The following is a 58,123-nucleotide window of genomic DNA, read 5'->3' on the forward strand; positions in this document are numbered from 1 at the left end:
AAGTGAAAGAAGCCAGTCACAAAATACTGCATGATGTCATTTAAATGAAATGTACAGAATGGGCAAATCCATAGAGCCAGAAAGTGGATTAGTGGCTCCCTAAAGTTAGGAAGAAAATGGGGAGTGACTGCTTTGGATGATGGAAACGTTCTAAAATTGTGGTGCTGGCTGCACAATGATATGACTACATTGAATTGTAAATTGTACCCTTTAAATGTGTAACATTTTGTATCATTAGGAAATGCAGATCAAATACAAGCCAGTCAATTGTATGTCTCCAGAAAGATTTTTCCTTAAGATAAATGAAGTCATTGAAATTTAGTGTTTTCTGAAACTCAAGAAATCTTTTGATCTTGAGAAAATCCAGCCTCACTGAAGACACACAGATAATTACAACTTGTCTGGACTTAACGCATGTTAAAATCTGAAGAGCTGGGCGAGAAGGACTGCCATTTGTCCCTTGTGTAACGTGTGCTATTTGTTGTCCTAATTTTACAACTGACAGACTGAGTGGAATTAGTTACAGTACTAGAATACGGCAGTGATACGTTGCTAATTCTCATCAGTTTGACTCCACTGGCGCTTTTTCCAACCCCAGCTTGGTTGTGGAAAGGAGTTAAGGAGGGCAAAGAAGGCGCTGGGTGCCAGACTAGTTGATAGGAGTGTTTCTAACGAAAACCGTCAGAGAGAAGAGGGGAACAGAAAAAATTAGACTTAGCACTTCAGCCTCCTCATGCAGAAACACTCACTTTTATGAAGCTATGATTTCATGTCATCTTTTAGGATGTTATCAAAAAGAAAAAATATATCGAACTTTGCAAATTCGTACCCCACTGCAGCAACCAGGCGTCTCAAACCAGCTTCCGTCTTCCCTGACTAGACGTCCTTCAAAACTACTCTACTTTCCCGAAGAGCAAGTCGCGCGACACTTGGACGCGAACAACACCCAGCAGGACCGCGCACCCGCGAAACTCGAGCTGCAGCCTCTGCGCGTGCGCATTGCTCCTCAGCCTCTCGTCTCGCAGGCCACTCCTCTTAGTCTGTCGAGTCGAGTTTTCTCGCCACCGGTGACGGGTCATCAGCGGTGCCCACCCTCGGCGCCTGCGCAGATTGAGGCTCACTGTCACCATGACAGCGACCGCCGGGGGCTCTGGTAAGCGGGGCTCCCCAGGCTCCGAGTCTGAGACCGTGCTCCACACTGTTGGCTTGCAGTGAGTGGGCATTTTCTCGGGCCCGGTGCCGTAAGGGGGCCCTTTGAGAGTCTCTTCTGATGACACTCCTCCCTATATTGGATCTTCGTGGTCCGCGTTCTCCACGTGCGCCCATAATCAAATAGCCTAGAGCCTTGGTTCCCAGTGTGGGCGTTAGCGAAAAGCTTTTGGGGTGTTCAAGAATGGCAAGAACATTGTGCCTTTTTGTAAAGGATTTCTTTTTCTCAAAAGAGCAGTTTTAGGTTCTTAGGGATATTAAGTGGAAGACCTGGAGGTTCTCCATTCAGCCCTACCTGACATAGGCATGCGTGCTCAGTCATGTTGGACTCTGCGACCCCATGACCTGGGATTTTGCTAGCAAAAATACCGGAGTGGTTTGCCATTTCCTACTCTAGGGACAAATACATAGCTTCCCATTATCAGCCTTCCTCTTCAGAGTGGTACTTTTGTTACAACTGTGAGCCTACCTTGGTGTATCACAATCACTCAAAGTCCATCCTTTACATTGTTCACTCTTGGTGGTGCAGGATCTGTGAGTTTAGACACATATGTAATGAATGACATGGTCCATGGTAGAGTATCATACAAAATAGTTTCACTGTCCTAAAAATCCTTTGTGCTTTACCTACTTATCTTCTTTCCCCCAACCCCTGAAAATCAGTGATCTTTCTATTGTCTCCATAGATTTTTTTTTTGTCTTTTCCAGAATGTCGTGTAGTTGGAGTCATAGAGTACATCGGCTTTCCACATTGGCTTTTTTTCACTTAGTAATGTGTGTTTAAGCTTTCCCCATGTCCTTTCATAGTTTGAGAGCTCATTCCTTTTTAGCGAACAGTAATAATTCTGTTGTGTGACTGTACCATGGTTTATCCATTCATATTCTGAGAGATATCTTTGTTGCTTCCAAGTTTTGGCAGTTGTAAATAAAACTGCTATAAACCTAAGTGTGCTGTGAATAAAACTGCTAAAAACATAAGTGTGCATGTTATTGTATGGACATAAGTTTTCAACTCCTTTGGGTAAATATCAAGGGGTGATTTCTGGATTGTATGATGGGAATATACTTAGCTTTGTAAGAAACTGGCAAGCTTTATTTTAAAGTGGCTATACCATTTTGCATTCCCACACAATGAGTGAAGATTCCTGTTACTCCATATCCTCACCAGCATTTGATATACTAGTGTTCTGGATTTTGGCCATTTTAGTAAGTGTGTAGTTATACCCTGTTGTTTTAATTTGTGTTTGATGAAAAGTGATGTGGAGCACCTTTTTATATGATTGCCATCTATCTTCTTTGTTAAGGTGTCTGTTAAGTCTTTGGCCTATTTTTTTTTTTTTTAATGAAGTTGTTTTTTTATTGTTGAGTTATAAGAGTTCTTTATATATTTAGGTTAATAGTCTTTTATCATATGTATCTTTTGCAAAGGTTTTCTCCCACTCTGTGGCTTATCTTTTCATTCTCTTGATGTTATCTTTTGCAGAGCACAAGTTTCTTATTTTAATCAAGTCCAGCTTATCCATTATTTCTTTCATGGATAGTGCCTTTAGTGCTGTATCTAAAAAGTCATTGCTGTACTGAAGGTCATCTATGTTTTCTTCTATGTTATCTTGTAGGAGTTTTATAGTTTTGAATTTTACACTTAGATCTGTGATCTGTATTGAGTTAATTTTTGTGAAGGTATGAGTTCTGTGTCTAAATTTTTTTTTTTTTTTTGCTAAAAAAAACTTTGTTGAAAATGTTGTCTTTTCCCTATTGTGTTGCCTTTGTGCCTTCATCAAAGATCAGTTACCTCTATTTATGAGGGTCTATTTGGGGGCCTCTCTGTTTTGGTCCATTGATCTATTTGTTTATTCTTTCACCAAAACAACACTGTCTTAATTGCTGTAGCTTTATAGTAAGTCTTGATGTTGGATAGACTCATCACTTTGTTCTCCTTCAATATTATATTGACTATTCTGAGTTTTTGCCTTCCACATACACTTTAGGACCAGTTAGTTGATAGCCACAAAATAACTTGGTGGGATTTTGATTGGAATTGCTTGAATCTGTAGATTAAGTTGGGAAGAACTGCAATCTTGACAATATTGAGCCTTCCTATCCATACACATGGAATATCTATCCATTTATTTAATTCTTTGATTTCATTCATCTGAGTAGTTATCCTCATGTATATCTTTACATATTTTGTTAGCTTTATACCAAAGTGTTTTGGTTTTGTGGGTTTAATGTAAATGGTATTGTGTTTTCAACTTCCACTTATTCAGTTGAAATTCAGTTGAAAACAGTTGACTTTTTTGGGGGGGCTGCGCTAGGTCTTTATTATGACATGCAGGCATATAAAAATAACCCTTAAGTAACATTCTGGTTGCATCCATGTTGCTGCAAATGGCATTATTTTGTTCTTTTTATGGAGGCTACAGTCCATGGGGTTGCTAAGAGTCGGACACGACAGTGACTTCACTTTCACTTTTCCCTTTCATGCACTGGAGAAGGAAATGGCAACCCACTCCAGTGTTCTTGCCTGGAGAATCCCAGGGACGGCAGAGCCTGGTGGGCTGCTGTCTGTGGGGTCGCACAGAGTTGGACACGACTGAAGCGACTTAGCAGCAGTATTCCATTGTATATATGTACCACATTTTCCTTGTCCATTCATCTGTCCGTGGACATTTAGGTTGTTTCCATAACCTGGCTATTGTGACTAGTGCTGCTATGAACATAGGGGTGAATTTTTTTACTTCTGTTTCTTTGTTTGTTTGTTTTCTACACCACACAGCATCTTTAGTGGAATCTTTAATTCCCCAACCAAAGATCAAACCCGTGCCCCCTGCATTGGAAGAGCAGAGTCTTAACCACTGGACTGCCAGGGAAGTCACATATCTCATAAACTTCATGTTTAACAGCCACATCAATTACATATTTTATCATGAGGATAAATTGCGATTTAATTACTTCCCATCGTTGGACATTCCTGTTTTGGCCAATAATTACTGTGCCTTTTTAAGATGCATAAGTTAAACATTTTAAAAATGATGACCATATATTTTCATCTGAGTCTGAAAGGTCTGTGACTATTGCATATGCTAAGAAGGGACATGTGTTTTTCTATAGGAGACTGCTTGAGGGATAGTGGATACCACAATTAACTCTCCCCTCTCTTTACTCTGTAATCTAATATGCAGAGTGGTCATTAAGTTCCGTGAATATTACTTAGAAGTTATTTTCATATCCCCCTCTATTGTCTTATCAAATTTTATTTTCTTTCATTGTCTTGTCAGCAGTTTATAATGGCCATCATTAAGTTTTTAAACTGTTGTTATGTAGAATTAATAAACAATTAATGGAAGACACACTCTCATGCATAGGGAATTTGTAGCCATTTGGTAGGTACTTAAATATTCAAAAAACAATGAACAAAAATTGGGGAGGTAAGGTTATAGATAACTCTTACTGTTTTTCAGCCTTTTCTCCTTGTTATGGGGGCTTCCCCGGTGACTCAGACAGCAAAGAATCTGCCTGCAATGCAGGAGACCAGGGTTTGATCCCTGGGTTGGGAAGATCCCCTGGAGAAGGAAATGGCAACCCACTCCAGTATTCTTGCCTGGAGAATCCCCATGGGCAAGAGGAGCCTAGTGGGCTACAGTCCAAGGGGTTGCAAAGAGTCGAACACGACTGAGTGACTAACACCTTGACTTTCAGTGGGATATGGCATTGTATGGAGTAGAACTGATTCAAGTATTTTAGTCTTAACTAAATTAACTCACACATTTTAATGCCTAATTAAGAAAAAAATCTGGTCTGCCAAAAAGTAGTCGAAAGATACAGGAATTATGTATATTTGTACATGCTAGAGAAATCTAAAAATACTAACTCAGAATTTACTTAGTCACTCATAAGTGTTGCTGACACTCATAATTTGAAGGTGAATATGCTTAAATGTTGGGCTTCCCAGTTGGCGCTAGTGGTAAAGAACCTACCTGTCAATACAGGAGATGTAAGAGACAGTGGGTTTGATCCCTGGGCGGGAAAGATCCCCTGGAGGAAAGCATGGCAACCCACTCCAGTATTCTTGCCTGGAGAATCTCATGGACAGAGAAGCCTAATGGACTACAGTCCATAGGGTTGAAAAGAGTCAGACACAACTGAAGTGATTTAGCACACATGCATGCTTAAATGTATAATTTAAAATTCTAATGGTTAATATAAATATAGAATAGAGCCTCAGGTGGAGAGTTTAAGTTCTACAAAATTTTGATGTTTTTAATATAGCTTTGGCTTTACATACGTTTTACTTAATTATGGGGCTAGAATTGGAGAAGATACCATGTGAAAATTCCTGCTTTAAAATATCTGCTTCTTAACAGTTTTTTTTTCTTCCTGCGTTTTTCTTTACACTTCTGAGGCTCAGACTATCCTATATGTTTACTGATTATTACTTACATCATATATAGCATGCATGTGTGCGTACTCAGTTGTGTCCGACTCTTTGTGACCCCTTGAACTGCTAGCCCGCCAGGCTCCTCTGTCCATGGGATCCTCCAGGCAAGAATACTGGAGTGGGTTGCCATTTCCTATTCCGCATTTATAGCGTATTTATATATAAATATATATATATATATATATGTCTTTATACTTGTCACATCTTAATGTGTGCTGAGTCGCTTCAGTCATGCCCGGCTCTTTGAAACCCTATGGACTGTAGCCCACCAGGCTTTACTGTCCATAGGATTCTCCAGGCAAGAATACTGGAGTGGGTTGCCATGCCCTCCTCCAGGGGATCTTCCCTACCCAGGGATCGAACCCTAATCTCTTGCATCTCCTGCATTGGCTAGCAGATTCTTTACCACTAGCGCCACCTGGGAAGCCCATCTTGATACTGATTCTTAATTTTTTGAAATCTTTTTTCAGTTTTATTGCTTTATTTTTCTCCATCAACATATGCTGTGCCCTTTTTATTAAAAAAAAGTACCCTACAAAATTATTTTTAATATGAATGCTGTCATTTTAGGGTCTTGGAGTGAAAATATACTGGACTATTTTCTGAGGAATAACCAGATCACAACAGAAGACGGCGCCCAAATCACCTGGTACCATGCAGCTAACCACAAGGTGCAGATGAGGGAGGCCCTGAGAAGTAAGTCAGTATTCCTGTGCTTACCTTAGGTAACAGACTAATTCAATTTTTTTTTTTTTTAATCTGGTCATATTTGCAGGTACCAGAGCCTTAGATGATTCAAGTGTAAAGTCTTGGCTAACATAAACATTCTTATAAAAATCAAAGCAGAAAATAAATTGGATTTCTCTGTAACAGCTAAAAATTTGGAAGCAATCTTTAAGTTTTATGGTTTATAATAGTAAATGTAGAAGTCTCAGACCTAGAAATAATTTAATTAAATATGAATACTTTACTTCTAGACTTGTTTTAAAAATAATCAATGGAATAATCAATGGAAGTCATTGCCAGTTGCTGGCAGTCTGCTGTTGATCTGGGAATTTTTCATAGGTTACTTAGTTTTTCAGATAATATCTTCTTTACTTTCTCTTAGTCAACCAGAACCCCAAGTTTTATAGTTTTGGGGGTACTTTTTATCAAGTCCCTTTTCTCAGTCCTGGCTAATCTTGCAATTTCTTTCAAATACAAAGGAAAGAAAACAGGTTCCTGGAGACATGTATCACACTGCTTTATCTCATTGCTTCCAGAATATTTAAATTTAGTACAACTGTTATTAATGAAGCTGTTTCTGTTTTCATTAATATGTGATATTGGATTTTCAACAATGTCTGTGATTTAAAAAAGCAAAGTACAGGAGGAACAATGTCGAATGCCATTTGTCAACATAAGAGTTGCATTGTCAACACATCTGATCTCAGATTTGTCAAAATTGTTTACAAAAGTTATTACATATAATGTTATTTTTTGTTATAACATTTCTGCATGTAGATTTTTAAAATATATATTAAAAGAAATGCTGGTTAAAAATAGAAATTATTAAATCTCTTTGAGAATAAAAAACGTAGTATTTTTTAAAAAACCTTTGTAACATATTTAGGAACAGTGTGACTATAGTCATCAACTCAGTGTATTAATAAAAATATAGTAAATTTCTGCATTAGGGAATGTAAACAGTATAAGCAAGATAGATAATTTTAACTTCATTTCTATAAACATATTTCTTTGAGTTTTGTTTTAGTGTAAGTAGCATCTATTTGGGATTTTCTTGTGTAGAAAATCACAAAAAACCCAAAGCTGTTTTCTATTGTCTGGCTCTTGTGAAAGGCTGGGGCTCCTCTGGTTGGAGTGTTAATCTTGATATGCAGACTTCTTCCTCTGACTCTCCCTGAGATGGGAAACGTGGTGGCCAGGCAGTCTCCCAAAGCAGAGGCATACCCTGACCTTCAAAGGCCTCCTACCCAACAGCCATGGGTGGGAGAATGGGGAGAGAGGCTGGGTAACTGACATACCTGTCTCCAGGCTAGGCTTCCCTCTCTTCTGAGCACTAGTCTATCCAACTTCTTATTTGCTGTTTTCACTTAGAGAGTTCTTGTGCTTCAACAGAAAATTGGATTAAAGGTTTACTGAGCATGGCCCCACCCATCAGAACAAGACACAGTTTCCCCCTCAGTCAGTCTCTCCCATCAGGAAGCTTCCATAAGCCTCTTATTCTCATCCATCCCAGTACAGATAGAATGAAAACCACAATCGCAGAAAACTAACCAAACTGATCACATGGACAACAGCCTTGTCTAACTCAATGAAACTATGAGCCATGCCATGTAGGGCCACCCAAGACAGTGAGTCATGGTGGAGAGTTCTGACAAAACGTGGTCCACTGGAGAAGGGAATGGCAAACCACTTCAGTATTCTTGCCTTGAGAACTCCATGAATGGTATGAAAAGGCAAGAAGTTAGGACACTGAAAGATAAACTCCCCACGTCAGTAGGTGCCCAGTATGCGAATGGAGATCAGTGGAGAAATAGCTCCAGAAAGAATGAAGAGACAGAGTCAAAGTGTTTAAAAACAACACCCAGTTGTGGATGTGACTAGTGATGGAAGTAAAGTGCGATGTTTTAAACAACAATATTGCATAGGAACCTGGAATGTTAGGTCCATGAATCAAGGCAGATTGGAAGTGGTCAAACAGGAGATGGCAAGAGTGAACATTGACATTCTAGGAATCAGTGAATTAAGATGGACTGGAATGGGTAAATTTAACTCAGATGACCATTATATTTACTACTGTGGGCAGGAATCCCTTAGAAGAAATGGAGTAGCCCTCACAGTTGACAGAGTCCGAAATGCAGTACTTTGATGCAGTCTCAAAAACGACTGAGTGATCTCTGTTCATTTCCAAGTCAAACCATTCAATATCACAGTACTCCAAGTCTGTGCCCCAACCAGTAATGCTGAAAAGCTGAAGTTGAACGGTTCTATGAAGACCTACACTACCTTTTAGAACTAACACCCAAATAAGATGTCCTTTTCATTAAAGGGGACTGGAATGCAAAAGTAGGTATTCAAGAGATACCTGGAGTAACAGGCAAATTTGGCCTTGGAGTACAGAATGAAGCAGGGCAAAGACTAACAGAGTCTTGCCAAGAGAATGCACTGGTCATAGCAAACACCCTCTTCCAACAACACAAGAGGAGACTTTACACATGGACGTCACCAGATGATCAATACCGAAATCAGATTGATTATATTCTTTGCAGCCAAAGATGGAGAAGCTCTATACAGTCAGCAAAAACAAGACTGGGAACCAACTGTGGCTCAGATCATGAACTCCTTATTGCCAAATTCAGACTTAAATTGAAGAAAGTAGGGAAAACCACTAGACCATTCAGGTATGACCTAAATAAAATTCCTTATGATTATACAATGGAAGTGACAAATAGATTCAAGGGATTAGATCTGATAGAGTGCCTGAAGAACTATGGCCAGAGGTTCCTGACATTGTACAGGAGGAAGGGATCAAGACCATTCCCAAGAAAAAGAAATGCAAAAAAGGCAAAATGGTTGTCTGAGGAGGCCTTACAAAAAGCTGTGAAAAGAAGAGCAGCGAAGGGCAAAGGAGAAAAGGAAAGATATACCCATTTGAATGCAGAGTTCCAAAGACTAGCAAGGAGATGTAAGAAAGCCTTCCTCAGTGATCAATGCAAGGAAATACAGGAAAATAATAGAATGGGAAAGACTAGAGACTAGAAAATTAGAGATACCAAAGGAACATTTCATGCAAAGATGGACACAATAAAGGACAGAAATGGTATGGACCTAACAGAAGTGGAAGATATATAAGAAGAGGTGGCAAGAGTACACAGAAGAACTATACAAAAAAGATCTTCACGACCCAGATAATCACAATGGTGTGATCACTCACCTAGAGCCAGACATCTGGAATGTGAAGTCAAGTGGGCCTTAGGAAGCATCACTACGAACAAAGCTAGTGGAGGTGATGGAATTCCAGTTGAGCTATTTCAAATTCTCAAAGATGATGCTGTGAAAGTGCTGCACTCAATATGCCAGCAAATTTGGAAAACTCAGCAGTGGCCACAGGACTGGAAAAGGTCAGTTTTCATTCCAATCCCAAAGAAAGGCAATGCCAAAGAATGCTCAAACTTCCACACAATTGCATTCATCTCACACGCTAGCAAAGTAATGCTCACAATTCTCCAAGCCAGGCTTCAACAGTATGTGAACTGTGAACTTCCAGATGTTCAAGCTGGTTTTAGAAAAGGCAGAGGAACCAGAGATCAGATAGCCAACATCGGTTGGATCACCGAAAAAGCAAGAGAGTTCCAAAAAAACATCTACTTCTGCTTTATTGACTATGTCAAAGCCTTTGTGTGGATCACAACAAACTATGGAAAATTCTTCAAGAGATGGAATACCAGACCACCAGACCTGCCTCCTGAGAAGTCGGTTTGCAGGTCAAGAAGCAACAGTTAGAACTGGACATGGAAAAACAGACTGGTTCCAAATCAGGAAAGGATTATGTCAAGGCTATATATTGTCACCCTGCTTATTTAACTTATATGCAGAGTACATAATGTGAAATGCTGGGCTGGATGAAGCACAAAATGGAATCAAGATTGCCAGGAAAAATATCAATAACCTCAGATATGCAGATGATACCACCCTTACGGCAGAAAGTGAAGAACTAAAGAGCCTCTTGATGAAAGTGAAAGAGAAGAGTGAAAAAGTTGGCTTAAAGCTCAACGTTCAGAAAACTAAGATCATGGCATCTGGTCCCATCACTTCATGGCAAATAGATGGGGAAACAATGGAAACAGTGTTAGACTTTATGTTTCTGAGCTCCAAAATCACTGCAGATGGTGATTGCAGCCATGAAATTAAAAGACGCTTTCTCCTTGAAAGAAAAGTTATGACCAACCTAGACTGCACATTAAAAAGCAGAGACATTACTTTGCCAACGAAGGTCCGTCTAGTCAAAGCTATGGTTTTTCCAGTAGTCATGTATGGATGTGTGAGTTGGACTATAAAGAAAACTGAGTGCCGAAGAATTGATGCTTTTGAACTGTGGTGTTGGAGAAGACTCTTGAGAGTCCGTTGGACTGCAAGGAGATCCAACCAGTCCACCCTAAAGGAAATCAGTCTTGAATATTCATTGGAAGGACTGATGCTGAAGCTGAAACTCCAATACTTTGGCCACCTGATGTGAAGAACTGACTCATTGGAAAAGATACTGATGCTGGGAAAGATTGAAGGCAGAAGGAGAAGGGGACGACAGAGGATGAGATGGTTGGATGGCATCACCAACTCGATGGACGTGAGTTTGAGTAAGCTCAGGGAGTTGGTTAGGGACAGGGAGGCCTGACCTGCTGCAGTCCATGGGGTCACAAGAGTCGGACCCACTGAATGACTGAAGTGAACTGAATGTGCATCACATTCTTATTGTGTCTGCTAACCTGTATTCCTATGATCTTTCCTCTCTCAGTAAATGGCACTATAATCTGCATATATTCTTAAGCCAGAAATCTGGGAGTCATCTATTCTTTGTTTTTTTTTTTTTTTCCTTGTATCTACTGTATTGGACATTATAATTCTATTCCAAAATACATTTTGAATTAATCCACATCTCTCCATCTCTGTTGTCATCGCCCTATTCCAAGCCACCATGATCTCTTGCCCTTACTACATAGCTTCCATTCTTATTCTTAAAAGAAACCATCAGGAACATAATTTACATGGAGCCTGAGACTCTTGACACTGCCGTTTAGTGATTTTTTTTTTTTCTACTCATGGGAAATGAATGGAGTTAATAAATGGAGAAACTGACTATTACTCTTAAGGAATTCCAAAGCCTACGTGTTCCTTTACAACTGCACTGATAGACAAGATGGAATGCCTACATATGTTATACTAAATACCACTTTACTGAGAAATCATGTTTGTGTGACTTATAAAATTAGACAGAAGCTTGACCTATTTCATCTTAAATACAGCTCTGTTTAACTTTTTTTGAGAAACTGCCAAGCTTTCTGAAGCAGCTGAGTGGGTTCTTATATTCTCACCAGCCAAGTGAATGTTTCCAATTTCCCCATGTCCTTGTCAACATTAGTTATTGTCTGTCTTTTTCATTATAGTTGTCCTAGCATTTGTAAGTTGGTATCTCATTGTAGTTTACGTTTGCATTTCCCTGAAGATTAATGATGTTGAACATCTCTTCATGCACTTATTGGAAAATGACCTGTATGTGCAGCTGAGTAGCTTTTTCAACCTATTTCCTGCATGGAGGAGATGGAGAGTTCATAGAATGCTTTTCAAAATCCTTCAAGCTGGTCTTAAGCAGTATGTGAACTGAGAACTTCAGATGTACCAGCTGGGTTTAGAAAGGCAGAGGAACCAGAGATCAAATTGCCAACATTCCTTGGATCATAGAGAAAGCAAGGGATTTCCAGAAAAAAACATCTACTTCTGCTTCATTGACTACGTTAAAGCCTTTGACGGTGTGGATCACAACAAACTGTGGAAAATTCTTAAAGAGATGGGAATACCAGACCACCTTACCTACCTCCTGAGAAACCTGTACGCAGGTCAAGAAGCAACAGTTAGAACCTGTCATGAAACAGCGGACTGGTTCCACATTGGGAAAGGAGTATGTCAAGGCTGTATATTGTCACCCTGCTTATTTAACTTATATGCAGAGTACATCATGTGAAATGCCAGGCTGGATAAATCACAAGCTGGAATCAAGATTGCCAGGAGAAATATCAACAACCTCAGATACGCAGCTCATACCACTCTAATTGCAGAAAATAAAGAGGAATGAAAAAAACCTCTTGATGGGGGTAAAAGAGGAGAGTGAAAAAGCTGGTTTAAAACTCAACATTTAAAAAACTAAAATCATGGCAACCGGTCCCATCACTTCATGGTAAATAGAAGAGGAAAAAGTGGAAGCAGTGACAGATTTTATTTTCTCGGGCTCCAAAATCACTGCAGATGGTGATCGCAGCGATGAAATTAAAAGATGCTTACTTCTTGAAAGGAAAGCTGTGCCAAACCTAGACAGTGTATTAAAAAGCAGAGACATCACTTTGCTGACAAAAGTCCATCTAGTCAAAGCTATGGTTTTTCCAGTAGTCATGTATGATGTGAGAGTTGCACCATAAATAAGACTGAGTGCTAAAGAATTGATTCTTTCAAATTGTGGTGTTGGAGAAGACTCTTGAGAGTCCCTTGGACTGCAAGGAGATCAAACCAGTCAATCTTAAAGGAAATCAGTCCTGAATATTCATTGGAAGGACTGATGCTGAAGCTGAAGCTCCAATAGTTTGGAGCCAACTCATTAGAAAAGACTCTGATGCTGGGAACGATTGAAGGCAAAAGAAGGGAGTGGCAGAGGATGAGATGGTTAGATAGCATCACTGACTCAATGGACATGAATTTGAGCAAACTCCAGGCGATAGTGGAGGACAGAGGAGCCTGGCATGCTGCAGTCGATGGGGTTGCAAAGAGTTGGACATGGCTTAGCAAATGAACAACAGCAACAACAGACATCTTTTCATTTTAACTCTCTTTTTTCAGGTCCAAGTCTATAACAGCTCTATTAAAAATGTACTGGGATTTTTATATATCAAATTATAAACAATCCCTTTAGTCAAAAGCTTTACTGCCAAATCTCTTTGAGACAGGTCTCTCTCTGCTTTGGTTTGCTAGTTAGGGTGCTATGGGATAACACCGGTAAGATTCTATAAGTTCTTTTATCTAGCTGTATTGGTACCCAAGGCTCCATATTTCTCAGGTCTTAATAAAGTGTCCTGTAGTTGTATCCTTGATTTGGCCTTGATCCTGAGGCTATAGTTTACTAGCAGCATCCTGGACTTGACTTTTGGACTGAGGCTTTCTCTTCCTTTGAGAATCTTTCGCCAGATGGAGAGAGTGGTTTTATTTTCTAACTCACACGAGTTCTGAGCTGGAAATATTTCCCCTTTATGCTGCTTAAAATCTAAACAGCTAATTATTTAACTCAGCTCTTTCTTCCCATCCTTTAGCATAGGAATTAAATGAAGCCAATTAATGTTTTCAACATTCTGCCTGGAAACCTCCTTAGCCAAATCCTCAAATTCATTAGGTATCCTATCTATCTTCCACCGGTTGCTACAAGTGCCAGTGTTGCCAGAAGTTTCACCACTATGTGAAAATAATTTTCTCACTGCTCTTCCAACCTCTGTTAACAGTGCCTTTCTAGATTCTACTGGATTCCAAAGCCAGTGTCACACATTTCAGGTTTTTCTTATGCTAGTGCCCCACTTCCAGATAACTATTTCTGCTTGTTTTCTATTACTGTGTAATAAATTACCTCCAAAACTTAGTGGCTTCAAATAATAATGATTTATTATTTTTCCTGATTTTGTGGGTCAGACAGTGGTTCTTCTCTTCCACGTGGAATAGGTTGGGGACACTCATGTTGCTACACTTGGCTGGTTGCTCAGCTGGGCCTGGAAATTTTGAAATGGCCTCACTCACGTGTTAGAGACCTAATGCTGTCTGTCAGGCATGAAGCCTTAGTTTTCTTCTATGTGGCTTCTCTCTCTCTATGTGGTTTCTGAGTCTTCAGAATTCTTACCCGAACTTCTTTACATGGTAACTGGCTTTCCAGAGGACGGAAGCAGAAGCTGCCAGACCTTTTAAGAGCTAACCCTAGAACTGACAGTTTTGCTTCCACTTCCTTTTGTTGGTCAAAGCAAGTCACAAAACCAACCCAGACTCAAGGGGAAGAGAAAGAGATGAGAAGATAGGAGGAATTGTTGTCAGACATCTTTGAAATTAGTCCACCAAAGCCTGCTAAGTCACACTAAGTGATTAGTGAAGCTTCTTATCCATTCCAAGGATGTGTGCTTTTACACAGTAGCTAAGCTTTGGGTCAAAGAACTGAATCTATAGCATAGAGTTTCAAACATAAACAATAAACATCTATGGTTTCTAATTTCAGGAGTGAGAAGATAAAAGTACTATTTGTGTTCTTGATGCTTCAACAAATAATTATGAAGCCTCCTTTTGTATACTCACTTTGCTGTATACTGGGAAGAAATTAAATATTAGGACAACAGTTTGTGACCTAGGCAAAGATATTTAACTCCTCACCACCTGTTTGCTCATGACTAACAAACAAGGGCAACGTGCAAGGCCTGACATAGTACCTGGCACTTAGTTATTTCTCAGTAAATATTATTTTCTTTCCTCCTTTTTATCTTCCTCAAAAGGATACTGGACATGCCATCTGCTGTAGTCTCTATTAACACTAACCTAGATTCTTTTATGTGGACAGGTACTGCTCATATGATAGAGGCTGATGTCATTCTTCCAAGCGATGGATCAGAACATGGCCAGCCAATCATGGCCCATCCTCCAGAAATAAACAGTGATAATACTCTACAGGAATGGCTAGCTGAAGTTATTAAAAGCAATAAAGGCATAAAGCTGGACTTTAAGAGGTATTTGTACAAACATGTTCAGTCTCCTGGTTGTTATAGAATAACAATAAGGAAAAAAAATCAGTAACTTCATATATCTGTACCTAAGTAACTTTATACTTTATCTAAACTGAAAATGGAATTGCAAATTAATGTGTTTCAGGAATGGACCAAAGACCCACAGAGTTGTCCGCTAAAATTGTTCTTGGGAGCGTTTTGAGGCTAAACTTAAGTTAATTTTTATAAGGGAATTTATCATAACTGACCATTGTAATAATAGAATGGTAAATTTTTTTCTATGTGAATAACTCCCAATACCTTTTTAAAATTTTAATTGGAAGATAATTGCTTTACAATGTTGTGTTAGTTTCTGCTGTACAATGAAGTGAATAAGCTGTATGTGTGTGTGTGTGTGTGTGTGTGTGTGTGTGTATCCCCTCTCTCTTGAACTTTCCTGCTCCCCCACCATCCCACTCTTCTAGGTCATCACAGGGCACGGAACTGAGCTCCCTGCGTTATACAGCAGCTTCCCATTAGCTATCTGTTTTACACATAGTAGTGTATATATTTCAGTGTTACTCTCTCAATTTGTCTCACCCTCTCCTTCCCCAACTATGTCCACAAGTCCATTTGAAAGAAAGAAAGTGAAGTCACTCAGTCGTGTCCAACTCTTTGTGACCCCATGGACTGTAGCTCACCAGGCTCCTCCATCCATGGGATTTTCCAGGCAAGAGTACTGGAGTGGATTGCCATTTCCTTCTCCAGAGGATCTTCCGACCCAGGGATCGAACCCGTGTCTCCTGCATTATAGGCAGACGCTTTACCATTTGAGCCACCAGGGAAGTCATAGAGCCATACAAGTCCACAAGTCCATAGAACAATACGTTTAAGATGCTACTTTCATTAAGAAGTAGTCTGAGAGAGAGTTGGCAGTAGTTGGGTTAGTTAATGCATTTCCTACTTGATTTGTGTTATTATATTTGGGGAATTATTTAGAATTCTTTACTTACTGAAGAGTTTCTTAAAAATAATGTTTTAGAAACATTGATAATGAAGAGAGCAAGATTAAGTATCATTTCCTTCTCTGTGACCATCATGGAAAGTTTTACTTTTGTGGTATTTTGGCAGTGTAAAAATTATAGGTAGAGCCAGGGATTTATTGTGACACCATAAAAGCTCTTCATGAGACCCATGAAGGCAACTGCTATGAGAATCTAGGATGTGTGGTAAACTTACTTTATCTTTGAACAGTATTTTAAAATTGAATCATCTCAAGAAATGAATAAGGATTGGAAATCTTATTCATAGGGTTTTTAAAAACCTAATAAGTATTTAATCATTAATGCTCCATGAGCAAAACTTTAGATCTCCTTGCCTTGTCATTTGTTGTGGGGCTAAATATGCTAGTAAACCTCTTTATATTGTGAATGAAAGCTATTGTAAGATCTTAAAGCTTTTAGAATGGTGAATAGTCCAACTCCATTTTATTGACAAAGGAACTTAGTCCTAAAGAGGTTATGTGACAACAGCTAATCTAGAGAGCTGAGCTAGGACCAGATTCCAGGTTTCCTAGAGCCAGTCCGGTGTTCTCTGTGATGGCAGTTTAGTTGTTCAGTTGTGTCTGACTCTTCGCAACCCCATGAACTATAGCCCACCAGGCTCCTCTGTCCATGGAATTTCCCAGGCAAGAATACTGGAGTAGGTTACCATTTCCTTCTCTAGGGGATCTTCCCAACCCAGGGATTGAACCGGCATCTCCTGCATTGCAGGTGGTCTCCTGCATTACATGTGGATTCTTTGCCAACTGAGCCACCAGGGACCATGAAATAAAGTGTTTAATCCTTAATGCTTGGTGAGCAAAACTTTAGATCTCCTTGCCTTTTCACATGCTCAGTTTTCTTTTTTTTAAATGTTTACCATTGCCCGCAGACTTGTTCTCTACGTAATATATTCTTTGACTCCTCACCAGTCAGATCAGCTCATTCATTCCTAAATGCTAGCATTCACCACTGAAAGGCTGTGCCACTAGAAAAAGATTTTTCATGTTTTTTAGTCATACATATTTGAAGGAGAATGAATTTAACTAACAATTATATAAACACTTACTGTGTGTCAGACACAGTTTTAAGAGTAAGAGCATGCTCAGTCGCTCAGTTCTGTCCGATTCTTTGTGACCCTAGGGACTGTAGTCCACCAGGCTCCTCTGTCCATGGGATTTTTCCAGGCGAGAACACTGGAGTGGTTGCCATTTCCTCCTCCATGGTCTAAGAGCACTGAATGTTAATTCATTTAATCTTTATAACAATCCTAAGAAGTAGATTCTTCCTATTCTCATCTTCCAGATGAAGGAACAAAGGAATTTATAGATTAATTGGGAGAGAATTGTTATTTTGCAATATTTACACATTGAGTCTTCCAGGCTAGGAATATAGTATATTACTCTTTGTAGTAAACATTGTATTTTGCTGTTGGGCAAAAGTTTATCCTCAGTCTTTTTTTTTTCCTCCTCAAATATGGCGTTTCCTCCACATTTACTCTTTTTTTTTTTTTTTTAATAAATTTATTTATTTTAGTTGGGGGCTAATTACTTTACAATATTGTAATAGTTTTTGCCATACATTGACATGAATCAGCCATGGGTTTACATGTGTTCCCCTTCCTGGACCCCCCACATTTACTCTTCCAGAAGAATTATTTAATTATTTTGTAAAGTTCCAGAAATTAAAACTAATTTTTTCCTTAGTAAGGTTTTGTGTTTTTCTTAATACAGGTTTTGTTTTTCTTATTGATGTTTCTGGAAAGGGAAAGTGGCAGTACTATAGTCTGTTGCATTAGTAATAACTAAAACATTTACCTGTAAAAGAGAATATGTGTATTAAAATCTTACTTCATTATGTTCTGTGTTGTAGCTCTTTATGTCTAACAGTGCAGTGCTTTGCACGTGGTAGACACCTAATATATGCTGGTGCAATGTCAGTTTGGGGGAGAATATGCTGAGACTAGATATTATCAGATGGCAAGCCATCGTTAAACAGCCTGATGTCAGTTTACTAAATTGAGAAAGGCTAAGAAACTTCCTGTTGAATATAAATGGGAAGTTAGTGATTGACCCAACTCCACAGACACCAGATTTCTTAAGAAATCAGAATCGTTTCTAGAAAAGGAGAGGAGGTCAGCTCTAAGACATGTGTGGATTAGTTTAAGGTTTCCTCCTGTTCCACTTTTGAAGAGCAGAACCCCACCAGCACTTAGCTGCTGCTGTGGGACTTGCAGACAAGCAGGCTTTGGAGTAATAGGTACAAGTTGCTTAAGTACCTTGTAATAGGTACAGTTCAGTTCAGTCGCTCAGTCGTGTCTGACTCTCTGCGACCCCATGAATTGCAGCACGCCAGGCCTCTCTGTCCATTACCAACTCCCGGAGTCTACCCAAAGCCATGTTCATCGAGTCGGTGATGCCATCCAACAATCTCATCCTCTGTCGTCCCCTTCTCCTCCTGCCCCCAATCCTACCCAGCATTAGGGTCTTTTCCAATGAGTCAACCCTTCGCATGAGGTGGCCAAAGTATTGGAGTTTCAGCTTCAACATCAGACCTTCCAATGAACACCCAGGATTGATCTCTTTTAGGATGGATTGATTGGATCTCCTTGCAGTCCAAGAAACTCTCAAGAGTCTTCTCCAACACCACAGTTCAAAAGCATCAATTCTGCGGCGCTCAGCTTTCTTCACCGTCCAACTCTCACATCCGTACATGACCACTGGAAAAACCATAGTCTTGACTAGACGGACTTTTGTTGGCAAAGTAATGTCTCTGCTTTTAAACATGCTATCTAGGTTGGCCATAACCTTCCTTCCAAGTAGTAAGCGTCTTTTAATTTCATGGCTGCAGTCACCATCAGCAGTGATTCTGGAGCCCAAAAAAGTAAAGTCTGACACTGTTTCCACTGTTTCCCCATCTATTTCCCATGGAGTGATGGGACCAGATGCCATGATCTTAGTTTTCTGAATGTTGAGCTTTAAGCCAACTTTTTCTCTCTCCTCTTTCACCTTCATCAAGAGGCTCTTTAGTTCTTCTTCACTTTCTGCCATAAGGGTGGTGTCATCCGCATATCTGAGGTTATTGATATTTCTCCCAGCAATCTTGATTCCAGCTTGTGTTTCTTCCAGCCCAGCGTTTCTCATGATGTACTCTGCATATAAGTTAAATAATGTGAAGTCAAATGGGCCTTAGAAAGCATCACTACGAACAAAGCTAGTGGAGGTGATGGAATTCCAGTTGAGCTATTTCAAATCCTCAAAGGTGATGCTGTGAAAGTGCTGCACTCGATATGCCAGCAAATTTGGAAAACTCAGCAGTGGCCACAGGACTGGAAGAGGTCAGTCTTCATTCCAATCCCAAAGAAAGGCAATGCCAAAGAATGCTCAAACTACCGCACAATTGCACTCATCTCACACGCTAGTAAAGTAATGCTCAAAATTCTCCAAGCCAGGCTTCAGCAATACGTGAACCGTGAACTTCCAGATGTTCAAGCTGGTTTTAGAAAAGGCAGAGGAACCAGAGATCAAATTGCCAATATCCGCTGGATCATCGAAAAAGCAAGTGAGTTCCAGAAAAACATATATTTCTGCTTTATTGACTATGCCAAAGCCTTTGACTGTGTGGATCACAAGAAAGTGTGGAAAATTCTGAACGAGATGGGAATACCAGACCATCTGACCTGTCTCTTGAGATACCTGTATGCAGGTCAGGAAGCAACAGTTAGAACTGGACATGGAACAACAGACTGGTTCCAAATAGGAAAAGGAGTACGTCAAGGCTGTATATTGTCACCCTGCTTATTTAACTTATATGCAGAGTACATCATGAGAAATGCTGGGCTGGAAGAAACACAAGCTGGAATCAAGATTGCCGGGAGAATAGGTACAAGATACCAAAAATGAGGGAATTTTGTAGGAAGTACAGTTGGCCAGATCTCAGAATTGTGGTTTTTAACACAACATTGATACCATTCAAGGCAGAAAGCATTTGAGACAGAGAAATGACTGCATCTATATTAGAATCTGTTAAGGTGCTGCATTAGAGTTTGTTAATCCACTGTAATCTAGGGCCTGCATTTCAGGGGCATAAGAATGAGGAAAAAAGCAGCTTATTACATGGGAGCAGAGTTAAAGAGAGGCTGATCTCCTCTGGTTTTAGTGAACAATATCCTTGCTCACTAATAAATATGACCCTATAGAAGCAGAAGAGATCAAGAAGAGATGGAAAGAATACACAGAAGAACTGTACAAAAAAAGAGCTTAATGACTCAGACAATGACGATGGTGTAGTCTCTCACTCAGAGCCGAACATTGTGGAGTATAAAATCAAGTGGGCCTTAGGAAGTGCTGCTGCCAATAAAGTCAGTGGAGATGATGGAATCCCAGCAGAGCTATTTAAAATCCTAAAAGATGATGCTATGAAAGTGCTACACTCAATATGTCAGCAAATTTGGAAAACCCAGCAGTAGCTGCAGGACTGGAAAAGGTCTGTCCTCATCCCAATTCCAAAGAAAAGGGTATACTAAAGAATGTTCAAACCACCCGACAGTTGCATTCATCTCCCATGCTAGTAAGGTTATGCTCAAAATCCTCCAAGCTAGGCTTCAGCATTAAATGAACTGAGAGCTTCCAGATGTCCAAACTGGGTTTAGAAAAGATAGAGGAACCAAAGATCAAATTGCCAGCATTCGTTGGATCACAGAGAAGGCAAGGGAATTCCAAAAAAATATCTATCTGTTTCATTGACTATGCTAAAGTCTTTCACTGTGTGTATCATAACAAACTGTGAAAAACTCTTAGAGAGATGGGAATACCAGACCATCTTACTTGTATCCTGGGAAACCTGTATGTGGGTCAAGAAGCAACAGTTAGAACCCTGTATGGAACAACAGTGGTTCAGGATTGAGAAAAGAGTATGAAAAGGCTGTTTATTGTCTCCCTGTTTGTTTAACTTATACATAGAGCACATCATGCAAAATGCCAGGCTGGATGAGTTACAAGCTGGAATCAAGATTGCTGGGAGAAATATCAACAACCTTAGATATGCTGATGATACCACTCTAATGGCAGAAAGTGAAGAGGAATTCTTAAAGAGTCTCCTGATGAGGGTGAAGAAGGAGAATGAAACAGCCAACTTAAAACTAAATATTAAAAAAACAAAGATCCTGGCATCCGGTCTTTTCACTTCATGGCAGATGGAAGGGAAAAGGTGGAAGCAGTGACAGATTTTTTTCCTTCTTGGGCTCTAAAATCACTGTGAATGATAACTGCAGCCATGAAATTAGAAGACGATTGCTTCTTGGCAGGAAAGCTATGACAAACCTAAAACAATGTGTTAAAAAGCAAAGACACACACACACACAAAAAGCAAAGATATCATTTTGCCGACAAAGGTCCATATAGTCAAGGCTATGATCTTTCTAGTAGTCATGTACGGATTTGAGAGCTGGACTATAAAGAAGACAGAGCGCCGAAGAATTGATGCTTTTGAACTGTGGTGCTGGAGAAGACTCTTAAGAATCCCTTGAAAAGCAAGGAGATCAAACCAGTCAATTTTAATGGAAATCAACCCTGAATACTCTTTGGAAGAACTGATGGTGAAGCTGAAGCTCCAATACTCTGGTCATCTGATGTGAACAGCTGGCTCATTGGAAAACACCCTGACGCTGGGAAAGACTGGAAAGGCAGGAAAAGAGGGCAACAGAGGATGAGATGGTTGGATGGCATCACTGATGCAATCGACATGAACTTGGGCAAACTCCGAAAGATGATGAAGGACAGGGAAGCCTGCTGTGCTGCAGTCCACGGGGTTGCAAAGAGTCAGACATGACCGGCAGCTGAACAACATGAACAACAATGATAACGTCATCAGTTTCTGCTCATAAAGCAGGAAGCCCAGAAGGAGTGAGGGGAGAGTGGTGGGAGCATAGGCAGAAGGGCTTCAGTCCATTAAGAAGAAAAGCTGAAGGCTGAAAAGAGGTGCTGCATGTTCTCCCTCCCAGTATCCATCTCCCAGATTCTTCGTCCCTCCAATCATTGTGTTCATTAAAAGCTAATTTTCTGAGAAATATGCATAGGCCTCAAAGATTCAGAAGTGATTCAAGATTGTAAGTAGTGTAGTTTTCCAATAAAGTTTGTTTGTATTTTTTTAAAGTAAAAATTATATTGGCTGTTCAAAGTCTTATTATTTCAAAATATATTTGTCTGAAAAGACATAGGGAAGTAAGGAGTGAAGTTGCTTTTTAGTTTAAAAGTAACTAAAATATAGTTGTCTTGAGTTTTCAGAAAAGATGTTTACAGTAGAGGAGAAAAAAGAAGTTTATAAAAACTTTAATGAAATGTTTTAATTTTATATTTTGCAGTCATTTTCAGAAATGTGTTTGTGCGTCCAGACTCACACAAGAATACATAAAGCGAAAGAGGCTCTTTTCCCCAAGGTCATTAGCCAGTGTTAGAGACACGGTGTCTGAGTGCACTTTGGGTATTTTCATAAACTGGAATTTGCAAAATGTTTAATTTTAAATCCTATTCATACATTCTTTGATGAGTGAGTGAGTGTGTCTTTTCTTAAATTGTTTTTATACTGAGTGATCATAATACAGGGTTTTGAAACATCTCTCTATCTACAGGTAGTGGCATTATTCATACATTTATAGAATCTCTTAAGTACCTTCATGAATAATAAGTATAAATCAGTATTTTAAGGTATGGCACATGTTAACTTTCCCCTCTGGTGATACCTAATCTTTGATTTTATTTAATTCAAACATTATGATATTATACTTTTATTATGAATTTGAGAATGTTAAAGCCACTAGTCTAAAAGAACTTTTTACTTTTACTTTAGAAATGTATCTCATTGACAACAAATTGTTTTTAGTTTGGCAGCTGTAGAACCATCCATGATGCTCTTGGAAAATGTCAAGAGGCATCTGAAGCGTCCAGTGTGGATTAATGCTGATGTTCTTCCTGGTCCAAATGGAAATATCAGAGTAGTGGATGCAAAACCTTTTGTAGACACTGTGACATCCTTCTTTCCAGATGTGACATTTTCCCTGGGTTGGACAACAGGATGGCATCCTGAGAAAGTCAATGAAGGTGATAATTTAAAATATGTGTTCCTTTTTGGTCAAAGTAAAATACACTCAGATATAAAAATAATACCTTTAATAGAAAACCACAACCACGTTCTATAAATCCAAGAGCCTAAGGGAGAGAAAGATCTGGCCCTCAAGATGTGTGTATGACTCTTCCTTCCGTTATTTCAGATAGATCTTGTTCACTGGTGACCTTTTGTCACCAGGCTCCCACAGAAAATATTTATTTGCAAGGTCTAGAATAACCAAAGCTGCCTCTTTACATACGTTAAGCAAATTCCGAGTTGGTCTCTTTGTACTTGTAGAGCATTCTGTACTCTTTTTTTTCTTTTGCTTTGAAGCAAACTCTCTATGTTGGATGAAAGATACAGAAGCGGGAATAAAATCTTTTTAAGTGATGTAAGGCCAGAAGTAGGGGGTGTGTGGTTGAAGAGCATGGATTCTGTTCCCTTGATATTAGAAGGTCCTTGAAATGTATACTGCTAGAAAAGAAGCTTGGTGCCCTCACACCCTCTGGCTAGACAGAGAGGGCGTGGGAGGCCACGAGACTTTCCTCTCAGCGAAATTTCTTCTTTCTCTTCATGTACTCTTTTTGATGGACCTGATGTTCAGCTTTGTTTTCCTGGATGAAACTTATTACACTATTTGGATTCATCTTTTTCTTCATACATCCCCATTTAGTGATTTTCCAGTAAGATCACTAATTAGGGATCCTAAATCAGGGATCCAGTAAAATCAGATCCTCTGGGACAGCTGAACACATGGTAAAAATAATTAACCAAGAAGTTATTTAGAGTTTATGGAAATATTAGCCTTTATCTTGTGTTTATGGCATTTTTAAATTTACTTATTTGCTGTTACTGTCTTTAGATATAAAGTTTTAAAATCTAACATGAGATTAGAGTAACTGCTATCTGGTGCATAGTGACATTGAGGTTATAACCCCTGGACCAACAATTGATATAATCCAGAGAAAAATGGTATACTTTAAATTTGTTCTATGTTAATTTTCTAATCATTTTATTAGTGTCAGTAAAGGATATAGCCTATAATTCAAAGTGTTTAAAGAAGGTAAACTGGAAACGATTTAATAGCTTCCATACTGCTTCTGATCTCTTTTTAGTCACAGTTTAGTCTAACTCTGACTTTAATCTCAGGCTTGAACTGAATTAAACCATGTCTGGGTCTTTAAGTCATGTTGGTGTTGAATGTTTCCAGGCTACTTTTCCCCTGCTGGCCTATGGTCATTACCACCATGTGTTTTATCTTCCCTTACTTCTTATGCTACAAATTTTAGAAAAGAGAGTTTATATGTTTGTAGTAATGTAAGTAATAGCTTATGTTAGCAACCCCTTTTTCTAATTAAAAAGATACAATTCTCTAGATTTTAAAGGAAAGCAGACCTTTCCCTTCTTTCATGAGGAATTTAACTGCTATAGGCTTTTTGTAAATTGTTCCTTTACAGACCAATACTTTTTCAACCTACTTTTGACAGAGTTTAGGGGTTATTTTTAAAATATACATTTTTTTCTGAAGCTGTTTATAAATAGGCAGATATATTTTCCACAATGTCTAAACTTGATTTAAAACACAAAACACATATATAAAAGCCAATTTAAACACTATTTCTATTTTAGATAAAATGTGTAAGTAATTTGGACTAGCCCCCACATTTAAAAAAAAATTTGAAGTTAATTATTACTTAAATAGCTCGTAAGTACCTAGCAACCATCTTTTTCCTTGAAAAGAAAGCTTAACACAAGTGGGAAATCTAAGTTTATAGAGTATATTAATGATGCAGAGCCTTAGAATTTTAAATTATATATGTATATAGTGCCAACATTTCCTTTTTTGTACTTGATAGATTAAGAATTGATTAATCTTCTTTCTAAGGTTTCAATTTTTTTGTTGGATTTGCTCTCGTTCACTTGTGACATGACTTTAGACGTAATTTTTTTATCTGCATCCCACTCAAAATATTTTCCTGCATTAAGTAGTATTCTACTTTCTCTGAATCCAAATGGAAATTTTAATGAATTACCTATGAATTTTCATATTCATATATAATTTAATTTTTACCCTTCCCTGGTGGCTCAGATGGTAAAGCATCTGCCTGCAGTGCAGGAGACCCGGGTTTGATCTCTGGTTCAGGAAGATCCCCTGGAGAAGAAAATGGCAACCCATTCCAGTATTCTTGCCTGGAAAATCCCATGGTCGGAGGAGCCTGATAGGTTACAGTCCATGGACTTTCTCTGAATCCAAATGGAAATTTTAATGAAATACCTATGAATTTACATGTTCATATATAATTTAATTTTTACTTAATTGACTTTTTAGGATTCTGGTGAGAAAAGTTAAATTTCTTTCTTTGCACTTCAGGTTACAGTTGGACAATGGTGAAAGAGATGGAATATATATGTAATGAACTAAATCAGCCTGTAACATTTCCTGTCAGAGCAGCATTAGTCAGGCAGTCTTGTTCTCAGTTACTTTGGCTGTTGAAGCAATCAAACAGGTATGTATAAGTTTGACAGTGTAGTGTGTACATGTGAGTGTGTGTGAAAGATGAAGGATGAAAGTGTGTGTGAAAGATGAAAACTGATCATACAGACAGTGTGTGTGAGAGAAAGAGACAGAAAATGGACACTGATTCTGTCAGTGCTCAGACTTCCTCACTGGAATGAAGCTCCTTGATGAATCTTAGTATCAGGTCTTTCACCTCTATTCTGCACAAAACCTTTTGCACATAATAGGTACCCAGTAAATGTTTGTCATTTTTTTCAATATGCTATACATTCACAAAAAGTTATAAGTGGAGACAATAATTTCCCTTTGAATTCTGTCATAATTCCAAGTCTTTTCCATATAAAAATTTTGTTATTGTAAAAATTAATTTTTTTTGGCTGTGCAGCTTGTGAGATCTTAGTTCCCTAACCAGAGATTGAATCTGTACCCTTGGCAGTGAAAGTACCAAGTCCTAACCACTGGACTGCCAAGGAAGTCCCCAAATGTTATTATTTTAGCATGTCATAAAAATTTGCTGGACCATGTATTAAATATTATAAAGCTACAGATAGTGAAACAGTTTTGATACTATGTTTTTTAATAGGCTAGTCAACAGGACAGCAGGGAAAGCCCAGAAATAAACTCAGCTCTATCATGAACTTAGGATAGGAAAAGGCTGGTATTTCAGATCATTGGTGCAAAAGTTCAATAACTTGTATTGGGACAGGCAACATTGTAGGAAAAACAAAGTAAATGACCTTCCTTAATCTTCCTCCAAAATAAATTCCAGATGAATTAAAGACTTGAACACCAAACAGTAAATGCATAAAGAAAACACAATGGATGATTTTTTTTTTTTTTGGTATGTATAGTTTCAGAATGGAGAAGACCCTTCTTGGTAAGGCACAAAACCCAGAAGCAATAAAAGGAAAGTCTGATACATTTGAATATGTAGAAATGAAAAAATACTGGTAAAACTGCCCTCAACACATATATGTTACATAGTTGTAAACAATTCTAACAAACAAATAATTATCACAAATCATCCAGAAAAAGACCCAGTTTGATAATTCACTATATTTTAGAGAGGAAGGGAAGCATATACTCAAATATTAGAGAAATATCCATATTCCTGTGGGTAGAGTTTTTACTAAATGCTTTTTCAGTTTTTATGAAAATAACCCTATTTTCTCACATTATAGATTAATAAAATAAATTATATTAGCATTTTATGTATTGAATCATCCACACATTTACAGAATAAATCCCTCTTGAGATTTATCATTCTTTTAAAGTCTGCTGAATTTTATTGCTAATATTTTAGTTAGAATTTCAGCATTTTAAAGTGAGATTGGTCTGTAGTTGTCTCTTTCTCAGTTTTGGGTATCAATATAATGGACATTTCATTAAAAAAAAACTAAGGACCTTTCTTTCTTTTTACATTTCCTAGGATGTTAAAAATAACATTCAAATAGCCTGTACATGAGTTTGAATAAACTCAACGTTGAAACCAACCTGGTGCTTAGTGTTAGAGACTCAGTAGTGTCTGACTCTTTGTGACCCCGTGGACAGTAGCCCACCATGCTCCTCTGTCCATGAAATTCTCCAGGCAAGAATACTGGAGAGGGTTGCCATTCCCTTCTCCAGGGGATCTTCCCAACCCAGGGATTGAACCTGGGTTTCCAGCATTGCAGGTGGATTCTTCACCATCTGAGCCACCAAGGAATATAAATATAATTTATATATTATTTTTCATTGACTGTTTTAAGGGTGACTTACTGTCATAAAAATAATTTTAAACCTACAGAAAAGTTGCAACATCTCCTTTACCCATGTTCCCAAATTGTTTATCCATTCTTTCTTCCTCTATCCTTCTCTCTCCCCCATCTCCTTTTCTTTCTTTTTTTCTATTTCTTTTTTCTGTTATGATGTCTCATATCCTGAAGTCCTCCAGTGTAGACTTACCCACACAAGAATGCATTTCTGTATTTCTACTGTGTAGCCTCCCAACCAGGAAATTAGCATTAAGGCAAAACTGCACCTATAGTCTCCAGACCCCATTCAAATTTATCAACCATTCCAACAATCCTTATTTCCTTGTGGTCTATGAAACTCTCTAAGAACATGTATTGCATTTAGTTTGCATCAGTCTCTTTCAAAATTCTTCCTCAATTTTTCCTTTCCTCTCATACACATGACAGTCTTAAAGACTACAGGCTCTTTATTATGAAAAATATCCTCATTCTCAATCAGTTCAATATTTCCTCATGCTAGATCTCAGGTCTTGCATTCTTGGCAAGCTAATCACGTACTTGTCCCAATTCCCAAACGGGTCACTTCTTCAAGGATCACTTCTTGATTATAGTGGCAGGTGGTATTTAGAAAGCAAAATCTGGGACTTTAGTATAATCATTGCTCCTAGAGTGTCAATGCTTGCAGGACTGTTAAGGATGGGAAAGAATTCTTAAGCAAGACACAAAAATCATTAGCCATAAAGGATATGTTTGAGGAATTTGAACACATTAAAATTTGGAAATTCTTTCCATCAAAAAACACCATGAAGAATATGAACAGGTTAGGCAGAGTTGGGAAAGATTTTTGTATATCAAAAGGGCTCTAATCAGAATTTATAATGAATTCTGTATTCTATTATGTGCACATCAGAGTTCATCTATTATTGAATGATATTTGGATTATTTCATGATTTTGTCTATTACAAAAATTGGTGTTGTGAACATTCATATATATATATATATAAATGTGGGCACACACATACATCCTGGTGCAAATGTGCCTAAAGATTATATCAGTAAGGAATTTCTAGAAATAGAATTTCTAGGTCATAGGGTGTTCATATTTTCAATTTTAGTGAATACTGCTAAACTATTTTCCGAAGAAAATGAATAAACTGTGGCTTCATGTTTCAACTTGAATACATTTCACAAAAAATATTCAGCAAAAGAAGCAGTACCAAAAATATTACATCCCATATGATTCCACTTATATAAAATTTATTAACAGGCAAAAATTAAACTGTATTGTTTAGGATGGATATACAGGTGGTAAATAAAGCATGAAGATGGCAACTGAAAAGTTTAGGTGGTGAGAACTCTGGGGGCGAGGTGAGGCTGTGATGGGGCTCTGATATACAGGTGTCTTCTAAGGTGCTGGCAAGGTTCTCTTCTTGGTTTGTGTTGTGTTACACTGGAGTTCATTTTATAATAATTTGTCAAAATTTACATTTATGTTTTATGCATCTTTTCCTATATGTGTTATTTCACAGTGGAAAGAGCTTTAAAAATGAAACCTGAGGGTGATTTGAATGAATGCAATTTAAAATACCCTTAGGCAATTTTATTTTTCCTGTTTTAGTTTGTATACCATAGTGGGAGGATTAAAAGAGGCAAAATAACACTGGAAAGCTCTTCTTTTAACCTAAAGTCATATCTGTCTTTTTATAAGGTTTGTCTCCTTGGTGCTTGAATAAAGTAATAAAAATGCCCTTTTAGCAAAAACATGTTTTTAGAGTAATTCTTATTTTTTTCCTGTGTTTCCCACTATAGTTTAACATTCATTTGGGTTTGTCACATAATACTATTATGGAGCAAAATCCGAAGTACTTTCCTTTGTTACATTTCCAGAATGGTGTTATTATCCTTAAGGACAGTAATGTGTCAGTATAATAACAAGAATATATATATTGGTTAGACTGTTTTCCCATCTTTAGCAGAACAACTGCTTTTTAGATTTTCCCCTGGATTCTGACATACTTATGAGGAAAATAAATATGAAAATACTTAAGAGATTTGCATTTCTCTAAATTCTAATAAGAACAGTGTAATAGTAATGTCACCGGAAGAAATGAAAATATATGATTTAAGTAGCATTTTAGTTTCTGAGCATATTCTTACATCCATAATCAATCTGCATATATTATTATTGTTTTTTGACTCCAGAAATAGATCTAGGTTTATTCTGTTTGGCATTCTTAGATCTCATACAGAAACGCCCAGAAGGGATAGCAGGGCCACTTAGAAGTGCATATGAATGTTGGGAATGTCAGTGACAATTGTATCTCTTCACTGTCCCTTCCAGTCGTACTTTTGACTCTGGCCTGGCTACTGAAGCAACCAGGTTAGAGATGTGGTTTTGTGTAGGGAACAGATTGCTTGATCAACAACATAGTCTCCTCTGCTCTTTTGTCCAAAATTGGGCCTATTTACAGTGCTAACAATTCTGGGTTTCTAAAGTCATTAATTCAGATGTGAGGGTTACCTAATTTAGGCAATAGTGATGTGAATTTTATTCTCTCTAGTCCCTTTGATGTTGATGAAGGAATGAAACAGGAAAATACAGTTCCACCAGTGCTAATTAATTTTTCTTCTATGTGAATTTGGGTTAGGGACAAATGAGAGTGACTGTGTTTAGGCTTGTTGGAATTCTTCATCACTGTTTCTTATCTTTCTCTATTAACTATATAATTCTGTTTTGTTTTGATGCAGGTACAGCCTGACCATTTGGACTGGAAAAAATGATAGCTATTCCATTGAAGATTTACTTTTTATTAGAGATCATTTTGACAAAAAAAGAGTTTTCTATGACATCTTGGAACCACAAAACCATGAATTTAAACAAGCCATTGGAATCAAAATTAATCTCTAAGATGAAAATTCTGCTAAATTATTTCATGTTTTGCTTTTGCAATCCTTCTTTGTCTGATCTGAATTAATTACCATATAAATTATGATGATTGATTTATGTTCTAGTTCATCCAATCAAAAAATACTTACTGAGAGCTTATTCTGTTAAGCTTATGTCCTTATAATACTGTACCTACCTACAAGATTTGGAAAGAAGAGATTGCATTGGGCCTCATATAATAATGATTTAGGAAAATGAATCTTTAGAATCCTTAATAAAAATATTTTGGTATATTGAAAATAATTGAAAAAATCCACGTGTCATACAGATACTAAATTACATGTTGGTGCTAGCATTACAGAGATTCCATAAAAATATGCCATCCTCTTTCTTTTCCCTGGAGAACTAATTATTTCAGAGACTACAAAAAGAAAGATGGCTTTAAAAACGTTTTTAACTTTCACAGGGTTGAGCAGTTTTCTTAAAATAAGATCAAATCTATTTACTGAAAGCAATGAGGATTAAATTAGGATGTATCTAGAATTTCCTTATTGTTCAGAGCATCCTGACAGCCATATATTAATGTGTTGTTTTGTATTCTTTGTTTTGATCATAGTATCTAGAGTGAACAAAATACTATTGGAGAGCAGAATTTTAATCCTGGTAATCTGTTATTTGTTTTTCAAGTTTTTCACCCTCACCACCTTGTTCCAGGCCCTTGTTCTACTACTAGAATTTTAAAAATTATTTCATCATGACTTCATTCCTCACACTACTCAAAGAAACCCTGGATGTTTCTGCTGAAAAAAAAAAAAAACTTTAAAAACACCTCTTTCTTTATGCCAAAGCAAAAATCTCTAGGGGCTTCTTAAATTCAATTTCATTGAATTTTACTCTTTCAATACCCTTCCTAATGTAGTCCCACTCTAAAAGTTAATTCAGTGTCCTCAGCACAGTGCTTTGTTTCAAAAACGCTTACCATCAGTAATCTCCAGATTTTACTTTAACAATTACTTTTAACTGCTACTGTTCACTAATTGTGTCATACATTATAGTTATGTCTCCTTAGCTAGACTATGAAGTCCTTCATGGTGAGAGAACATTCTTTTCTTTACAGTATCTGGCGTAGTCCTGAGCAAGGTATTCAGAAAAACATGTTGCTTCTTTCATTTATTGAAAAATAATTTACCAATGAATGTCCTAAGATATGTAATTTGTCTTTTATCAACCATTTCTCCCCAGAGAATAAAATAGTGCTGTGCAGAGAAAAGAGCTGGGTTTTTGAATTTGGATAGACTTCCCTTACAGCCCCACCTCTGTTCCTTACTAGCCATGGATTTGGGGAAATATTTAACCTCATTGAGTCTTGATTCCTTCATGTATAAAATGGGAGCAGGGGACAGGGCAGAGGATGAGGATTCTCTTGTAGGGTTGTTGTGAAGATTAAGGGAGATTCTTGCAATGGAAGCATGTAACTCAGTGCTTGTCTGGTAGCAAGTGCTCAACAGATAGTCCCTTCTTATTAGACTTACCATGTGATCATACCCATTGTAGATAGATAGCAGTAAGAGATATAACATGAAACATTGTACACATGCCAATACTTAAAGAAAATGATTATATTTTACTTGAAATTTTAGCTACAACTGAATATGGTGCTATTGGTCAAGTAACACCTAAAACTTCACTTTCTATGGTTGTTTGCCAAAAGCAAAAGGTGAAATTTCATAATTATAAAATTATAACAATTGTAGCAAAGAATAACTCTTAAAACTATGGTAAAAAGTATTGTTTACATTATAAATGTTCTAAAATGACCATGCTTTGGTTTCACAAAAAGAGTTGAATTTATAAATGAACTACATTTAAGTTTAAAATAAAATTCATTTGGCCAGATTATTTTTACCATTTATCTGGTCGTCAATAATATTTTTTAAAGTATTAATCTTGAAGCCAAATGCCTTTATATTGAGAAATTTATCAACTGAGTCTTATTTAGATTAAGATTTAAAACTATATTTTAAAGTGTTCTTGGGAATAAAAGGGCTTCCCAGGTGACTCAGTGGTAAAGAATCCACCTGCCAATTCAGAAAATGCCAGAAATGCTGGTTTGATCCTTGGGTGGGAAAGATAATCTGGAGGAGGAAATGGCAACCTGCTTCAGCATTCTTACCAAGAAAATCCCATGGGCAGAGAAGCCTGGTGGGCTACACTCCATGGGGTCCCAAAGAGTTGGACACAACTGAGCACGCACAGCAGCAGGAATAAAAATTATAAAAGAGAATTATAAAATTTATTCTGTTGAAAAGTAAAATTTAAATGGATTATGGTCCATATGGAAAAACGGATAACGATCCCTACTTCACACCCTACACAGATAATAATTTGAGTTGGATCTTAGGCCTAAAAGTGAAAGCTAAATCTATAAAGCATTTAGAAAAGAATAAAGGAAAAAGTTTTCATGACTTTAAGCAATTATTTCTTTCCTTTTTTAAATTTCAGCTTGATTGAGATAAATTGACACATAAAATTGTAAGGTATTATTATTAAATATTTGGAAAGAGGTTCGTAGACACAAGTAAATGATTTAATATCACCTGTTTTTTTCTCTCCAGATTGTCTGGTTTAATGTATTGATATTAAGATTCCATCGCATCCAAATGCCGTTTCTCAAGCCCGCAGAGCAATCCTCGCCCTAGAAGATGCTTTCGTACAAGATCCAATTGTTCAAAAAATCAGAGCTTTTAAAAGGAGAATGGCTCATGGCCTGTAAAAGTGATTTGATTGCTGAGCAACCAGATGCGAACTCATTTATCCAGTGGGAAATTGTTGCAAGTTATTCAGAACAGGTTGTTCATTTGCTTGTTTGTTGGAGCTAGGGTTTTAGATTTTTCCTTCTAACTAAACAACAATAACAACAACCTAAATACCTAGTGAATGCATAGAAAAATGGTATATTTCTCATTTTGAAATTTAAGATGGGAGTCTACCTAGTATGAGCTTACTATCTTCTTATAAGTTCATGAATCAATGCAAAGAATATTGTATGTTAGAAAGATGAGACTAGTAGTGCTGAAGTACTTTTTAATCTAGAAAATGAGAGCATAATGAGTTAGTGAAACCAAGAAGAACTGATCACAGGTCTTGAAAGGAGTGGGGCAGGATCCAGGAGCACTTGGCGGCCTCAGCAGCAGGGGTTCAGGGGCCTTGTTCCAGTGTCCCACCTCAGAGCCACTCTTCTGGTCTTCACTGTGATTGCTTCTCTGTTCCTCGTACATCTGGACTGCCATTCTTTGGTCCAGAGACCTTAATTTGTCCAGTCACTTGTGTCTTTCATGAGGGAGACATGTAACAGTACTTCAGGGCTCAGTAGGAACTCTGGGGTGGGGAGGCGGTGGGAGGAAAAGGGACATCTCATTGCTGTTTGATTTGCTGAAGCAGGGCAAATAATTCAGAAATGATTTCTATCTCAAGGCTCTTATCGTCTAGTAGGGGGAGCAAAAGTGAAAGCAAAGTTGCTCAGTCTTGTCCGAGTCTTTGTGACCCCATGGACTGTAGCCTATGAGGTTCCTCCATCCATGGAATTTTCCAGGCAAGAGTACTGGACTGGGTTGCCGTTTCCTTCTCCAGGGGATCTCACTGGCCCAGGGATTGAACCCAGGTCTCCAGCATTGCAAGCAGACGATTTTACTGTCTGAGCCACCAGGGAAGCTCGAGCCACAGAGGAAGCCCAGTAGGGGGATAGAAACTTGTAAATAGTTTGTTGGATATTTGCTGTAACTCCTTTAATGGAACTATACCCCAGGTTGTGGCAAGAGACAGCAGTCTGTGCTAATTGGGAGAGAATAAGATTCACCATGTAGACAGAGGGAATGGCCTTTCTGACAGAAGCACATGAGCAGAGGAATTCTTAAGGAGGAAAAACTTGTTCAGAAGAGTTTTGTGGAGGCACTGTATCTCAAAGCTGAACATATAGGCAGGGGCCAGATTCACTTTTCAAGCTAAGGAGTTTGTTCCTTTTCTCTCAAGCTGTAGGAGGCATCATACCATTTTAAGCAGGGGTGCGTTATCATTTTTGAGTGTTATAAAGATGATTCCAATGGCATGAGAAGGAGCCTTAGAATCCATGAAAGGAGATGACGCCTTGAATTAAGATGGTAGCAAAAGGGGATGGGAAGGCTCAAGACATAGAGGAAAGGTTAAGAAGGAAGAACTTTTAAGACTTTGTAAACTAGTTGAATGAGAAGTATGGGGGAGAAGGAAGAGTCTCATATACATATTTTGGGCTCGTGTAACAGAGGGTCAGGAGGAGCCACTGACCCAAACAGGATAAGACAGGGGCTAGGTATTGCTGTATTTCTCAGTGATTTGTTGACATTGCTACTTTATACCAATTTGGAAAGAAAAATAAAAACCCCATCTTCCTGCCTCTGAACTCACCTCCCATCTACGCCATACCACACTGAACATGCCCAATCTCGTCTGAACTCCTCTCCCACTCTGACTTTAGGAAGAATGCTCTTTAGTTCAGGTTTCCCAGGTAGCACTAGTGGTAAAGGATCCATCTGCCAGTGCAGGAGATGCAAGAGTGGAGGGTTCGATCCTCAGGTCAGGAAGATCCCCTGGAGCAGGAAGTGGCAACCCACTCCAGTATTCTTGCCTGGAAAATTCCATGGACAGAGGAGCTGGTGAGCTATAGTCCATGGGGCTGTAAAGAGTTGGACGCGACCGAGCTCTTTAATTCCATCAGTTTTTTAAACAACTACACCCACTCACCAGTAACTGCAACTTTACTACATATTTTTAAATTATGTCATAATTTTAACCAACAAAAGCTACCCCCACAGTCTAACCATCAGAGTAGAGAGAAAACAGGCAAACCTTGAAAGGCTCTCACCCAACCTCCTGTCCTCTAAGGGAGGCTCTTTTGTTTCTATGCTTCTGCTTGCAAAAGGAACCAGTCTGACTAAATTAGGCAGTTGAGTTGTTCTGGGCTTGATTGCTGCTATAGAATCTTCATAAAGGCTGGTCATTGCCCCTTTCTTCTTTATCCCTTTCTTGGGGTCACATAATGTAGTAAGGATTTAGGAAATTTAATTGAAGTATTTACCGTGAGAGTTTGTTGCCACTTTGTGAATTCAAGAGCTAGTCAAAAACTTCTGAATTAAAGTTGAAGGGTGTGATCTCTTCACAGAGCCTGTTGAGCTCTGTCCCTAAGCCAAGGTTTCTATAAGATCTTTCATGACTTCCCCAGGGCTCTCTCCTGGTGCACATTCTCTGCTAGACTATGATTATTTTATGGGTTTGTGTTTTGCCCTCAACTGTGCTGTTGGGGGAGAGGTTATTCATCATTTTTGTATGATACCTGGTCAGAACAGGCCCTTAACAAATGATGGATGAATGGTTGATGGATGACACAAAACCTCAGCAATTCTCTTAGATCAGTTGTTCTTAAAGTGTGGCCCACAAACCCCTCAGTGTCCCTGAGATGCTTTTAGATGGGAGATGAGATCAAAACCATTTGTGAAATTGCCTATCTCACTATGTTGACATTTGCACTGATGGCAGAAAAAAGAACGTTAGGTTCAGCTATTGATACCCTGTGTGCTGTGTGCTGTGCTTAGTCTCTCAGTCCGACTCTTTGTGACCCCATGGACTATAGCCCACTAGGCACTTCTTGTCCATGGGGATTCTCCAGGCATGAATACTGGAGTGGGTTGCCACGCCACCCTCCAGGGGATCTTCCCAACCCAGGAATCGAACCCAGGTCTCCCGCATTGCAGGTGGATTCTTTACTGTGTGAGTCACCAGGGAAACCCTTAGTATGAATCAAATTCATGGCATCGACTATCAATCGTAATCTCCACTGCCCCACATGTTAGAACAAAAAGGACACAGGAATATCATCGATGATTCAGCAATAATTACAGTAAATCTTGATCCTGAGTACATATCTTTTTAAGATTCCATGTGATGGAATTGAGGTAGAATACAGCTCTGTTGTAGTGAAGTTCAGGGCTTGTTTTAAAGAAAAGCCCTTGATGCAAACTGAACCAGCCATTTTTTTCATGGAAAAAATATTTACTTGAAAGAACAATTGACAGCCCAGTTCCTTAGTCTTGGGTAATTGGCAGATATTTTCTCAAAAATCAACAAAGCAAGCTTGTTACTTAAAGGAAAACAACTGACAGTATCTGCTGCCAATGATAAAACTTGAGTTTTTATGTGAAAAATTAGAATTTAACTAAACTTGAACCCATCATTGTGAGCTTGACAATTCCCAATACTTAAGGACTTTGATATCAGTGGTGATATTAATAAATATTATTTTTTAATGTTACATAGTACAATGTGTCAACACTTAGAATATCTGCATAACTCAAGGAATCATTGTTTTACAAATTACTAGTGCATGATATTTGGAGAAGGCAATGGCAACCCACTCTGGTGTTCTTGCCTGGAGAATCTCAGGGACGGAGGAGCCTGGTGGGCTGCCATCTATGGGGTCACACAGAGTCGGACACGACTGAAGCGACTTAGCAGCAGCAGCAGCAGTGCATGATATTATAAGGTCTTGCTTGGATAAGGAATCCATTCAAAGTGCAAGACAAAGCAGTGAAATTTAACGTAACAGAAAATGAAAATTCCTTGGTGTGGCTTCAGATTCTGTACTACAACTAACCGTTTAAGAAACTACCACCTACTTGACAAGTTTGAGTACAGTATATAGAAAGATGATCTATAATTACCTGAAAAGCCTATCATTTCTTTCTTTTATATATATATCTGTGTGACGCCATAGTTTCTTCATGTTTCCACTAAAAATTTTACAACAGATTGAAGCAGAAACACGGATGAGAATCCAGCTGTTTTCTATTAAGTCAAACATTAAAGAAACTGCAAAAACATAAGACAGTGCCACTCTTCTCACCAAATATATTTTGGAAAATGTAGTTATTTTTCATAAAATATTTATTCTAATGTGTAATGGGTGTGGCATTTTAAAACAATATTTTTAAAATGTCCCAGTTTTAAATTTTAATGTAGTAAATATTGATACATATAACCCAGATATACAAAAAACAAAATAACAACAAAAAACTTTTGAGGTTCTAATTTTTAATACTGTAGAGTACTAAGACCAAAATGTGTGAACGTCTCAAGGTGTTTCAGGTGTTCAGCATTTGTGGATAAAAGGTTTACGCCATTCCTGCTTTGATCATTCTAGCATTGTTTCTTCAAACTATAAAATGTCAGTCAGTCAGTCAGTTCAGTTGTCGCTCAGTTGTGTCCGACTCTTTGCGACCCCATGGACTGCAGCACACCAGGCCTCTCTGTCCATCACCAACTCCTGGAGTTTACTCAAACTCATGTCTCGTCCCCTTCTCCTCTCGTCTTCAATCTTTCCCAGCATCAGGGTCTTTTCAAATGAGTCAGCTCTTCGCATCAGGTGGCCAAAGTATTGGAGTTTCAGCTTCAACATCAGTCCTTCCAATGAACATTCAGGACTTATCTCCTTTAGGATGGACTGGTTGGATCTCCCTGCAGTCCAATGGACTCTCAAGAGTCTTCTCCAACACCACAGTTCAAAAGCATCAATTCTTTGGCACTCAGCTTTCTTTATAGTCCAACTCTCACATCCATACATGACTACTGGAAAAACCATAGCCTTGACTAGATGGACCTTTATTGGCAAAGTAATGTCTCTGTTTTTTAATATGCTGTCTAGGTTGGTCATAACTTTCCTTCCAAGGAGTAAGTGTCTTTTAATTTCATGGCTGCAGTCACCATCTGCAGTGATTTTGGAGCCCAGAAAAATCAAGTCTGCCACTGTTTCCACTGTTTCTCCATCTATTTGCCATGAAGTGATGGGACCAGATGCCATGATCTTTGTTTTCTTAATGTTGAGCTTTAAGCCAACTTTTTGACTCTCCTCTTTCACTTTCATCAAGAGGCTCTTTAGTTCTTCTTCACTTTCTGCCAGAAGGGTGGTGTCATCTGCGTATCTGAGGTTACTGATATTGATATTGATATCTTGATTCCAGCTTGTGCATCTTCCAGGCCAGCGTTTCTCATGATGTACTCTGCATATAAGTTAAATAAGCACGGTGAAAATATACAGCCTTGACGTACTCCTTTCCCGATTTGGACCAGTCTGTTATTCCATGTCCAGTTCTAACTGTAGCTTCCTGACCTGCATACAGATTTCTCAAGAGGCAGGTCAGGTGGTCTGGTATTCCCATCTCTTGAAGAATTTTCCACAGTTTGTTGTGATCCACACAGTCAAAGGCTTTGGCATAGTCAATAAAGCAGAAATAGATGTTTTTCTGGAACTCTCTTGCTTTTTCGATGATCCAGAGGATGTTGCCAATTTGATCTCTGGTTCCTCTGCCTTTTCTAAAACCAGCTTGAACATCTGGAAGTTCACGGTTCACGTATTGTTGAAGCCTGGCTTGGAGAATTTTGAGCATTACTTTACTAGTGTGTGACATGAGTGCAATTGTGTGGTAGTTTGAGCATTCTTTGGCATTGCCTTTCTTTGGGATGGGAATGAAAACTGACCTTTCCTAGTCCTGTGGCCACTGCTGAGTTTTCCAAATTTGCTGGCATATTGAGTGCAGCACTTTCACAGCATCATCTTTGAGGATTTGAAATAGCTCAACTGGAATTCCACCACTTCCACTTGCTTTGTTTGTAGTGATGCTTCCTAAGGCCCACTTGACTTCACATTCCAGGATGTCTGGCTCTAGGTGAGTGATCACACCACTGTGATTATCTGGGTCGTGAAGATCTTTTTTGTATAGTTCTTCTGTGTATTCTTGCCACCTCTTCTTAATATCTTCTGCTTCTGTTAGGTCCATACCATTTCTGTCCTTTATTGAGCCCATCTTTCCATGAAATGTTCCCTTGGTATCTTTAATTTAAATGTCTGTGTCTAAACATATTCAATCCTTGAAAAATAGTTTTATTAGTCTTTATTTTTTTATTTCTTGGCTGCACCACTCAGTTTGCGGAATCTTAGCTTCCTAACCAGGGATTGAACCGGGCCATCGGCAGTGAAAGCTCAAAGTCCTAATCACCAGACAATCAGGGAATTCCCTATTAGCCTTTAAATTGAAAAATATATATGCAAGCAGTTTTAAGATTCAAACAGTACAGAAGTATATTGAAGTTGTTTTTTAGTTAAAAGGCTGTATAAAGTAATGACCCATTGGGAACTTTGTAGGGGAAAGAGAATAATTATAACCATTGTCTTACCAACTTTATCAAATATTCTCTAGTTTTTAAAATTCCCTTATCCTTATGATAATGATAAGAAGCACTAAACATCTGAAGTGTGTACTATACACCAGGCATTGTACTAAAGAGCCTCTGTGACATGCTATGATCACTGATAAAGATACTGTCTCCTGATACACCTTTCAAAGCTGAAGCCTTAGGCATCAAAGCTGCCTTACAAGTTATAACTCTCTCGGCATGAGCCATTAAGTCCTTGTTTTGATAATAATTCTCTTCTTTCTGGACCATATTTTCCATTTTGATCCAACCAATACTGCTTTAGGTACTGTCTTGGTCTGAAACATTTTGGATTTAATAATAGAATCCTACTCAAATTAACTCAAATAACTGAGGCTAGGGAAGAACTTCCCATAGGAGAAATATTCAGAAAATTCAGAGAAATGTTGAACATCTAGGCTGCAGGAAGGGCAAAAACTAAGACCACTGTCCTAAGCAACTAAGACAAGGTCCTCAGCAGTGGGAGGTCACAAACTCCAGTGTGCCACAAGACAAATTCATATTACTGAGAGAAAGCCCCCGTTGGTTTATCCAAGTTTGTGGCTTTGTTCCTTTGGGTCACTTGTCCATCCTTCATCCAGTTTACTGTTGGGGAGTAAGGGAACCAATGGGATGATACGATACCTTAGGCTGCCCCTTCCAACAGCTACAGGCAGAAACAGCCAAGAATGTACCTGGTGGTATACCCCCATCTCTTCATTCTCGAGAATTCTGAGGCCTTGATGCTCCATTTGTGTGGAACTGGGATAACCTACATTTACCACTGGCTATTGATAATGCAAGGGGGTTCCCAGTGAATTCCTCAAATTCTACCCATATTTATTCCAACCAGTGTCATGAAACCTTTTTCTCCTGTGAAGGAACCTGGAATGATCAGATGGTTATCACAGTTTCCATTTTGGTGGACTGTGATTGAATCTCTTGGTGGAATTGTTCTTCCTTTGGATGTCAGATTCCTCATATTAAAAGGACCCAAAGCTGTAGGGATAATATAGAATTTTTTTTTTTTTTTAGAAATTGAGAAGAGCCTTTTTGAAATGTGTTGCCTGACAATCAAAATTTATATTTATGCCACTAAAGCTAACACTGGATAAACTTGAAAATAAAGCTAAGAAATTGCATGGATGACTAAAATTCAAAAACGTAATTTCAGTCATTAGTTTTCAGCTTGTCCCAGTGAATCTAGAATTGTCAATAAGTAAAGCCTGTCTCAAAAAATCTTCAAAGTTGGTAAGACTTTGGTGGTTAGTCAATCAAAGGAATCTCTTTTGTTAAGTCTTTGATTAACATCTATCCTCAGTCTGTTTCCAAAAGTCATTGTTATCTTCCTAGGAGAGGTAAAATATTTGAAATATTTTTGTAACTTCAATTTTCTGGCTTTAGTTGTTTTTCTTACTCTGGAGGATTCGGACCAAGTCAGTCATCAGTCTTTTCAGTATTTAAGGTCAGCTGTCTAATCTCAATTGAGTCCCAGGGGATGACTTTACAACTAGGCTCAAACAACCTCAGCCCCTAAAATGTTCCTAGGATTGACAGAAGACTAAAAACTCTTCCAAATATGGCCAACAGTTTTAATACTATTAAATATTATTTTCATGTTGGGATAAGAGTAACAACAAAAGTTATTCTTTCTTAGTTTTCTATTTACTCAAAGAAAACGTATATGGCACAATTTCTCTTCAGATTATGTTAATTTTTACCATTAGTATGTGTACTAAATACTGAAAAGTAAAAAATAGCACTGATACTCAAAATGACATTTAAATCTTTATTGATATCATTTTGTTTATGAACTAATCAAGCTACATATTCTTCCAAACTGTATCCTTACAACTTAAAGCCAAGAACTTTTCTCAGTGTTAAAACTTCCAAAAAAGGTTGTTACCTATAAACAGCAGGCACAATTCTAAGTTCTGAACCAAAAAATACTTTTAATGCAATTAATATTAATGTTTTTCAAAACATTAAATGGAAAATTTCCAGTTTCCATTTATTTTTCAAATAAAAGCCACAAGAAATTAATTACTATGTTATACAACTTGTTTATATCAAGTTATGAAGGAAAGCATCGTGTCAATTGCTAGGACCTCAAATTAATACACTCAGGTTCTGTATAGTTTGATTTACTCTTTGTTGTAATACTGCTAACTTGAAATAAGGACTCTGTATAGATACCATATTTTGAAATCATATAGATAATATATCCATAATATTTTATGATAGTAGCATCACATTCATTTATTTTGTTAGAAATTATTCACAGGTCCTAATTACTAGATGATTGGAATGTCACACTAAGGAAGTTACCCTTATCATTCTAATTATATAAATATCTAATAATTATATCTCAGAAATAAAATGATATTCTTTAATATTGACCGAATACTTAATACATTTTGTAATTAAATTTCTACTGGCTTTCTTTATTTTAGCTAACCTAATATAATCTAATAATCAGTTTTTCTTTTTTACAACAATGCAAGCATTTAGTTTCTTTTTGTGATAAATCCCAAACTTTTTATTTTGGTTGTCTTTAGAAAGACAAGAATAGTTTGATACAAGAAAACAAGAAATGCTTTTAACAGTTGTATCATCTTGTCATTGGGAATCTCTGACTAAGCTTCAAAAAACAGTAACAGGGATGAAAAGATATGGAGAAAGAATTCCATAAAATAACATTAAAAATAAAGAAGGCAAAAACCCACTCTAGTAGTCTTGCCTGGAAAATTCCATGGACAGAGGAGTCTGGTGGGCTACAGTCCCTGGGATTGCAAAGAGTTGGAAGTGACTAAGCATGCACACACTGAACTGCACAGCACTAAGATATAGTAATAGGTAACTGAACTGCAAGTAGATATAGTAATGGATTAATACACTTGAAAAACAGGGCAACCATGTATCAAAAACATTCAACAGATTCACAAAAACCAAAAAGAGATCATAAGCACACAAAAATGAAACTCAGCAAACTACAAAAGGAAAAACAAACATTTTTAAAAAAGGAACAAAGAAGAAACAAAAAATTATCTGGAAAACAAGGTTTACAAAGGCAATAAATACATACCTATCAGTAATTACCTTAAATGTCAATGGATTAAATACTCCAATTGAAAGATGCAGAGTGGTTGACAGGGTAAGAAGACAAGAGCTTACAATATGCCACCCACAAATGACCCCTCTGGGGCGAAGGACACACACAAATTTAAAATAAGGGGATGGAAAAAGATATTTCTTGCAAACGGAAATGACAAGAAATTGGAGGTAGCAATACTCATTTCAGACAAAACAGACTTTAAAACAAATGTCATAAAGATAGATAAAGAAGGACACTATATGAGGATTAAAAAAAAATCTGGATCCACATTGAGTTTATGGACTGAAGAGTTAATATTATAGCAAAATGCCTTCATGTTTTAAAAAATCAATATTACACTGTATATATGAAGGCTCATTGAACTATTCTCTCTACATTTGTGTGATTAAAAATGTCCATAATATAAAATAAGAGAAAGGTTCTGTCAACAGCAAATGAACAGAAATGTTCTTTTGACTAATAATCTTGTAAATTCAATACTGCAGAAGCTTAGTATCTGGAAGAAATTTCAGTAAACTGTCACAATGTCAAGCAACAAACTAACATTTTTTTTGTTATAATTTCTTTTCACTGTGTCTAATATTTTATGTATTTTAAATGTATTCTATTCTTGCTTTAGTCTTACTGTGTTTGCTCTTGGGAAATAGAATAAAAAGCAGAAAAGATCCTATTAAAAAAAAAGGCAAAGCAAAAAATAGCACACAAACATTTGGCATAGATTATAGCTAGCTTATTAAACTCAGATCTGCCATTTTGACACTGATTAAGCTGACAACACATATTAGCTGCCTTGTCTACTATAATGGTTGACCTTTAAAAATATTAATTAGATTGTCACCCACCTGGAGTCAAGATATTTCAAGAATTAGTTCATTCTTTCTTTGTAGCTTACGCTTATTGATCATAGAACACTTTATAGCTGTTAATGTTTTCTTTTATGATGTTGGCATCCTGGCAAATTACAATCTTGAAATGCTTTTTTAAAAATTACTGATTTGAATACAACGTTTCCTAATAAAATTTTGGCAAAATTGAAAACTTTAAAGTTATCTCCCAACATATGTAACCTTCTTTGCTTGCTTATTTTTGTTTAAATTAAAAACTTGGACCACGTAAAGTTTGTTAAATATGGAAGGTTTTTTAAAAAAATTGCTTTAATTTTATTTGAGAGAATCTCTTTTCAAAAGTTATCTATTATTTGTGTATCTACAGTGCATAGTATGATGGTACACAGTACATTTTGATAACCCCTAACTATTATGAACTAACAGAAGATTTAAAAGGATGAACATTTCAATCTTCTAGTTCAGTATTTCTCTGATAAAATGTGAACAAAATGTATTTTCTAGCCATGTCTTAAAAATTAACTAACTGCTTAATTTGTTCTGTTTGCAATGACTGTCTCCTTAACAACATCTTTTTACTTTTGAACTCTTTGGGGAAAACAGGAACTGTTGGCATAAGCACTTTTTGACCACAAGAAAGAAGGCTGGAAATCTTGTTGCTGACATTGATATCTGAGATGGGAGGGTGAGGATTCACATTTAAGGGTGGCAGGAATCCTGGTCTGGTTTGCGTACTGCTGTGATCTAAAGGGAAAGCTCCTGAACCACGCCTTTCTAAAAGGGCATGAGTTCTCCTGCTCAGGGGACCTGGGGGGATGTTCTCCAACAATTCTTTGGACCCTGATAACAAGGAAGAAGATGGCGAGAGAATCTTTTTCTTTCCTATAAGCGCTTTGCCGTCGTCTGAAGCTGCAGGGGTAAGACCAGCTGAGAGCTGGGAATCAGAACTGTAGTGATTTGCTCCTGAGTTTCTTTTTTGAACTATACTTCTTAGGGTGGAAGCGAATATTGTCTGGTTAGAGTCTGGGTCCTGATCCACTGGGATGTCAATGCATTGCTGATTTCCTTCCGAAAAAAATGATTGATGATTTACTTCGTCAAATGACATTTTTCTTGAGCTGGCCTGATCAAAGGCTCTTAGCAAATGTGCAGTGTCTTTTACATCAATACTTTGGTGCCTAGTAATGAATCGCTTGGAAAGTGCCAGCCGGTTGGTTTTGTAGAATAATTCTTCCTCTGGAGTAATATCCTGGAGCTCCTCTTGTAAGGAGGCCACTCTGTGCGTTAACGAAAGAGGACTTCTGATCCAATGAGGAGCCTGAGGGAGCTTGGGCCCGTTAGGAGCCAGACCAGGCTTCCTCACAGGGGAGCCTCGATCCCCAGTATCATCACTGCTTCCTGCAGGCTCCGGATCTTTAAAGCCAAAAAGTGTCGTTTCAGTTTCAGAAGAATGTGAAAGTGGCGATGAGGCTGTTTTTAAGTCTATTTCTGAAGGAGTGGCACAGGTGGCTGGGGTATGACACCCATCCATACCCCCAGGAGGCATATTTAAGTACTGTTTGGTGGTGTGCCTGCCAGAGGGTGATTTTGCTGTTGTTATGATAATGACCTCTTTCCCCTTTGCCTTGCAAGCACTAAGGAGAACTTTCAGGGTCTCTCTATCTTCTGAATTTATAGCATAAACCAGGGCCGAGGAACTAGAATGATCTTGCAAGCTGAGGTCGGCCCCGCTCTTTAGCAGCAATGAAACAACTTCAGGACCAGCTTTTTCTAAGCAAGCATGCATTAAGGCAGTTTTCCCAGATTTGTCCTGTATGTTGGGATCAGCATTGTTTTCTAACAGGTACTTAACCATTTTGGCTTTACTGACACTCTGGTGATCAACATGTTTGGTCTTACAAGCAATCATTAAAGGTGTTTCCCCACGGTCATTGCTCTCATTGATGTAGGCGCCGCCTTCCAACAAGAGTCTTGTAAGGCGAAGCCGGCTCTGATGGACCGCTTTAATTAGGGAATTTCCATCACTGGAAATTTCTACACATTCATCCATCTTCAAAAGTCAGAATCAATACCTGGTTATCAAAGAAGATGAAGAACAAAAGACTAGTTGGAATCAGTGTCCCAATTTATATTCATGTTGTTAGTCACAGTTTCTGAAATATGTCTAGAGAAAGAAGACATAAACAAGATTGTTCTTTAATAAACACAGAGCAAAATAGTGAATTGCAAAATTCAAAATAATTTTAGAATAGTAACAACCTTTTGGGCATTCAAACTAAAATTTACTTTTAAAATCTTCACTGAATATTTATGACATAACACTAGCCTGGTATTTCTCTAAATCCCACGTTAACTAAATAACCATCATCTTATTTTCTACTTGGAAAAAATATTTTTAAAATAATATTAAAATGCAAATTTAAGCAAAAAAGCCAAATTTCTGTGTAACTGCAACTGAATCAACTAAAATAGAGCATGTTTATGATAGCTTAATGTAAAATACTTCTTAGTATTAAATTACTTAAACATGCTCTTCAATTAAATAATATAATTAAGATCTAGATTTCCAATTTGAGGGGCATTTTGATGTTTCTTTTAAAGGATGAAAAATATCTAGAGTAGAAAATGTTAAAATAACTGACGTGTCTGACACTGAGATAGGAATGGTGAGCATGTGATTATGCATTTTTCTTGATTCCATTATTTAAATCATATACTGACTAGGTTATGGGGTTAGCAACGTACTATTGGGTTAAATTTTGACAGCTGCTCCCAAAGAGTTTTCTAGGCTAAAAACAAATGAAGACATGTAGTCTTCATAAACATTTTATTGTTATCATTAAAACGGAAAATGATTTATGTTTATTTAAATCATTTAGATTCAAACTCACTCAACAGATAATTTCATTAGGTGGTAAGAATTATATCTTTATTGAGAGCCAAGGAAATGTTAGTTTTACAACAGTCTTTGGATCTAGGGATAAAAAGCAAATAAAAGTTTATGTAATATTTAAGTCTATTTCATTTAATGTGGTAGCTTTGATAAACTGAGAAGGATTATTTATTCTACTCATTTACTTTTAAGATTAAGAATATTGGACATGAATTTCTATTGGATAGTAGAATAGATAATAAATATGACTTCTTAAAAGAAAGAAGAGATGAAGAAAGCAGAAAGAAAGTGAATAAAAAAGGGATAGACATGTGCACAGAAATTAATTCAGTGATAAACAGCTATAAGCTCTTAATATTATGATGGGCACTGAGCTATAAAGGTACAGGCCCAAGCCCTGAGGAGCTTATTCAGCTGTTTGGAATAAGCAGCTGGTTATGGGTTAAAGTCATGAGAACACACAGACTTTAACAGTGTGAGGACGGAATAGGGGCTTCACAGAGACCAGCCATTTGAGCTCAGCCTTGATAACTGCGAAAGAGTTTGGCAGGCAGAAAAAGGGGGAACGGAGAAGTAGAGACCACTCCTTATGCAAAGAGCTGAATATTTTAATTAGCACAGTTATTTATCACAGATCAGGCTCTATACCAATACCATAATCAACTTTAGGAAAATACTTTAGCAGGTGATTATGGTTAGGCTGATACTGCAAAACAAACACATCTAATTTTTAACCCTGCCTGAAACCCCTTTAAAGTTATTATTTTTTTTTTAGAAAGACATAAACTCACAAAGATAGCAGGAAAAGGACAGAAGATGACAGGAACATTTTGGAAGCCAGAAAGCAAATGAGCCAGTGGTAAGTGACTCAGCCACCCTGAAAAGGCTGTGCCTCGAGTCATCGTGGCAGAGTTGAGAACTAACCCGCGTACACTACAGAATCCTCGAAAGAGGCAGCAGTTGGAGGCTCTAGAACTAGCTAATTGAGCAAGTGGAGAGTACAGCCCTCCTAGAGGGTTAGGAGAAGGGCCGTGAGAGAGGCAGTTAGATCCCTGGGATTTGCTACGAGAAGTGTGGTGGTCCTATCTTGGACCAGCAGCAGCAGCACTACCTGAAACTTGTTAAATGTGCAAAATCTCAGGCTCCGACCCCAGACCTACTGAATCAGAGCCTATGGTTCAACTAGATCCCCAGGTGACTTGCATGCACATTAAAGTTTGAGAAACACTTCGCCACTCCAAGCCACCCGGAGACAGAACACTGTCATCTCCCACCTCAAAAGATGTCCAGTTTATTCTCCAGAAACGGTGAAACAGAGGATCTCTGGACTGAGAGACACTGGGTATATCTGAGGACAAGAAAACAGGAGAATAAGTATGCTTCTTGTTTAGTCGCTAAGTCGTGTCTGACTCTTCTATGACCTCATGGACTGTGGCCTGCCAGGCTTCTCTGTCCATGGGATTTCTCAGGCAAGAATACTGGAACAGGTTGCCATTTCCTTCTCCGAGGGATCTTCCCAATTCAGGTATTGAACCCTTGCAAATTCATATCTCCTGCAATGCAAGCATATTCTTTACCACTGCGCCACAACAACGATGGTATGCTTACTGGCCATCAATATGAAAGGACTCACAGTATTGCCCCCCTAATCAGCTTCAAGAAGGATGGCAGCCATATCTTTATTCTTCAGAAGAAAACTGAATAGGCTTCTCTCAAGAATGTGACCTACCACGGAGAAAAAACCTATAGTACTGATCACAGGGATTCCTCAACATGCCACCCAAACCACCCAAATCATCCCACCGGGTGGTATAAACGTCACTCACGTGCTCAAAGCTTCACATTAGCTTTTTAGCCCAAGCCCTTTAATCATGAACATGCAAACAAAAAAGCCTCTTACATTAAAGGTAGAGACCAGAACAAATAGAAAATGTAACCTGGAGAAGTCCAGAAAATGAAAGCTTCCAAAACTCATTATCCTCAAAAGGATAAGATATTGTAACCATGAAACAAGGATATGAGTCTATTAAAAAGAATATTCAGAGGCCATAAAAAGCTCTCAAAAGATAAAAACATGATACAAACTGCAAAACTCAATAGAAGGGTTGAATAATAACATTGATAAAATCTCTAACACAGGCAAGCAATAAGAATAGAAAGAAAAAAATGAGAAAATTAGAGGACTAGATCAGGAAATCCGAGATCCAACTAACAGAAGTTCCTGCTAGAGAAAATAGTGGGGGTGGAGGAATGGGTGAGCAGGAGAGGAAATGATGAAGAAGATCAAGAAAATTTTCTAGACGTGAGGGACACAAGTTCTTGAATTGAAAGGGCCCAATTAGAACACAGCACACTGGATGAAGACAGACCCTGACCATGGCACATGGTTGTAAATTTCCAGAACACTGAGAACAGAGATGATTCCACAAGTTTGGAGGCAGGTAAGGGGAGAGAAATGGATAAGTCACCTAGTAGAGGATCTAGGATTACCATGGATTTAGATATATCAACAACAATAATGAGAGACAACAGAGGGATATCCTTTTTTTTTAATCTGAAGGATAAATGATTCCCAGGTTAGAATTTTCTACTAGCCAAACCATTAGTCAGTAATTGGGAATCACTTGCAATTGAATCCCAATTCACTTTCAAGAATCTACTGAAGAATATGATCTATCAAGATGAAATGGTGGAACAAGAAAGAAGAAACGAGATCTGGAGATCATCAGAGGAGAAGCAACAAAAATCCCCAGGAAGATGGTGAGATGCCAGGATAATGAATGTGAACAGGTATCCTCTTTGAGATCATACTGCCATTTTACCATCTTGTTAACTGAGGACCAAATGCCCAGGTGAGCCTGACCTCAGTTCTTTTTTTTTTTTTTTTCACACTTCGGTTTACATTTATTTTAATTCCACACAGTAAGGTACATTAAAGTTTTATATATGTTTTAACTTTTTGCTGGATAAGTTTATCAATATGAAACATAGTCCGTTTTTCTCATTTAAAGATTTTTGCTTGATTGACCTCAGTTCTTTAGCCGGCTTGCTTTTTCCTCACCATATCTCTGCTCTCCCCTCCATGCTCTGCTTTCTGAGGCAACCAGTGACACTCATTTCAGCCCTGCTCAAATGTTCTGGGGCAACCAGCGACACTCATTTCAGCCCTGCTCACACTCATTTCAGCCCTTCTCACACTCATTTCAGCCCTGCTCAAATGTTCTGGGGCAACCAGTGACACTCATTTCAGCCCTGCTCACACTCATTTCAGCCCTGCTCACACTCATTTCAGCCCTGCTCAAATGTTCTGGGGCAACCAGTGACACTCATTTCAGCCCTGCTCCAATGTTCTGGGGCAACCAGTGACACTCATTTCAGCCCTGCTCACACTCATTTCAGCCCTGCTCAAATGTTCTGGGGCAACCAGTGACACTCATTTCAGCCCTGCTCAAATGTTCTGGGGCAACCAGTGACACTCATTTCAGCCCTGCTCAAATGTTCTGGGGCAACCAGTGACACTCATTCTCTAGGGGATCTTCCTGACCCAGGGATTGAACCTGGGTCTCCTGCACCACAGGTAGATTCTCTACTGTGTGAGCCACCAGGAAACCCTGAGCTTAGGAGGAGAAAGACTCAAAACCCATTGCCTTTGGATATCCAGTATCTGGTCTACACTGTAGCCTGCCAGAAGCCCTGTCATGGTAAATCCCATGTTTCCCAGGATTCACTCATGACCTTGCCCAGAAGGGCTCTCATAAACACTCAAGGATGCTGAGCTGAACTGAGATCCAGAGATTGTTCAACTTATCTTCTCCTGAGAACTTCTGCCATATTTTGGCAATATTGATCTTCCTTTATTCAACTAATTTGTGCTTGCTACCCAGTTTTTCAAAAAATAAACAGTCTACTTAAGGATCATATACAAGTGGGAAACCGGGCAAAAAAGAAGCAAAGGGAATGATCTACACAATAGTCAAGACCAAGTGACCTCTCAGTGGGAATAAGGAGAATAATGCACTTTGGGAGGGACACGGAGAGGTTTTTAAAATTCACGTGATGTTCTGTCTCTCAACCTGGGTGGTGTGTATACAGGTATCCATTTTATTTTTATTCTTCAAATAGTATATACTTCATATACTCCTCTAGACGATACTACTATTCTCTATTGTAAAGTGGGACATGTATACAAAAAAGAACATAGCATTTATGTAAGAAGGTCTCATAATTAAAATTTATAAAGAGCCATATTAGGTCTCAGTTTTCACAACATAAATCACTTTTTGTGGTGTTTTCAATAGTATTTATGCCTAGACTTTCAAGGTATTTCAACTAGTCAGCTCCTATAAGCAGTATTCAAAAGGATATACTTATTCATTTCCACTTCAGTTTCACTAATGATGTTAAGCAAAGAACAACCACTCAATATATGCATCTATAAATACAATGAAAGTAATACATAAAATACATTATTTTTGTCCTCTGTGCAACCTTCTAAAAAAGCTATTCCAGAGCCAGACATACCTGCAACCTAGGAATTTATGGTTGGCTGACAGATTGGGGCCCAATTCAGAGGTCTATTCAGAATGTGAAACATCTGAAAAGAGTTCACATGAGACAGTGATCACAAAAAAACCTTCTTTTAGCATTTTTCATATACAAATGGGTTTAATAAAGCAAAGAGACTTATAGACATGAGCTGGAACATAATATAAAATATAGAAACTACTCTGTAACTGCCATTCAAGAAGAGGTAATAGTATCAATCCTGTAAAAACACCTCTGACCAAAAGTAGCATTTAAGAGAGATATTCAAATGAGAACCCGTTGCCAGATACCAGATTTCAGTATTAAATATAGTTTCTAGTATTGGAGCCAATCCTGTTTCTTTTCTTTTTTTTTTTTTAAGTTTTAAAAGAATCTTTTGGAACAACATTCAAATTTTTTCACCTATCCTCATGTACAGACCTTTCTTCACAATGCTAAACCTGGCCACTTCCTGCCATAACTTTCCCTCCCACAGGGGAAGTTTCCATCTCACTGGGAGAAGAAGGGGAGCTGGCTGGGATGCCTAAGCCGGGCAGTGGTTCTGCCATGGTCCTGTGGAAAAAGAAGATGCTGTGGGCTCCAGGGCTTCAGAGAAGCTGGGAAGTGGCATGACTAGCTGGTGGCAGCTAGCAAAGATGTCCACCATGCAGCTGTAGGCAGACCCCGCCCCTGAGTACTGCAGGCTGTCAAAACAACAAAGGCTTAACTTGCTCATTATAAAGACTTCTAAGCCTACTGGACTGATCACTTTCTTTTATTTTTTAATTTTGTATTGGGGTACAGCCGACTAACAATGTTGTGATAGTTTCAGGTGAACAATGAGAAAGGACTTAGCCATATATATATATGTATCCATTTTCCCCCAAACACCCCTCCCATCCAGGCTGCCACACAACACTGAGCAGAGTTCCATGTGCTATACAGTAGGTTCTTGTTGATTATCCATTTTAAATGTCAGATTGCTCACTTTTTAAACTGTTTACAGTTTAAACTGTTTAATAGAGAAATTCTGAAACAGTTTAAACATTAAATTTTTCAGAAAAAAATTGCTACCACGTACTTTATTCTCTGTGTATATATATTTGGTTTCCTAGTGTCTCATCTTGTAATCAGTACTTTATTGGAATAACCCTCTTATCTTCATGCCTTCACCTTCTTTCAGTCTATTCTCTTCTCTCACCTCATCCATTTGCACATCAAAAATGCTGATACTGAAGTTTGACTAATTTACTCTTCACAAGCCCCACCTGGGATGAAGACCACTTCTCCAGCCTACAGTGATCCTGGTTCAGAAATGTTCCTGCCTTATGTCGCTTCCTTTGAAACATCCTCACCAAGGGCACCTAGCGCTAGTACAGTATTCACACTCAGTCAGGCTCTGCTATAATCCAGCTTGTAAATGATGCCCCAGTTCAGTTATACCTTCCAAATAGATTGTTCAACTGGAGAAAATCGGAAGGTCAGGTAGACCCAGAATTCCACCCTGACTCTCCTAGTTTCTAGCTGTGTGCCCTGGTCAAATATTTCAGCCTCTCAGAGTCTTGGGTTCCCCATCAGTGGAAGACAATCATAAAACATTCATCCCCAGGGGGCTGGTGATGAACCCAGACAACATCTGGAAAAAGACTTTCCTGTATGCCTTCCTACTCACTGTGTTCTTCTTTTTAAAATTTTTATCTCAGAATTTAGCCATCTTTTATTTTTATCATGTCTCTACAATGAAGAGTGAAAATGTTTGTCACTCAGTCGTGTCTGACTCTTTGCAATCCCATGGAGTGTAGCTCGCCAGGCTCCTCTGTCCACAGGGATTCTCCAGGCAAGAATACTGGAGTGGGTTGCCATTTCCTTTTCCAGGGGATCTTCCAGACCCAAGGATCTAACCCGGGTCTCCTGTATTGCAGGCAGATTTTTTAACAACTAAGCCACTGGGGAAGCCCACCATGTCTCTAACTCACAGGCTAGTTAAATAACATAAAAAATTTAAAATGCTGTTTTTCTAGAATCTGTAAATAATGTTTTATAAACATAAATGGAACCTAATAAGTGAACTATGGAATAAGACACCCCTTTAAGTGCATTTTCCTTGTAATTCCAAATACAATAATTTCAGCTTTAAAGATATGAGTAATATAAGATATTAATTATTAAACAGCTGGATAAATTGCTTTTATTTTAAAATTAAATTGTCTTTAACAAGGCTTGTGATTCATCATGGCATATTTAGTCTACTCTTTTACCACCTCTCTCAATCTTCTCCAGGGGATCTTCCCAACGCAGTGATCGAACCCAGGTCTCCTGCATTGCGGGCAGATTCTCTACCATCTGAGTCACCAGGATGGTCTCCATCTCCCAAGGCCCCTCTAAAATTAGTTTATTTTTTTTAAAAGATATCTATTCTGAAGAACAAAGAAAACTGAAAGAGGGAGAGCATCAGATGACCAATTTCAAACATGCTGAGGAGACAGAGGTGGGGGTGGCATGGTTAACTGCCTTAACATAGTAGAAGCTACAACATAAAGTCCCCCAGGGAGATGGCCCGAGAGAGAAGGGACCCAGTTTACCAGCAGGACCCTGGAAGCTTAGGACATGGAGGTTCCAAATGACACAGAAATTGGCAATGAGGCACAGGGTTGAACACGACAGGATGGTTGGATAGAACAACTGGACCCCCAGAACTTTACCCCCCCCCCAAGTAGACAACCACTCTCCTAGGCAAGAAAATGAAGATTTGTTCTCTAAACAGATTGATCAGGAAGGCTCCAGCCTTGGAAGCCACGTGCTGAAGATGGGAGAAACTGAGAGTCTACAGGCTACATGGTGCAACTCCCAGCTCGCTGCCCTGTCACCAGGGGACCTGGAGGTAGGGAAAAGAAGTAAAAGGCACTGGATCTCAGAATTATGAGCCCTATTAAAAAATCTCTATAGATAAATGAGGCAATTCAAATCATAACCACATTCGCCCCTCCAGACACCCACTCTAAATGGAAATAGAAAGTTACCTGAAAATGTTATTCAAAATTTCATACTTCACTTATGTCTTTTCTCTCCTTGGATGAGTTTTCTGTCAGCCAGCTGTCAGTTCCTACTAAAGGAAATCAAAGCTATTCAGAGCTACATAAATACCAATAATTTGTTCCACACATCTCTCTCATTTGGAGCCTAGTTTTTTAATTCCCTGTTAAGGAAGACATCCCCACAGTGTTTGTGCAGTTAATCATGTTTCACTGATTATAAATCTGTAAACTGTTAGGAGTGGATTCTACGCAGGGCAATCCCGTGTGTGTGCATTTTTGCACACACACACGCACTCACGGACACAGGACAAAGACTGCCCTGCAAGGACTGTTGAGCTGTGGCATTCACCTGGTCTGCCCCATTCTGTGCTGAGGTCTGCCCCGTTGATGTGGCTGAGGAGGGAAAGGTTGGAGAACTCTCAGAGTCACTTCTCTTACCCGCCTGCTCGCCAGGACTTAACAGACGTTCCCATGTTCCTTCTCTTATGTCTTTTTGCTTCTTGGATACCAGCTTCCCACAGAGTAGAGTTCTGTTTTGAGTACCTGATTTGTGGGATTATCTATGGGCTTCCCTGGTGGCTCAGCGGTACAGAATCTGCCTGTAATGCAGGAGACACGGGTTCGATTCCTGGGTCAGGAAGATCCCCTGGAGGAGGGCATGGCAACTCACTCCAATATTCTTGCCTGGAGAATCCCCACGGACACAGGAGCCTGGCAGGTTATGGACCACAGGGTCGGAAAGAGTCGGACACGGCTGAAGTGACTGAGCACGCACAACCTGACATTGCCACAGGGGCCAAGGTGCTTTAAAAGTCATTTTGGAGATAATAGGCTTGGTCTTTGCTGTGGCATTTTTCTCACCAAGCCACCCCTAGTTTTCCTGTCATTCAGGAAGAAATTTTACTTTCCTTTGAGCCTCTTAGCCCACCTCCAAATAGGATCTATGCTTCCTCCCTAAAAGTTATTAATATTTATCTGGCCATGGTGAGGCAGGGCAGCAAGGGGTGGGGGTGGAAATTAACAAATGGGTTTCAAGCTGGAAACTCAGTCCTTCACCTTTGTCCCAGGTTAGCCTGTCTTTGTGCTGCCTGCAGGGGACCAGGGCTCAGAGGGGGCAGCAAGCTGTGTGTCAAAGCCTGGGGCTCTGTCCCCTCCACAGTTACCAGCTCTGGAGAAGCTGCTTCTCTGAGCCTTTGTTTCCCTGTTTCTAAAGTGGGGATAATATTTACTGACGATAACTGTGAGGATTTTAGAAGATCCTTATATATTTGCCACTTAGGAATTCAATCATGTCAGTTTCTAAACATACGTCACTAAATGAGAGTGCTCTGGGCTAGGGGGTCTGGGAATGGGGGCTAAGGTGCCTATAACCAACAGGTCCTCCCCCTACTATGGGCCTAACAATCACATGGAGAGCTTGTTAATTAGATCCCAGGCTCCACTCCCCATAGGGGTGCTTCTTGTACACACTTGGAAAAAATCTGCCACAAACTCGTCCCCCAGTCCCACTTCCTATTAGCTCTCAGTCCCTGCCTGAGGCTCCCCCACCAGGCTGTCTCCATCATTTCACCTCCAGGGCATCTGAGGCTTAGCTCTGCTGCAGGAGCAAAGGGCAGAGACAACTGCCCTGCCTCAGAGTGGGCAAAGAGAGCCCACAGGTCCAGAGAAGAGTACAGCCTTGAGTTACAGCAGCCAAGGTACTGGAGGTCTGCTGCCCTACCCTTCCCAGACAGGTCTGAGAAAGTCCAGACTTGTAGTGGGCAGCCCAGGCCAGGACGTGGAGGCCAGCTGCACCTGGAATGAGGCAAGCCTGCCTGCCACTAGCAAAATACGTGTCTCCTTCCCCATGCAAGGGAAGGGACAAAGCCAAAACAAAAGATGCCACTGAGATTGTCCCAGGGAACGTCATGACTTGCCAGGTAAAGTGTTCTCTGGCACCGGGCTTGTAAGAAATATTTAAAACGACCCAAGCTGGTAAGGTTTGCTGTCTTTCCCACACATACCCCCCAAAGGGCTGGTTACTTCTACTTACTGCAGCCGACCCCAGGTCTCTGGTGCTGGGCCCCGGGGAAGCTGCACCCCCACATCCCTCTGCAGAACCCGCACCCCCCCAACCCCGCCTTCCCAGCACACACACATAAAGACATGCAAACCTATACCTCCAAGTCTCAGGGAACCAAGGTGATGGGATTTCCAGGCTGCCGAGGATTCTGGCGGCGTCTTCACAGTCCTCGCGGCCTCCGGAACGGAGTTGTTACCTCAGTTTTTCCCGAAAGCGGGGAGGGAGCGAGCCCGAGGAGCTGTCGGAGAAGGGCACAGGAAGGTGACTGGGGCGACAGCGTCGGGACACCAATGGAGGCGGGGTGCGCGTTTCGTCGCCTCTGCTCCGAGCCAGGGCACAGCTGGCAGGCTGAGGCGATGGCCATCCACGAGAAGGGGTTCTGACCAGAGTCGCTGCGGAGCGGTCCCCGCACCGCCCGCCCGGAGAACACGGCCCTCCTCTTGGGAAATAGCACGCCTGAGAGGAGAAGCCATTGCCCCTCTGCTGGGGGCAGGCGCACCTCTGGACCGCGGTTCTCCGATAAGGGGCCTGGGGTCCTGGTGCCAAAGCTGTATGGCCCCAACAGGCTCCGGGGGCCCGACTGCCGGCCCCTGTGTGACTCGCATTTGTGAAGACAGTGACTGCAAACGGCTCCACAGCCCCCGCTAGCCCGCGCCCCGCCCGCACCTCCCACAGCCAGGCGACCGCAGGCACCTGCGGAGACGCGCCCAAGTCCGCCCCTCCGACCCGCGCGCTCTGGCAGCCGAGCGCGCGCCGTTCCCGCTGCGGCGCCGACCCGCGCCCGCGAGGCCCCTGCTCGAATCCTCTCAGATATCCTGCGCCCGCCGGCTGCCCTCATCACTTCCCCAGCGCTGCAAGGCAGAGAAGGAGGCGAAACTCGCTCGTCCGCGGGGTCCGAGCCCGCGCCGCCGCAGAGCCCCCTCCAAGAACGGGCGGGGACTGCGGGAGGCGCGAGTGAGGGTTCTGCGGAGCGCGCCCGGCTCGGCGGGGCAGAGTCTCTGGAAAGGACCCTGCACTCCGGCGGCCCTCGGTGGGCGCCAGGGCTCCGCAGTGTCAGGGCGCGGGAGAGGCCGGCTCCCAGGGCCCAAGTATACCCGGCGGGGCGCACGGAGGCCCTGGGCCCGGGCCGCGCGCTCCGCGCCCTCCTCCCGGCAGCCGACACACAAACCAAAGTTTTCCTAAGTGCAGCCCGCACAGCGGGCGCCGCACACTGACCTGCGACGCGCTGTCGAGTCGGCGGGGGGCCTCCCGCCTCCCGGGTTCCCCTCCGACCCTTCGCGCCGGTGGACCCAGGGCGCCGTCCGGGCTGGGATGTTGGTTCGCTGGCTGCACCGCCGCTCGAGTCGCAGATTCTGGTAGGTGCAGCCCTGTCCGCGCCCCCGCTCGGCGGAGAGATGCGGGCAGCGGACCGGGAGCTGCGAAGCGTCGGAGCGGGGGCAGGGAGGCGCGCACTTCGCCAGAAGCCCGGGCTGCGCCTCGTTTCCGCTGGGAGTGACGCGCGGGTTCGGGGCTGTGCTGCAGGTGGGGGCGGCAGGGCCAAAGTCTGTTCCGGCCTCGGGGGCCGAAGTGTGGCCTCTGAAGCTCCGCCTTTTGTCCCCTCGAGTATCCTCCACCCGCTATCCTCACACCTCAACCCGGCCACCGCGCTTTGGCTGCAGCGGTTTGGCCCAGAGCAGGGGCGGCAGGGTTTTTTCCACTGCAGGGCGTCGGTCACCCCTACATAACTGCTCTTGGTTCCCCGTCTATGTCTGCATCCCTCTTTCTAGTTCTTATCCACACGGCTGGTCCACGCGTCTGTCCCCCACGGGTCTCTCGTCCCCTTTCCCGTGCCTGTCCCCTGTTTTGGTAAAGCCAGAATTTCACTTCAGGTTGAAGTATTCGTGGGAGCAGCTGTTCTTTCGTTTTTGTGATTTTATAACCTGATTCTAGTATTATCAAAACATTAATACATAT

The 58,123-nt window shown here is 39.6% G+C and overlaps 2 protein-coding genes across 8 annotated transcripts; one reads left to right on the forward strand and one right to left on the reverse strand.

Moving 5' to 3' along the window:
- Window positions 1–1,045: 1,045 nt before the first annotated feature.
- Window positions 1,046–34,855, forward strand: FAM151B (family with sequence similarity 151 member B). 4 transcript variants are annotated; one of them, XR_014057524.1, is made up of 7 exons: window positions 1,046–1,153; window positions 6,218–6,343; window positions 14,997–15,162; window positions 23,058–23,275; window positions 25,654–25,789; window positions 30,282–31,083; window positions 33,036–34,855. XR_014057524.1 is itself a non-coding variant. In XM_081503809.1 (6 exons), exons 1-6 carry the CDS (start codon window positions 1,129–1,131, stop codon window positions 33,055–33,057), a joined length of 693 nt encoding a protein of 230 aa, XP_081359935.1. In that variant the 5' UTR covers window positions 1,046–1,128; the 3' UTR covers window positions 33,058–34,855. The 4 variants fall into 4 exon arrangements, 3 of the variants coding, with proteins under 3 accessions (XP_081359935.1, XP_081359934.1, XP_081359936.1); XM_081503809.1 differs by lacking the exon at window positions 30,282–31,083; XM_081503808.1 differs by lacking the exon at window positions 33,036–34,855 and having other exon boundaries at window positions 30,282–31,690.
- A 6,776-nt stretch (window positions 34,856–41,631) lies between these two features.
- Window positions 41,632–57,663, reverse strand: ANKRD34B (ankyrin repeat domain 34B). 4 transcript variants are annotated; one of them, XM_081503806.1, is made up of 6 exons: window positions 57,386–57,648; window positions 56,268–56,408; window positions 54,458–54,501; window positions 54,094–54,179; window positions 47,824–47,897; window positions 43,948–45,820 (listed from the first exon to the last, which is right to left on the reverse strand). In XM_081503806.1, exon 6 carries the CDS (start codon window positions 45,704–45,706, stop codon window positions 44,168–44,170), a length of 1,539 nt encoding a protein of 512 aa, XP_081359932.1. In that variant the 5' UTR covers window positions 45,707–45,820; window positions 47,824–47,897; window positions 54,094–54,179; window positions 54,458–54,501; window positions 56,268–56,408; window positions 57,386–57,648; the 3' UTR covers window positions 43,948–44,167. The 4 variants fall into 4 exon arrangements, with proteins under 4 accessions (XP_081359931.1, XP_081359930.1, XP_081359929.1 ...); XM_081503805.1 differs by lacking the exon at window positions 54,458–54,501 and having other exon boundaries at window positions 41,632–45,728; window positions 54,094–54,176; window positions 57,386–57,663; XM_081503804.1 differs by lacking the exon at window positions 54,458–54,501 and having other exon boundaries at window positions 41,632–45,728; window positions 57,386–57,663.
- Window positions 57,664–58,123: the final 460 nt, after the last annotated feature.

The sequence above is a fragment of the Giraffa tippelskirchi genome, chromosome 6 (genome assembly GCF_054371585.1).
Source record: "Giraffa tippelskirchi isolate mGirTip1 chromosome 6, T2T-mGirTip1v1.2.pri, whole genome shotgun sequence".
Lineage (NCBI taxonomy): Eukaryota > Metazoa > Chordata > Mammalia > Artiodactyla > Giraffidae > Giraffa > Giraffa tippelskirchi.

Bases quoted from the DNA above. Each gene is read 5' to 3' on its own strand.
- ANKRD34B (XM_081503805.1), bottom strand. From the start codon at position 45,706: ATGGATGAATGTGTAGAAATTTCCAGTGATGGAAATTCCCTAATTAAA.
- FAM151B (XM_081503808.1), top strand. From the start codon at position 1,129: ATGACAGCGACCGCCGGGGGCTCTG. The intron at 6,344-14,996 runs GTAAGTCAGTAT...TTATGTGGACAG, and splicing joins GATGAGGGAGGCCCTGAGAA to GTACTGCTCATATGATAGAG. The intron at 15,163-23,057 runs GTATTTGTACAA...AATTGTTTTTAG, and splicing joins ATAAAGCTGGACTTTAAGAG to TTTGGCAGCTGTAGAACCAT.